Source organism: Hyperolius riggenbachi, chromosome 1, assembly GCF_040937935.1.
Source record: "Hyperolius riggenbachi isolate aHypRig1 chromosome 1, aHypRig1.pri, whole genome shotgun sequence".
NCBI classification, from domain to species: domain Eukaryota; kingdom Metazoa; phylum Chordata; class Amphibia; order Anura; family Hyperoliidae; genus Hyperolius; species Hyperolius riggenbachi.
In genome coordinates, this window is record NC_090646.1 from 80905441 (window position 1) to 80977529 (window position 72089).

General features: G+C 45.1%; 1 long non-coding RNA gene across 1 annotated transcript; it reads left to right on the forward strand.

Moving 5' to 3' along the window:
* The first annotated feature begins 9883 nt into the window (after positions 1-9883).
* Positions 9884-51049, forward strand: LOC137545600 (uncharacterized). The gene is made up of 3 exons (XR_011026064.1): positions 9884-9928; positions 50762-50808; positions 50900-51049. It is a non-coding gene; the product is annotated as an uncharacterized lncRNA (long non-coding RNA).
* Positions 51050-72089: the final 21040 nt, after the last annotated feature.

Below are 72089 nucleotides of genomic sequence, written 5' to 3' on the forward strand. Positions count from 1 at the left end.
TATCTTTCACCATTTTCCATTAAATTAGATAACAGGCCATAACAGGAGAGAACTTTCATCTGCTTTTCTGAGTAGAGAAGTCATAGGCCAACGAGTTTCAACCAGAACAAATACTTCTATGTAGTCTGCTGTGATTTCTCATAGTGTAATCAGCTACAGAGCAATGTTAAGCAACCAGGACCCCTGACTTCCACGCAGGCCTGCATATCATATACGGGGGTGGGGGGGGGGGGGGGCTTGGCAGCACTAAATGGAGCTGTGTTCAGCCAGTGAGGAGTCCCCCTGCTTACAAATGGGCTCCGTATCAGGAGTACAAAGGGAGAAAATAGAGAGCACAGAGAAATGCATCCTGTGTGTATTTAGAGAGTTTAGCCTGTTTCTGTGACTAATCACAAGTGTGATTAGATCTCTTGGCTGGCTGCCTTGGGCAGAGCAGATCATTTGTAAACACAGGATGTTAACGCTATGTCTGCTTCCAGGAAAGCAGGGAGTGGGCACACTGAAGATTTATTGCATGATTTGTATCAGCTGTAATTGAGACGTGTTTTTTATTATGCTGTTTCTTATCGTTCAAGCAGAGAGGAAGTTCTGAGTTCAGGTCCGCTTTAATATGGTTTAAACTAAACAGTTGAATTATACCGTAACATAACAGCCAAATATGTGATAACAGAATCAGGACTGTATATGATGTGCATGAGGACAGGTTTGTTTGTATGTATGAAAAGTTTGTCAGTAGGGGACTATCTGTACTTCAGTGCAAAATGCGGTTTGCGATTTTTCTGTCTTTTAAATTCAGGTGGTAGGTGTCTTTTTGTATGATGTGCAATTCGCATTTCAATGCAAGTCAATGACAATGCAGAAAAATCAAATAAAATCGTGTTGTTGTTTTTCAAAAAAACAAAAAAGAAATGTGCATGATTGTGAAGTTAATCAAATACTCTTTCATGTGATTTAACTCCATTGGTTCCCTAGGAAAAATAACAACACAATAATGTGCATATTTTGTTTCCACGCTATCTCTTCACCTTGCTCTCTACAACTGGTTGCTTCCTGCTCCGCCACTAGACTCCGCCCCCGGCTCATGCGCAGTATCCCACGACCCAGCTAGGTCGCTGACTTCATTTTGGCTGACATTTATTTTATTATTTATTTATTTATTGTATTTATAAAGCGCCAACATATTATACAGCGCTGGACATTAGTTAAGGTTACAGACAATATTTAGGGGTGACATACAGCAATACAACAATACAGGAATACATGCAAACCAGATCACGCAGCACAGTATGTATGAGTACAAGGTAATGCTTAGTCAGTCATCAGCGCAACTGAGGCAAACCGTTGGATTTTGAGGGATCTGAAAGACTACAGGGGGGCTGGAAGAAGGCGCAGGTAAGTAAAAGTCAACTTGTTCCCTATTTCAGGTTTACTTTAAAGTGAGTCTGAACTGAAGTGAATTAAAAAACAAACAAACAAACAAACAGATATTCACCTAATCAGAGAGAATGCTCTGGGTCCTATAGAGCAGTGTTTCTCAACATGTTATTGGTATGTACCCCTTTTAAAATCATGTACTCACCAAGTACCCCCTAGCATAGTAAACATTATCACAAGTACCCCTTGACAAATATATATTTAAGTGTAGTACATGATAATTGGTTCTAAACAATTTCCAAGCATTTACTATTGATTTTAATTAGCTAAAACACTAATTTGGTGTTTTTTAAATTAGATTTATCATTTTCTAAAACTCTAAATTTGCTATTCTTGGTCAAGTATATCAAGCCCGAGTACCCCCTGGAACCATCAGAAATACATCCTGGGGTACGCGTACCCAGGGCCGGTTCAAGTAACAATTGGGCCCTAGGGCAAAATTAGCCTGAAGGACCCCCAACAGACACCCCCCAAACCAAAAAGCGTCATTTTAAGCCCTTTGTTGCAGCCAAATTTCCCTCCTGGGCCCCTGAGTTGGCTGCTGACCCTCCCCCAATCACCTCCCAACTACAGAGTCCCTGGGGAGCAACTGTTAAGATGGTGGAGGGACAACTTGGGGGCCCCTACAGGCTCTGGGGCCCTGGGGCAATTGACCATTTTTTCCTATGGTAGCTCCGGCCCTGCGCATACCACACGTTGAGAACCTAGGCTATAGAGCCTTCCTGTTCCTGCTACAGTCCTTACGTTCTTGCGTTGTGTCCCTAGTTAGCAATCTCAGACCAATGGGTCGTTCAATACTACGCATGCACGAGCACGCATTTTCGCACAGTCACGCATGCGCAGTATGCCCTTCCCATCTTTGGGAGCACTCAGACTCCTGAAAACTTCTGAAGCTTCCTGTGGCGGGGGACTTGAATGAAGGAGCCAGCGCTGGAACAAGCAGACCATGAGAGGAACGGGAAGGCTCTATAGGACCCAGAGCCTTCCCTCTCCTGAGGTGAGTATCTGTTTTAAGAAGGCAAATTTATATTTTGCAGGAGCTAGAGTATCATTATCAGAGACCAGGATATGTGGTCTACTCTACACCCACTAGTGAGTTCCATGAGAAGCCACAGACGCTCTAAGTGAGCCACTCAGCAGTTTGCTGTTACATGTCTTTCATAGAAGGTTTACTATAGCAACAAGGATAAAGCAATAATAGAATATCCTGGAATATGTAGCTGTCTCATCAGAGCAGCTGTTCAGAGTGGGTAGCTTTTCTAGCTCTGTATCTGTGACAGACCTCTTGCACATTTTTAGTGGTTTGCTAAACATACCAATTTGCATATTGCCTGGGCTGCCGGAGGGAGGAAGTAGTTTAAATTTAAAATCTGGGGGAAACGAATAAGCTTCTCCTGACTGATGAGTCACAGGACAAACTCGTCAATATAAAGATAAATAATTTCAACTGTTGTGCTCTAGGAAATTCCTCTCTTGTTGGAGCAAGTGTATAAGCACTTCTGATCATTGAAGCCCAGTTGGCACTGAGTCCACTGTGATGCACAAGCAGCAAAACACTGCGGATTTCAAAATGTGTGTCTTCCAGCAACAGGCGTCGCAACAGGGGTGCTGCTAAGGTTTTCGTGGCCCCAAGCAGCACATAATTTGTGGCCCTCCCCACAGTCAGAGGCCCCTACTCACATAATATTAGGTAGCCAAAGGTTCCCCCCCCCCCCACCTTACCAGCAGCTGCTGAACAGATTCGTAGAGGTCACACTTCTAGTGTGTAGACTGGAGCCGACGGACGGCAGTGACGGGACCCGGTTCCCAAAGCTGCATACAGCGGAGGACGGCAGCGTGGGAGCGATCCGAGTGGATGGGGCTGGAGAAAGCCCCAGGTATGTATAAATCTTGTTTTATATTACAACTCTGAGTCCCTTTTAACAATACCAGTATATTTTATGCCAATGGTGTAATTTTCTGTTAGATTTTCTGTTAGATTTACCTGCCAGATAGATAATTTCCAACATATTGGAAATTATCTATCTAACCATATATCTGCCTAGCAATTATGCATTGTTCTACTCAGCAGGAAATAACCAGAAGACAATGCACCAGAGATTATGACCAGTCTCTAACAGTACTTTACATAAAATAATCTAACAGAAAATCTAGCAGAAAAATCTAACAAAATTGTATGGTGTGTACTAAGGATAAAGCTGTATCTTATACAATGTTACCATCCTCCCTGTAGTACTCATGTATAAAGATAGAGTTATAGAGAACTGCTTGGGGTCACCCGGTAGCAGGGACGGATCTGGGGGGGGGGGGGCAGACGGGTCTCTGGCCCCATGCGCAGTTTGTTGAATTCTTAAAAAGGCGTCAAAATTTGGATGGGGAATGGCAGTTTAGGCGCCAAAACCTGACCTTTAGGCGCTAAAACTGGATAGGGAATGGCAGTTTAGGTGCCAAAACCTGACCTTTAGGCGCCAAAACTGGATGGGGAATGGCAGTTTAGGCGCCAAAACCTGACCTTTAGGCGCCAAAACCTGACCTTGCCCCGGGCGCAACTTGGTCTAGATCCGTCCCTGCCTGGTAGTAAGATAGCATTTCTGAACACAGAAGCAGCTGTAGCCACACCCTATGGCCATCCACATGGCAGCTCTGCATTGGTTTCGAGGCTGATTCATGGTCACATGATAGGTGGAAAGGAGCAATATACACAATCTATAAAACCATACACCCATCAGGTAAATCGAAAGGGCTAATTTCAAGGCAGGTGGCTGTTTGGCATTGCAGCATATGGCCATACCCCTTTTCACCCACATGGCTATAAGCCAGCTTCTGCTCTTATGCAGAACTGTTGTTTGGTCATGTGGGCGGCGAGAGGTGTGATTTTACCCCTCATACATCAGCAAGTACAGGATAATGAAGAGTCTTGGTAGCTCTCTCTAGTGTTTCTTGTCCAAGCAACCATGGCATGGGGGAAGGTAAGGCATGTACATGACATGGAGGCGCCGGGAAATTTGGGTGCCTGGCTATAGCCGAATCCGATAGTAGGATTTCAGTATTTTACAGCTATTCTACTAGTTTATAGTGGCATTTTTGTTACTAAAATATTGGTAAATGTTACTGATGTTTGAGTACAGCAAAATGTAACCCTAACCTCGCCCCCTAAATGCCTAACCTTACATCCCCCATGCCTAACCTTGACCATCAATTCCAACCCCCCCCCCCCCCCCCCCGAAAGTCAGTGGAGTAACTACTATTCATGGGCTCCCCCCAGCAAATCTTTCACAGGGGTCCCCCATGCTCACACCCCTACCCGTACCTCCACTTGGTGCCCTTCCCAGAGATGGAGGAGGGGTTCGTCTCAAAAGGGTCATAAAAACAATTGTGGCCATCATGCTTTTAACACCTATAATAAGTGTAGCCACAAAAACACCTGATCTGAGATACAGTCCTCTGTATCAGAGGAAGGGAAGTAGTTGGGCACCCCACAGCTCTGGGTCCTCCTAGAATCACAGGGAAGGCCCCCCTTTAGTTACGCCCCTTTTGGGGGAATGCCATAGGCACCTGTATAAACAATGACTATAGATGGAAATTTGGGCATCCGATAAATAGCAGTTGGCCCACTATTTATAGGGTGCCCTGGCGAAACAGGTGGTTTTAGCACACGGTGCCGAAACCAGGCGCCCCATAGAAGCAATGTGATGCTGCGTTGGGCGTGTAAGGGCAATTTGAGGCTCCAGCAGTTGCCAGACCCTGAATTACATCTCTCTCTAAGTTGTGACAACTCGGAGGGGGAATAGTATTTAATGCCGCAGGGGAGTTTTATGGTAGCAGGGAGAGCCGTCAATTCATCTCTCCCGGCACCCAACTCACCCGCGATACGTACATATGTATGCTTCCACAGCCGCTCAAATGTAGCACTATAGCCTATGGCGCCATCCAAATTTTTTCCACTTACGTACATCCAAATTTCCTGCTTTCAGGTAAGGCAGTATATAAGAAGTTTTTACCTTTAAGTTGATCATCACTTTCACATTTCTAAAATCATTAAAATGGCCATCGTTGTGCAGTGTTTCCCAGGCTGGCCCCCATGTCGTCTTCCTGCAGGTCAGCTCTACACAGCTTGCTTGATAATGTTACTCAGCAAAGCTCTGAAATCAGAACTCTTTCAATGAAAACTTCATTCATCACAACAAATGAAATCATACATGACAGAGATCTAAATGACTAGGCCTCTCATGCTACACTGCCCGTAGGCAACACAGCGGCTAGCACACCATTGTCTGCAGCCATGGCTTAGCCGCCGCTTCGCTCTCCAGGCTCTACGCTGCAACTAGAAACTTTATTAAATGCTAAAAACTGTCAGCGGCCTCTGAATACGGCCTCAGTATTACACCGTGCATCTGTCATGCAATAATGCTGAGAACTATACACTGTGTCTAAAGCTCAGCCTGATGAAATTTGCGTGGGCTACTTAAAGAAAACCTGAACTGAAATTAAAAGTCAAAATACTTATACACAAGTCATACTTGCCTTCCATGTAGTCTACTTCTCAGTGTCTTTCTCCTGTCCCGCGTCCTGTTTGTTCACTGTGATCAAGGGAATTCTCCGTCCTCCATTTTGAAAATGGCCATTACCCCATAACAGCTTTCTGGTCAGCACACTGTTAAACTGTAACATCGCCCACTTGAGCCATAGGGAAACATGGACATTACCTGGTACATCAGTTTTCCTCTCAGCTATAACTGACAGCAACTGATATTTTACTGACAGCAACCGATATATTTCAGATCTGACAAAATATTGTCAGAACTGGAAGGGATTATTGTCAGAAGAAAATTGTGAGCTTCTGAGAGGAACTGATGGCAAGGTAACTATGTAATGTTCATTTGAAGTTACCTCATGTGTTTATTTTAAATATTTTTACTCAGTACAGGTTCTCTTTAATATTGCACTAAAGGAAATATTTTTGGAAATATATAGGGGTGTGTGGGGAGCATGTGCATTTTTTATGACTAATGAAAAGAATGCAGCACTTCAGCACACACCTGAACTGGATACAACACTGGGGATTTTTAGATCCATAAGGGCCCTCTCTGGGTCCAAGGGCGTAACTACAGGGAAGCCAGAGGCGTTGCTATCCCCAAAGATCAGTGGCATGTGCCCCTGATCTATTCTGGAGTGGCCCGGATATCCCCCAACCTAGTTATGTTTGAAGAGACTCAGAGATGAGTCATAAGGCAATCATAAGGGACGGTGTGTCCCTCACCGGCCTCCTGCAATCTCACACTCAGCCGCGATGAGCCCTGGTAACAGGCTCAGTGATGTCAGACTGGGTCTACTGCGCATGCGCAGTAGGTCCGCGCATGCGCAGAAGACCCAGACTGGCTTTGACTGAGCCCTTTACCAGGGTTCACCGCACATTTTGCTGGGCAGGCCTACTTAGACCGCTGTTAAGTTCATGTAAATTTGGTTCCACCCATGACCATACCCACATTCCGATGCATGGCCACACCCATTTTGTGGTTGGCGTGCTCAAAAGTGCCCTGGATGTCTTAGGATCCTAGCAACGCCCCTAAGGGTAGCAGCCGCTGCAACTGCAGAGGGGCCCAAAGCTGTAAGGGGGCCCCAACTTCTACTTCCCTCTCTCTGATAAAGGGGTCCATCCTTCAGATCAGCTGTTTTTATTTCAATAAAAGATAAATGTAAACAATAGAAAAATTCCTACTCTGAGGCCGGGTCCACACTATAAGCGCTTTTGTGAGCATTTGCGTTTAATTAGCGCTTGCTGTGTGCTTGTTAAAAAAATCTCTCATATTCACTTTCATGAACATTCCGTAAAAACCGTACGCGATTGCGGCAATTTTTACCGCGATTTTCATGAAAGTGAATGGGAGCGATTTTTTAACAAGCGCTAATTAAACACAAACGCCCACAAAAGCGCTTATAGTGTGGACCCGGCCTGAAAGATGTGTTCTTTTCTACAGCTATTGGCTTTCTCCATATTTTTCTTACAGGTATAAGTTGTTGCTGTGGACGAAATCCTCTATTGCAATGTGGTGGAAGTGTCTGCCTCATCCAACGATTGGTGCAAGTTGTTTAGGCAGGAAGTGGAGCCAGCCAATGGTATGGTACCAAAGCATATCCATTGTCATCTCCTCACAGTTCAAGGACAATTTTCTCACACACCATTCAAGCCTTTCACCAGGGGCGTTGCTAGCCCCAAAGATCGGTGGCACGTGCCCCGGATCTATTCTAAGGTGCCCCGGATGTCCCCCAGGCAGAGTCAGCTGTGGTGCCTCAATGGCAGGCATGCTGGGAGCTGTGGTGCCATGCTGGGCACTGTGATGCATTTATGGGGGCATGCAGGAGCTGTGGGTTCTTCTATAGGAGCTTGCTGGGAGTTGTGGTGCCTCGCCCATCCAGCAGAAAGCCAGACTAGCCAGCACAGAAGCCAGGTAACTCTGCCTAGTTATGTTTAACCACTTTACCCCCAGCTGTACGAATTTCTCCGCCCCTATTTTCCCTCCTAAAAAACCAGGGACGGAGAAATCCGTACCTTCCGCGCTACCGCCGCTGTCCGCGCTCCTGCCGCTCGTGCGCGCGCACCCGCCGCTCGTGCACGTCGCCGCCCGCTCGCCCGGAGATCAATGAACGGGAAAATCCATTCCCGTTCGTTGATCTAGCCCCCGCAATGATCTGCTGCTTCTTTCAGAAACAGCGAGATCATTGTGCGTCTCCCAGCCTCCTACTGCTTCCTGTAAGCGTCCTTCCGGACGCTTACAGGTCGCATGTAAACAAACACTCTGTGGCCATCTTGTGGCCAAATAGTAAACTACACCCTAAAAGCATTTTACATATACAAACATTACATTTACACAATAAATTAACTCATTACCTCCCACACTCCCCAATTTGTATTTTTTTTTTTTGTAATTAAAAAAAATAAAATACAATAAAAAAAAAACATAAATAGTTACCTTAGGGACTGAACTTTTTAAATATTTATGTCAAGAGGGTATAACACTGTTACTTTATAAACTGCGGTCTTGTAATTAGGGATGGATGCAAAACTGAAAAAAATGCACCTTTATTTCCAAATAAAATATTGTCGCCAAACATTGTGATAGGGACATAATTTAAATGGTTTTATAACCGAGACATATGGGTTAATACATTTCATGGGTTTTAATTACAGTAGCATGCTTTATTTAAAAACTATAATGGCCGAAAACTGAAAAATAATAATTTTTTCCCACATTTTTTCCTATTTCCCCATTAAAACACATTTAGAATAAAATAATTCTTGGCATAATGTCCCACCTAAAGAAAGCCTAATTAGTGGCAAAAAAAACAAGATATAGTTCATTTCATTGGGATAAGTAATAATAAAGTTATAGACGAATGAATGGAAGGAGCGCTGAAAGGTGAAAATTGCTCTAGTGGTCAGGGGGTAAAACCCCTCAGTGGTGAAGTGGTTAAGGGACACTGCCTATTTATGTGATATGCTGCACTTTTGTTTTGTTTATTGTATTACTGGAGAGGGGGCTTCATCCAACATTTTGCTGGGCAGGCCTACTTAGACCGCTGTTAAGTTCATGTAAATCTGGCCCCACCCATGATCACACCCACATTCTGGTGCAAAGCCACACCCATTTTCCCAAATGGCCAAAAGTGCCCCTAATCTTTTAGGATCCTAGCAACGCCCCTGCCTTTCACCCTCCCTCCATTGGTCACTGGCTCCAATTTTATCGGGGGTTATATTACAAGATTTTGGTGAATACGTTGGTCTGTTGGGTAATTTATTGTGTTTATGGTGATGCTGATAATTTTGGTAATTTCACTAGGGTCTTTATAAAAAGTTAAAGTTTTAAACAATTTCTTCATGTTTGTTGTGTGCTCATTTATTCAAACCCTAATAAAACTACTCTAAATTTCCAACAAATGTTGGTTATTTTAGATACGTTGTTTCAATAGGAATAAAAGTGTTGGTTAAGTGCGTGACAGGAGGTGTCTATAGTCATTACGTTGTCATAAATTCCAAAAGTTTTAGTTTACCCTCCATTGTTAGATGAATAGGCACATATGCCATTACCTCTGCAAGGGCCTTCTGCCTTTAACTGAAGTGAGAAAGAGCTTTGCGAAAGAAATTAATATCTGCTCCCCATATAGTGGCATTAGGTGTCAGGTGGCCCTTGTGTGTGTGTGCCCCCCCTCCACACACACATGTAGCGTTATTAAGGTAGCCTTTGTTTCCAGCATCCCCCACAACAACGGAGCATCGTGTTGCCTGTTCTGCACCACACTCCCTCCTCTATCTGCCTTCCTTGGTGCTCACCAGCCTCCTGGTAGCACCTCATTTCTATTCCCCAGCTGCACCTGCACGTATGCATTGATGTAACAGACCAGAGCATCATAGGAACAGAGACCGTGCTGCAGGTTGCCATGGAGATGGGAGGACACAGACACCTTGAGGAAGGCAGAAGGCGGGTTGGCTGGTCAGGTGAGATATGACGTCTATGTACTCTGCATTGGGTGCACCATGTCTCGCACACAATAGTGATGCCCTTTAAGTAGGGAAAATGTTAGGCCCCCAAAAGGCTCTAAAGCCCAAGGGAAATTGTTTGCCCCTATGTTAATGGAGGCCCTGCAGCTACCTCTGACTGAATAGAGGAGGCATACATGCAATGGCTGCTCTCTGGACTTTGTCATTGGGGAAGCAGTGTTGTTGTTTTTTTGCACAGATGGCATTACTTTTGGCCATAGGCAGGTAGGATAACTATACGGGCAATAAGGATTTGGGAGACTGGTTTGTATTGTAAGAAATGCGCAACAGTAATTACAGTTTAAGCACAGCAGCTTCAAAAGTAACAGTTGTTCAGTAGAAATATATACCAAAGCTACATTTGCTTTGAATTACGTTCTGGCAAAATTGGGCGGTCACAGCTCCACAGTAAAGCCCATATCTGTTGCATAAACAAAATTGTTATTTGCAACAACACCTATTGTTCATTATGTGGAGAAGTATAAAATAATCCTGAACATGAAATATGGGTTTGCCAGAACATCAAAAATTCTTATTCTATGGCACTACGGAGCATGGAGGAAAGTTAATTTAAAAAAAAGCATTTGACCTTTCCTCCATTAGACACAATGTTAAAAGCTGGTGAACACAATGAACACAACCAACGTACTGTGTGTTCAGGGGCTCTTGCATTTTACGGCGTGTTCCAGTTCCAGATTTAATTTATTCTATGGCCTTAAAAGGCAGGCCGGGCACAAAAAGACTCCTCTTTCATCGACTCTTTCTATGAACTTCTTGAAATATGCTCTGCATCTCCTTTCTGCCCGCTGAAGTACACAGCAGCTGTTCAGTAACACCTCAAAGCTCCAGATAGAATGTTTTGTCCTTCCCAACAATGAGCCTAATTCCCCTTGAGACTATAGGCTATCAGGCTTACACAAGCTCCGGGAGTCTAGTACCTATTTGAAGAGGCCTCTAATAAACATGTAGGCCGAAAACTGGAGCATTTCACAGGAAGGTTTTTTTCACCCGCCCCCGGGGGGAGCACCGTCCCTTTCATCCCACACTAGATTTCCTCTCTCTCACTTTTTCCACCCATCGCCTTTGTCTCTCCCTACAAAGATGTAATCTCATCCAATTTAAACGGTAAACAAAGGCCCCGTGAACAGAAGCAATTAGGATGTAATTCTTCAGAAGGGGGACGTTCATTATGAGGGGTTAACTACTGGTCTGTTGCATCTCCGCGCCCCAGACAATTCAGATCTGGAATCCTCGTAACAATGACACGATAATGGTACGTCCCCGGTACCTCGTGGAAAACAAAATGGCTGTGCATGGAAAAAAAAAACGAGCAAAAGTATCTGGTTCATAAATGGGGCTTCTTTGCATTTACCTCATCTCCATGAGAATTGGATAGTATAATTTGCATATGTTTAATTCCAATAGGTGTCGGATGGCAAAGCAACCCTGATGCAAACTATGGGATTAGAAACTAAAGATATGATGAAAAAAAAACACATAATGAGAGGTTGCCTACAGTAAAGGCTGCATGTGCAGTGGTGTTGCAGTAGGGCAGGGGTAGGGAACCTATGGCTCGGGAGCCAGATGTGGCTCGTTTGATGGCTACATCTGACTCACAGACAAATCGGTGGGGGTTGATTCACTAAGCTACACTGCTCAAGCAGCGCATGTTAGTGTGGCAGCGCAAGTAACATTTTTAAAGTAATGCACGCTACTGCTGTAGCGTGCACTACTCACTTACTCGTGCTACCCCAAAATGATTTATAATAAAGAGCTATTTTATACTAAAAGAGCTATAATTCCTCAGAGGTGCTGACCCATTCTGAGAACTGCATGTTACCACCTGAGGCAGGCCCAGATGTATACCACAGGAGCCTATAGGCACAGATGTCCTGGCACCCTAGACTTTGCCCACCATGAACCCACAAACCCCCGCCAAACCAAGCCAAACCTTCTCCCTTACTTTCCCTTGCCCATCATAAGTAGTTACAGGTGTTCCTTAGCATGAGGTACCCTCAATATTAAGTAGCTAATGTTGCTCCCGAATGAAGGAAGCTCTCATCAGTGGAATGCCGAGAGCTGGGTGAGTAACCTCTCCTTTACACTCTGCTCAGGACTCTGTATAGGGAAGGAGGGAGGCACTAGGGGAGGGGAGTGAACTGCCTTTCCATCACCAGGCGCCTGTAGGCATCTACCTACAGTGCCTTATGATAAATCCAGCCCTGACCTAAGGGGTACGGAAGGATGGCCAGGTCATAGTATCAGCATGGTTGCTGATCACACTAGGACAATAACCCAAGAATCATGAACTGCTAAGTTTTACTGCTTAATGACTGTAGTGCGCCAGGACACCATTTTTTCAATATTTCGTTACAAAGTTTGTTATTTTTTGGTTGTGGCGAACCAGTGTACATAATTTGACTTCTATTTATTCAGAAGTAACTGTGCATTATTGATAGTAGGTATAGAGGAGCGCACTGAAAATATTATATTTAGGCCTAGTTCACATTATAAACTACTAGCGCAATCGCAAGCGCTAAGCGTTATTGTGAGCGCTTTTGAAAGCGATTTTCCCTTTGCCTTCAGAGTAATTTACGTTTTGGTAATTGCTTTTCTAAGCGCTTTTGTCCGACGATTTTGTTTTTTTCTTCCTGACTACACTCAGGAATTGAACTCTATAACCTGGAATTGAATGAATACAATGTATTTATTCTTGAAAGCGCTGGACGAATCGCTTTTCAAAGTGATTTTTCAAGCACTTTGCGATTTCCCTATATTTTGTATTGAAGCACAAACTCTCAGGAAATGGTGCAGGAACCGCGTTTGCGATTGGAAAGAAAGCTCATCACTCGTGTAAGAACACTCCCATAGAGCAACATTGCAGAAGCGCTTTTAAAGCGCTTTTAAAAATCACCAGGGCTTAAAAAAAAAAAAAAGCAAAGCGCTCTTAGGGTCCATTCACACTAGAAATCGCTAAACGCTAACGCAAAATGCTGAGCGTTTTTCTGGCGTTTTTTCCTAGCGATTTTTCACTGTATAGAGAGCGTTTTTCCAGCGATTAGCGTTTTGCGATTTCTAGTTCAATTCAAATACTTTTATTAAAACGCTAATCGCTCCAGAATCGCTCAGAAAACGCTGCATGCAACGCGTTTGCGTTTCAGCAAATCGCTAAACGCTTAGATGAGAACACTTCCATACACTTTCATTGTGCACACGTTTTTCAAATCGCTAGCGATTTTCAGCAAAGCTGAAATCGCTCTGAAAACGCACAAGTGTGAATAGACCCTAAGGGTAAACAATCCGTCATACATCCAAACATATTCATACATCCTGTAGGCTTTGGGATTGATTCTTGGGGGCTGGGGGGAGATTCTCTTATAACTCACCATATTACAGTAACACACATGGGGGGGGGGTGTTTCATAAGCTTTTTGTCTCTCACAGCACTAAACATTCAAACTAAGAAAGACCAGCCCAAATATGGTATCCACTATAGATGTCATCTGGAGAGTCTCCAGCCAGAGGGAAGACACTAGAAGGGTGATGTCTCTCCTCTGGGATGCTTTAGCATTCTGGGACAGAGCATAAGCCCAGAACCAATAAAGGGATTTAATGAAAGTAAATGTCTATGTACTGTCTGTAAGAATCTGTGAGGTCCTTGCAGAGTAAAATCCTCATTCATTTACAACCAATATTCCAGCAAGAAGACTATAGACAGAGTTCACCTGTAAGAAACATTCCAGAGAAAGTCAGTCTAATGAAATAGTGCTTGGAGAAGAAGTGAGTTGAGCACTCACCAGTGGCGTAACTAGAAATCACTGGGCCCCCCTGCAAAACTTTGGATGGGGCCCCCTCCCGCCAGCAGACAGCGCTGTACACAAGACCCTACTGAACACTGAATAGGTACTGTCTACAAATCTTTGTCTGCAAAACGTTTTACAAATCTTTATCAGTGGCTGAGCAGATGCAGTCTTTAGAACAAATGTGCAGAGAGCAGAAAGTTTTTTTCTCTCGCTCTTAGTTATCAGTCTCTCAGGACGGGGCCCCCTGTGGCTTCTGGGCCCCACTGCAGCTGCATCCCTTGCAGGGTCTATTGTTACGCCCCTGGCTCTCACTCAAGGTTATCTGACTGCAACCAATTCCAGTATGGCTCCATCCAGACTGGGTATTTGGGACTTTTCAGTTAGATAAGAACCTACTTTTCCCCGAAAAGTAGTGCAATTGATCTGATGCCATGTTAGTAGTACATGTCAGAGTGACCAAAAGCCAGTTAACTGGAGGTGGGAACGTGTCAGGCATGCCTCAAGGGCAGGCCCGTATTTACATCACAGGAGCCTATAGGCACAGATGTCCTGGCATCCTAGACTCTGCAGTGCATGACCCTACAACCCCCCACCGTACTGCACCACAAGTGTGCTGCCTGGCCCAGCTTTCACTTCTCCCTTACTTCCCTTGCCCATCATAGCTACAGGTGTCCCTTAGCATTAGGTACTCTCAGTATCAAGTAGCTAGTGGTGACCCCTACTGAAGGGAAATCTTGTCAGTGGAATGCCGAGAGCTGGATGAGTAACCTTTCATTAACCTCTGCATAGGGAGGGAGGTGCTCAGGGAGGGCAGTGAGCAGCCTTTCCATCATCAGGCGCCTGTAGGCACGTGCCTACAATGCCTTATGGTAAATCCGGCCCTGCTCAAGGGTCTTGCTTCAATTGCATGATCCAATGATCAATGTGACGATTAGGCAACACCTATAATCCATAGGGGAGACACGGGGAGAGGAAAAAGAGGTCGGCACTACAGCTGGATCTACTTGCAATGAGGAGGGCTTGCAGGATTGCTGCAGATTTTGCCTGTGGCACAAACATCATCGTGCTCAGACTGGAAGTAGACAAGGATCTGGCAATGGAGACAAAGGATGCAAAAAAAATTGTACAAGCCTCCGTAGAAGCGCCCAGATAGCGTGAAACGACCGTAAGGCTTATTCTGTGCCCAGCACCCACCACCAGCTCACAGCTCGCAGCCTCCACCTAACGGTATGTGAATTTTTTATACTGCACGTTATGTGATCTATCACTGCCTATGGATTAAACACAGATTACAGCAGTGCCGACTTTGCATCCTTTTTCTCCAACACCTATAATCCACCCACAGCCCATCTACAATGGGACGGGACTAAACACTTGCTTAAATCGATCCCAAGTTGACACTGGGGTTCAAAGCAAAATATAAGCCTGAAGAGAGGGAAGCCTCTGAATCCTAATGAGGCTTTCCTCGGTGGTTCAGTTTCCTCCATTGCTGAGCGAGGCTCCCTCCACGTGAGGGCCATGCACCTCTTCTGTTACTAGCATGGCTGTGCAGTAGCCACGCAAGCACGGCCGTACATGTGCAGTAGCACAGAGCCTGCGACCTCGGCATACTGTGCATGCGTGGATGTGCTCGCTGAAGGAAGAGAAGGTGCGCAGCCGGAATATGATTAGCAAGAATGCCTTGTTGCCAATCTTAAGGTGGCCCACACTCTGCGACGGGGGACATCAGAGTACCGAGGGAAGCATCAATAGAATCCTGAGGCTTCTTTCTCTTTAGGTAAGTATCTTTTTTTGTACCCGAGCTTTGGCTTAGGTACACTTTAACCCAGGAGGTTTTACTGTATATAGTATGTACAGTATCTGTAATAAGAGGTGAAATCCGCTCAACCTTTGTCGTTAAGGCAGTGTGGAAACCGGATGACTCAGACCCAAACGAACTGGAGAAAGAAGGTTCTGCACAATGCCGTTTCAAAAATATAAATTCACCTTAATTAAAGGGACCCTGAGCAGAACTGTAAATCAAAACTTTCACTTACCTGTGGCTTCCTCCAGCCCACTGTAGGCCTCAAGGTCCCCCGGCGTCCTCCTGGCTCTTCTGTGGGTCCCGCTAGTGGCTCCATTACCGGCAACACCCGGGCTGGGTGTGGGGCCGGCACTTCCTGGATCTGAATGCATGGCACCTGCTCTGCCTCATCACGCTGGCCGCTACGCGTTATCACGACGGAGCGGCGTGACAGTACGGCGCATGCGCGGTTTTCTAACTCTAAACCACGTATGCGCCTTGATGACACATAGCGGCTGGCGTAATGACGCCGAGCGAGCGCCAAGCATTAAAATCCAGGACGTGCCGGCCCCACACCTGGCCCAGGTGTCGCCGGTAATGGAGCCACCAGTGGGACCCGCTGAAGAGGCGGAAGGACGCCGGGGGACCCCGCGGCCTACGGTGGGCTGGAGGAAGCGCCAGGTAAGTGAAAGTTTTGATTTACAGTACTGCACAGGGTCCCTTTAAATCAAGTTAAAAAACACACAACTAGGTTACTGGCATTTTTAGGACTCACAAAACAAGACACAGAACATTTATATTGCCCTTTTCTCCTGGCTGATTCAAAGCGCCAGAGCTGCAGCCACTAGGGCGCGCTCTATAGGCAGTAACAGTGTTAGGAAGTCTTGCTCAAGGTCTCCTCACTGAATTGGTGCTGGCTTACTGAACTGGAAGGGCCAAGATTCAAACCCTTGTCTCCTTCGTCAGAGGCAGAGCCCTTAGACAGACACGTCCCAACCTCCAATTAACTGTGTCCTTCATTATCATCATCATCATCATCATTATGATTAAGGACCATTTTGAGTCTGAAACTTGTCAGTAACCTGGCTGTGTGTTTTTTAACTTGGCCTAATAAAGGCAAATTTATATTTTTGGAACGGCATTGTGCGGAACCTTCTTTTTTCTCATGTATCTATATATATATTAGGCTAAGTGCCTCATCCTTCAAGCAAGAAGAAGAAGTAGCGCCCTACCTCCGGGGCTGGGCCAAGCAAGAAGAAGAAGTAGCGCCCTGCCTCCAGGGGCGGTCCTACACTTGTCGTCAAGCTGGAGGGGGTAGCGGGCAGGAAGGGGTTATTGGGCACAGCGGCGAGGAGGGGGGGTCGGACCCCCCCTCCCTCACCTGGGTCCCCCATCTGCGCTCCCCCTCTAGCTTAAGTTGAGCAGCAGCCGCCGCTATTAGTAAGAGGCAGCAGGTGGGGATGACTCACCACCTCCGCGTTCCAGCATGCATTCCACTTTCGTCACTTCCTGCAATGCTGTACACTTACAATACAGTGGGCGGCATTGCAGGAAGTGACGACAGTGGAATGCACGCTGGAACGCGGAAGAGGCGAGTCATCCCCGCCTGCTGCCTCTTACTAATAGCGGCATCTGCTGCTCAACTTAAGCTTGAGGCAGAGCGCAGATGGGAGACCCCGGTGAGGGAGGGGGGGTCTGACCCCCTCCCTGCCACGAAATTAAGCTGGAGGGGGAGCGCACATGGGGGCCCAGGTGAGAGCGTGGGGGTCCGACCCCCCTCCCTACCGCTGTGCCCAATACCCCCTTCCTGCCCGCTACCCCCTTATGCGGCGTATGCTACGCCACGAGTCGGCTAGTCTGTAATATTATGTTAGATTGCTTTTTACTGCTTTTTCTTGCTGATTCATTATGATGATTATGCATACCAAATCCTTGTACTGCTGATGCCAATAAAACTTCCTATATGCTCTGGGTGTCTGAAGGCCCATGTCTCTGCTAACAGCTGTGAGAAGTTTCCATTTAGGTGACCATTTAGATGAAATAATTTCTTACACTACATTGTCAATGTTCCTACTAAAAAGGGCTGGGTTGGGTATACAAGCCACATGTTGACAAACTTTTGCTTTGTGCCAGAAGACTTATATCCAGTTACCCGTAATCATAATATATATGAAACATGTTTTAAAAGTTAACTCCTCCATACAATGGGCCTGATTCACAAAGCGGTGATAACTCAGTTATCACGCCTAAAAGACTTTAGGCGTGATAACCTTTGCACCACCTAGTTATCACCGATTTGTGCTGCTCTTCGCGCGAAGCACGTGCGCGCGCAAAGTCCCATAGGGCTTAATGGACGCTGCGCGCGAAGCGGGGGCGCTGCGCGCGCAAAACTTTGCGTGCGGAAAATTCGCGCGAGTTTCTTCTTATCATGCCTAAACAGAGTTTAGGCGTGATAAAGGGCTTTTTACTAGCGTGCTAACTGTTAGCACCGCTTTGTGAATCAGGTCCAATATCTTGTTGCGTGTGGTCCGGTATTAGTCATGGAGAGAATCCGAAGACAGAACAACAAAAAGTTGTTTATGAAAAACATTTGTTTCTGCAGACCAGCTCTCCCAACGGGTCAATTTAACTCCGGCCCTACGCTTCAATTTTCATCAAATCAAACATTATGCTAAATCCTTAGGAAATTCAGACTTTACCTCCTCACCTACCCCGTTTGAAAGTCTATGCAATAATGGCCCGACGCAGACACACTTAATTTCCTCTATTTATAAAATTCTCTGTGCTTTCCCAGCAGACACTTTACCTTCCCACAGGTACATGGAATATTGGTCTCGGGCCCTCTCTATGGATATCACAGCTCCAATGTGGTCCAAGATCTGGCAGTCTATCGCTAAATCCACGCAATGCTCAATCCACAAAGAAAACCATTATAAAATTCTTTTGCTCTGGTACAGGACTCCAGAGAAATTACACCGTTGGTTCCCAAATACCTCACCAACTTGTTGGAGGTGTAAGGACAAGGTGGGTTCGCTGATGCATATCTTTTGGGACTGTCCTCTAATTAAACCTTTTTGGGAGACTGTTTCATTACTCATTTCAGAAGTTTTTGAAACCCATGTAGACCTGCATCCGCTTAACGCACTTCTAGGCCTTCCTGTTAAGAATCTCCCTCGTAGGCGGTGGAAGCTTATGTTACATATATTATCTGCAGCAAAGAGGTTAATTGCCCAATTTTGGAAATCCACAACGATTCCTAGTAAAACAATATTAATAGATAAGATTAATGATGTTAGGAGATTGGAAGATCTAACGGCCAGAAGCCATGATAATATCGAGGCACATGTCGAGCTGTGGGGTCCATGGGAGGACTGGGATATGACATTGTGGCTCCAGTCACGTAATCGTAAGCCCCCATAATTTTTTTTTGTTTATGGAATACCTTTTGATTAGCTTGGATGGTTTGGGATGTGTTCACTATGATATTTTGGTATCTGTTGGTTTGTGTTAGTAATTTAACTATTTGGTCGGTTATAAGTCTGTGTTGTTTGTTTTTGTCTGTTTTTTCCTAATATGGAAGTGCTGCCATATTTACATCTTATTTTATGTTCGTCATTATACATGGATTAGCGAGCCTATTGGATCTACAGGGTGAACTATGTCACTATGGCTTGAGAACCTTTCCCCTGTATAACTTGCGTTCATTGTGAAGATAACTGTATTCATCCTGCTTGCTATTCTAATAGTACCTATGTTTTATATAATTCGCTACTGTATTTGTCTTTTCTTATTTCAATAAAAAAAAAAATGATTGATAAAAAAAAAAAAAAAAGTTGTTTATGTGATAACTTTAATGACTAGCTGGACAAGATTTCTTTGCAAGCTTTTGAAACCTTAAGTTTCTTCTTCAGGTATGTTACAGAACTGGATCAGAACTATACAGAGTATGTGGCAGTACTTTGTATTGTTCTGATCCAGTTCTGAAACACGCCTGAAGAAGAAACTTAAAGTTTTGAAAGCTTGCAAAGAAATCTTGTACAGTTAGTCAATAAAGGTATCACCTAAACAACTTTTTTTGTTCTGTCTTCGGATACAATATTTTATACTTATGGTAAGAAAGTTAAAATACCACTGAACTTGTAACAATTTATAATAATTACCAAAAGGTTAAATCATAAAACCAGTGGCTAGGATGAATAGAATCTAAGATGAGCGAGATACAAAAGGGTACCGTTTTGTCACTTTGCTAATGTATGCTACTTCCATTTTGTTCAGAAATAATTTGTAGGCGGCCAGTGACCTTAAAACATGCAAAGTTAGACAGGGTCGGAGGTTTAATGAGCATGACGGTGCATTGCTTGACTCTTGTAACCTCCTATTGATGCCACCATGCCCAAAGAACACCACAAGACTTGAGAGAACATGACAGCTTGGCCTGGCCTTGATTCTGCAAATTCTTCTTCAGGAACGCACAAGGAGGAAGAAAAAAAAGAAAAACCATTGTCTCCTTGCCCTCTCACATATATAATTACATGTTTGGTAACGGTCTTTATTTCCTGTCTTCCCGATTTGGTGGTGATCTCTTGTCCTGAATACTCTGTGGTTGCCCTGTCATGTCACAATTGAATTTACTGCCGATGATTACCCTGAGAATGCTATGACCCCCCTCAGCTCCTGCTGAGTGTCTTTCTTCGAGATGGTGCAAGAAGCACAGTCTGAAGGCTTGGGTATTACACAATGCTAATGAGGCAGCTTGAAGTACCCATTCTAACAGCCTGCTACAGTATGCAAATATCCATGTCTAGGAGAAGGAGGGTGGGTGGGGTAGGGGTGAACTTAGCTGGAGATTGGGGCAGGAAGGAAATTGGGAATGAGTTGAACTGCTTTGTCTTCCAAGCTCTTAAATTACATCTGGTATTTTCTAAAAGTATTTCTAATCAATAACGATCCTAAGTGGTTATTTAAACAATATGCGGCCCAGATTCCCATGCCATAATTATTTCATTATTCTCATATAACTTGGCTTATATTGCTAAGAAAAACAGGGCATGGTTTTATGAAATTAGCAACGAGGAAAGCAGACAAAGAAACAAGTAAGGAAATAAGACCAGTCCTCTAGAAAGTGCAGAAGTAAAGAAGGTGTGATGAAAACTGTATCAGAGATTGGCTAAATGGGTGAATGGATGGGTGATGGGTTTGAATCGATAGAATGATAGATAGATAGATAGATAGATAGATAGATAGATAGATAGATAGATAGATAGATAGATAGATAGGTGAAGGGATGTATGGGTTGGTTGATGGTAGAGTGAGTGAACAGATGTATAGATGGTGGACAGATGATGGATAAATACAAATATGATGGATGGATGGATGGATGGATGGAGAGTTGGTGGATGGATGATGGATGGATAGAAAGATGGTGGATTATAGATGTTGGGTTTGGATGGATAAATAACTAGTGAATGGTTGGATGATGGTTGGATAATGGATAGAAGGTGGTAGATGGATGGATGAATTATTTCATGAATAAATAGAAACTTGTCTCCTTAAAGGGTTCCATTAGATGACCCGGACAGGTCATTATGGTTACATCTACCTGGATGGATAGGTGGTTGATGGATGGATGTTGGGTTGGGATGGATGGATAGCTGGTGGTTGGATAACGGATAGATGGTGGATGGATGGATGAATTATTTCATTTATAAATAGAGAGGTATAGTGGGGTAGTGGTTAGAACTCTTGCCTTGCAGAGCTGGATCCCTGGTTCAAATACCAGCCAGGGCACAATCTGCACGAAGTTTGTACAGTATGTACTCCCCATGTTTGTGGTGTTTCCTCCTACACCACAAAAACATACAGAAAAATGTATTGGCTTCCCCCTAAATTGCCCCTAGACTACGATACATACACTACACGATACATACATAGACATAGGACTATAATAGGGATTAGACTGTGAGCCCCTCTCCGGGAGAGTTAAGTGATGAAACTATATACTCTGTAAGGCGCTGCAGAAGGTGTTGGTGCTATATAAATAATAATAATTATAGAGACTTGTCTCCTTGAAGGTTCCATTAGGTGACCCAGACAGTGCACCAACCACTGTGTCAGACATCGAACATTTCTTCCAGGACAGGACATTATGATCAAATCTTCCTTAAATATATGGACTGACCTGTAGCTTGTTAATAATGCTCAACTGATTTTAAAGGCAAATTTGATTGATAAATGATTGCAAGTGACATTGGGCTGGTTTCAGAGCTGGGACAAGGTCCTCCAGCACCCAAGGCTGAGACACCAAGGTGCGCCCCTTCATCCCTGCCTCCCCAGCCATCACACCCTGATTGCTATTACACTAAGAGGCGCCACAGGGCCCACAACCTCCCCAATACCTTAATCTCTAGTTATCTGACTTGCAGTCACTGCTATGTATCCCCTTTTCCTATTTCTTTCTGCTTCAAACACAATTGGGAATGACAACTGAATGAATTGTGCGCCCCCTCCTACACTTCACCCTGAGGCTGGAGCCTCTCCAGCCTCTGCCTCGGCCCGGCCCTGGTTGGTTTTGTTCCGCATTACACTAGTTTAATGTATTTCATCCTGATTGCTTGTAGAATACATCTGAAACTGGAGGCCAAAATGTGCCACAACTATTAAGACAGGAGAATATTGAATACCTGTCAGATTGATATTAAAACTGATTGTTTGTGTGGTCACTAGAGTTGGGCCGAACGGTTCGCCTGCGAACGGTTCCATGCGAACTTCAGTGGTTCGCGTCCCGCAGGCGAACCTTTGCGGAAGTTCGGTTCGCCCCATAATGCACATGGAGGGTCAACTTTGACCCTCTACATCACAGTCAGCAGGCCCAGTGTAGCCAATTAGGCTACACTAGCCCCTGGAGCCCCACCCCCCCTTATATAAGGCAGGCAGCGGCGGCCATTACGGTCACTCGTGTGCTGCCTGCGTTAGTGAGAGTAGGGCGAGCTGCTGCAGACTGTCTCTCAGGGAAAGATTAGTTAGGCTTAACTTGTTCCTGTCTGGCTGCATACCTGTGCTGTGAACCCACCACTGCATACCTGTGCTGTGAACCCACCACTGCATACCTGTGCTGTGAACCCACCACTGCATACCTGTGCTGTGAACCCACCACTGCATACCTGTGCTGTGAACCCACCACTGCATACCTGTTCAGTGAACCTGCCACTGCATACCTGTTCTATTCAGTGGACCCGCCACTGTATACCTGTTCATTGAACCCACCACTGCATACCTGTGCTGTGAACCCACCACTGCATACCTGTTCTGTGAACCCACCACTGCATACCTGTTCAGTGAACCCGCCACTGCATACCTGTTCTGTTCAGTGGACCCGCCACTGTATACCTGTTCAGTGAACCCGCCACTGCATACCTGTTCTGTTCAGTGGACCCGCCACTGTATACCTGTTCAGGGAACCCACCACTGCATACCTGTGCTGTGAACCCACCACTGCATACCTGTTCTGTGAACCCACCACTGCATACCTGTTCAGTGAACCCGCCACTGCATACCTGTTCTGTTCAGTGGACCCGCCACTGTATACCTGTTCAGTGAACCCGCCACTGCATACCTGTTCTGTTCAGTGGACCCGCCACTGTATACCTGTTCAGTGAACCCGCCACTGCATACCTGTTGTGTTCAGTGAACCTGCCACTGCATACCTGTTCTGTGAACCCGCCACTGTATACCTGTTCTGTTTAGTGAACCCACCACTGTATACCTGTTCTGTTTAGTGAACCCGCCACTGTATACCTGTTCTGTTTAGTGAACCCGCCACTGCATACCTGTTCTGTTCAGTGGACCCGCCACTGTATACCTGTTCAGTGAACCCGCCACTGCATACCTGTTGTGTTCAGTGAACCTGCCACTGCATACCTGTTCTGTGAACCCGCCACTGTATATCTGTTCTGTTTAGTGAACCCGCCACTGTATACCTGTTCTGTTTAGTGAACCCGCCACTGCATACCTGTTCTGTTCAGTGGACCCGCCACTGTATACCTGTTCAGTGAACCCGCCACTGCATACCTGTTGTGTTCAGTGAACCTGCCACTGCATACCTGTTCTGTGAACCCGCCACTGTATACCTGTTCTGTTTAGTGAACCCGCCACTGTATACCTGTTCTGTTTAGTGAACCCGCCACTGCATACCTGTTCTGTTCAGTGGACCCGCCACTGTATACCTGTTCAGTGAACCCGCCACTGCATACCTGTTGTGTTCAGTGAACCTGCCACTGCATACCTGTTCTGTGAACCCGCCACTGTATACCTGTTCTGTTTAGTGAACCCGCAACTGTATACCTGTTCTGTTTAGTGAACCCGCCACTGCATACCTGTTCTGTTCAGTGGACCCGCCACTGTATACCTGTTCAGTGAACCCGCCACTGCATACCTGTTGTGTTCAGTGAACCTGCCACTGCATACCTGTTCTGTGAACCCGCCACTGTATACCTGTTCTGTTTAGTGAACCCGCCACTGTATACCTGTTCTGTTTAGTGAACCCGCCACTGCATACCTGTTCTGTTCAGTGGACCCGCCACTGTATACCTGTTCAGTGAACCCGCCACTGCATACCTGTTCTATTTAGTGAACCCGCCACTGTATACCTGTTCTGTTTAGTGAACCCGCCACTGCATACCTGTTCTGTTCAGTGGACCCGCCACTGTATACCTGTTCAGTGAACCCGCCACTGTATACCTGTTCTGTTTAGTGAACCCGCCACTGCATACCTGTTCTGTTCAGTGGACCCGCCACTGTATACCTGTTCAGTGAACCCGCCACTGCATACCTGTTGTGTTCAGTGAACCTGCCACTGCATACCTGTTCTGTGAACCCGCCACTGTATACCTGTTCTGTTTAGTGAACCCGCCACTGCATACCTGTTCTGTTCAGTGGACCCGCCACTGTATACCTGTTCTGTGAACCCGCCACTGTATACCTGTTCTGTTTAGTGAACCCACCGCATCAGTGCGCATACCTGTGCAGTTAAGTGAACCCACCTACCTACGTGAGTGCACGCAGTGTGATATACCACTCCGTGCATACCCGATATGGACAAAACCGGTAGAGGAAGAGGTAGTGCCAGAGCCAGAGGAAGGCCACCCGGCAGGTCTGCGCGAGGTCGTGTAAATGTAATTTCGTGTGGACCTGGCCCACAGTACAGTGCTCGGAAGAAGGCACGTCCCATCACCTCCCAAGATTGTCAGGACGTGGTTGAGTATTTAGCGACACAGAACACCTCATCTTGCTTAGCCACCAGCGCTACTACTAGCACCACTTCCGCTGCATTTGACACTTCGCAAGAATTATTTAGTGTTGAAATCACTGATGCACAGCCATTGTTGTTACAGCCAGATGAATTTTCACCAGCTAATATGTCTGAGTTACGCGGCAACACTATGGATGTAACGTGTCAGGAGGATGAAGGACCTACTGATGGTGCAAGTTTGGATTTGTCTGAGGCAAGCGAAGCTGGGCAGGATGACTACGATGATGACGGTAATAGGGATCCTCTGTATGTTCCCAATAGAGGAGATGAAGAGGGGGACAGTTCAGAGGGGGAGTCAGAGAGTAGTAGGAGGAGAGAAGTTGCTGAAAGAAGCTGGGGCAGCTCTTCGTCAGAAACAGCTGGTGGCAGAGTCCGGCACCATGTATCGCCACCTATGTACAGCCAGCCAACTTGCCCTTCAGCATCAGCTGCTGAGGTCCCCATAGTGCCCACATCCCAGGGTGGCTCAGCGGTGTGGAAATTTTTTAATGTGTGTGCCTCAGATCGGACCAAAGCCATCTGCTCGCTCTGCCAACAAAAATTGAGCCGTGGAAAGGCCAACACTCACGTAGGGACAAGTGCCTTACGAAGGCACCTGGAGAAAAGGCACAAACAGCAATGGGATGGCCACCTGAGCAAAAGCAGCAGCAGCACACAAAAGCAAAGCCACCCTCCTTCTCCTCTCCCTCCTCCATCAGGTGCATTATCTGCTTCTGCCGCTTTCTCCCTTCCACCTTCACAGGCACCCTCCTCCACTCCGCCTCTGCCCTTGAGCGGTTCCTGCTCCTCTGCCCACAGCAGCAGTCAGGTGTCCGTGAAGGAAATGTTTGAGCGGAAGAAGCCAATTTCGGCCAGTCACCCCCTTGCCCGGCGTCTGACAGCTGGCGTGGCGGAACTGTTAGCTCGGCAGCTGTTACCATACCGGCTGGTGGACTCTGAGGCCTTCCGTAAATTTGTGGCCATCGGAACACCGCAGTGGAAGATGCCAGGCCGCACTTATTTTTCGAGAAAGGCCATACCCCAACTGCACCGTGAAGTTGAGAGGCAAGTGGTGTCATCTCTTGCGAAGAGCGTTGGGTCAAGCGTACACCTGACCACGGATGCCTGGTCTGCCAAGCACGGGCAGGGCCGCTACATTACCTACACAGCCCATTGGGTGAACCTGGTGGTGAACGATGGCAAGCAGGGCGCAGCGGACCAAATTGTGACACCTCCACGGCTTGCAGGCAGGCCTCCTGCCACCTCCTCTCCTCCTGCTACATGCTCTTCGCTGTCCTCCTCCTCCTTGGCTGAGTGGCAGTTCTCCTCTCCAGCTACACAGCCCCAGCTCCGCAGGGCCTATGCTGCATGCCAGGTATGACGCTGTCATGCCATCTTAGACATGTTTTGTCTCAAAGCGGAGAGTCACACTGGAGCAGCTCTCCTGGCTGCTCTTAAGAAACAGGTGGATGAGTGGCTGACCCCGCACCACCTGGAGATAGGCAACGTGGTGTGCGACAACGGCAGCAATCTGCTTGCCGCTTTGCATATGGGGAAGCTGACACACATACCCTGCATGGCACATGTCATGAATCTAGTGGTTCAAAGATTTGTGGCAAAGTACCCTGGCTTAGCGAATGTCCTGAAGCAGGCCAGGAAGTTCTGTGGGCATTTGAGGCGGTCTTACACAGCCATGGCACGCTTTGCGGAAATTCAGCGCAAAAACAACATGCCGGTGAGACGCCTCATTTGCGATAGCCCGACTCGCTGGAACTCGACCCTGCTCATGTTCTCCCGCCTGCTAGAACAGAAGAAAGCCGTGACCCACTACCTCTACAACTACAGTAGAATGAAACAGTCTGGGAAGATGGGGATGTTCTGGCCCGACAACTGGACACTGATGGAAAATGCATGCAGGCTCATGCGGCCGTTTGAGGAGGTGACCAACCTGGTGAGCCGCAGTGAGGGCACCATCAGCGACTTAATTCCCTACGCTTACTTCTTGGAGCGTGCTGTGCGTAGAGTGGCGGATGAAGCTGTGAATGAGCGTGACCAGGAACCGTTACGGCAGGAACAGGCATGGGACCAATTTTCATCAGACCCAGCTGTTTCCTCAACACCTGCGGCAGCACAGAGGGGGGAGGAGGAGGAAGAAGAGAAGTCGTGTGCAGAAGACGAGTCAGACTCAGAGGACGATGAGCAAGGTGTTTCTTTGGGGGAGGAGGAGGGGACAGCGGCAGGAGAACAACCTCAGCAGGCATCGCAAGGGGCTTGTGCTGCTCAACCTTCCCGTGGTATTGTTCGCGGCTGGGGGGAGGAGGTTGACTTACCTGACGTCACTGAGGAAGAGCAAGAGGAGATGGAGGGTACTGGATCCGACTTTGTGCAGATGTCGTCTTTTATGCTGTCCTGCCTGTTGAGGGACCCCCGTATAAAAAACCTCAAGGGGAATGAGCTGTACTGGGTGGCCACACTACTAGACCCTCGGTACAGGCACAAAGTGGCGGACCTGTTACCAACTCACCGGAAGGTGGAAAGGATGCAGCACATGCAGAACCAGCTGTCAACTATGCTTTACAATGCCTTTAAGGGTGATGTGACGGCACAACGCCAGCAAGGTACCACTGCCACTAATCCTCCTCCCGTGTCCACGCAGTCAAAGACAGGACGCTCCAGCGATCTCATGGTGATGTCGGACATGCGGACGTTCTTTAGTCCAACGCCTCGCCGTAGCCCTTCCGGATCCACCCTCCACCAACGCCTGGAACGGCAGGTAGCCGACTACCTGGCCTTAAGTGTGGATGTAGACACTGCTGTGAACAGCGATGAGGAACCCTTGAACTACTGGGTGCGCAGGCTTGACCTGTGGCCAGAACTGTCCCAATTTGCCATCCAACTTCTCTCCTGCCCTGCCGCAAGCGTCCTGTCAGAAAGGACCTTCAGCGCAGCTGGAGGCATTGTCACAGAGAAGAGAAGTCGCCTAAGTCACAAAAGTGTTAAGTACCTCACCTTTATCAAAATGAATGAGGCATGGATCCCGGAGGGCTGCTGCCCGCCCCAAGACTAAGTCAGTCCCCGCACACACAGCATCTCTGCCTGCACGCCGTGTGACTGGCTGCCTGGCCTGCCCCAAGAAGACTAAGTCGCTCCCAGTCCCTCCACACAGCATGTCTGCCTGCAGGCCGCTTGACTACCTTCTCCGCCACCACCAACAGGGTCAGGGACTCCAGGCGGATTGCTGAATTTTTTAGGCCGCTGCTAGCAGCGGCCGCTGTAATAATTTTTCTGGTGCGTGTACATGACTGCCTAATTTTTCTGGCTGCACTGCGGGCAGCTGCAACAACAAAAGAAAAGGCATGTACATGCGCCCATTCCCCTTCGTGATCATTACCTTGCCGTGGTGAAGGGGCTTGCGTATCACAATGAAGCAATGACCGGCGCCTAGATGAGTGTCTCGGGGGGCACACCCACGATAATAAGGTCGTTGCCTCATTGTGGTCAGACCAAATTTGATCAGCTGGACAGTCACTGTTCTGTCATTCAGCTACATCAGCCAGGCGACCATATGGGCTGTAAAGCCACCAAAACCTGCACTCTCGCCATGGTGCGCACCAGTCCAGCACGGCCGTCACTACACAAACAGCTGTTTGCGGTGCGTTACACGGTGAGTTTGGTGTGTCAGTGTGAAGCAGTACCTTAATTACACTACCTGATTGATGTATACACATGCAAGATGTTTTAAAGCACTTTAGGCCTGTCATTTAGCATTCAATGTGATTTCTGCCCTTAAAACGCTGCTTTGCGTCAAATCCAGATTTTTCCCGGGGACTTTTGGCATGTATCCCACTCCGCCATGCCCCCCTCCAGGTGTTAGACCCCTTGAAACATCTTTTCCATCACTTTTGTGGCCAGCATAATTATTTTTTTTTTCAAAGTTCGCATCCCCATTGAAGTCTATTGCGGTTCGCGAACTTTAACGCGAACCGAACCTTCCGCGGAAGTTCGCGAACCAGGTTCGCGAACCTAAAATCGGAGGTTCGGCCCAACTCTAGTGGTCACCTGAAGAAAACCTGCTGCATCTTGTATCTTCCAAATGCAACTTCCTTATTTGATATATAGAAATAAGAGCTGTGTTACATTCTTGGTTACAAATACCATTTACAGCCAAGTCCCCGGTTATAGAGAACTCATACAAGCGGAAGTTTCAACTAACCGGCATGCCTAAGGGGATAACAGGGATTGTGCTTTGTGGCTTTTTTAGTGGGTTTAAGGGTCTTAAAATACTTACTGAACCCCCAGTGCGGTCACCTGACCTCCCTGTAGCTGCTAGCGGCTTTCTGGCCTCCATTCACGGCCCCTGGCGGGTCAGGCGACATGCCGGTAACCTTACACTGAAGAGGCTGGAAAGTCTCTAGGAGCTACAGGAAGGTTGGAAGCAAGGGAATAACTAGACTTAATAGGTTAGAAGCAACTGACTAGACTTAATAGGGCCCCCTGCAAACATTTTAGCATGGGGCACCCTTTATCCCCGAACCCCATGGGATCGGGAGCCGGCCAATGGCAGTAGAGAGTGTTCTGCTGTGAAGCAGCCTCTGAAAGCAGGAAAAAAAATACACATGATCCTGCACACGGTTTTCGTTTGAAGGGGGAGGTTTCTTTGCTAATTGGCTGGAAAGGGAGATGGAGGGGCCCCTGCTATGCCCATGGTTAGAAGAGCGCGCTGGAGGCTCGGTAAGTATTTTACGCTGCTCGGGGGTGGGGGGGGGGTGTGTGTTACAGAGGAAAAAAGCATTGACTGCCCCTCAGAGGAGCTCCCAAACTATTGTTCCTAGTATGTCGTGGTATAAAAAACATTTTTCTATTGAATTTTTAAAATTGATAGCATTTATGGGGGCTTTGCTTTTAAACACTAAAGGCAGTGTGACATTACGAATAATTGCAAAGTTACGGTTCCTGATTATGGTAAAAAACAAAATTGATCAAGTTTTTTATAAAATTTTGCATTACGATTTCACATTGTGAATTACGATGTAAAATTAGGATTATACAAAATTCATGCTCATCACTGGTGCTATCCACTTTGCCTTTGTGCCACCCAGTATATGGAAGAAAGTCTATGATTTCTCTTGTAACAGCATATTATTATTATTTAGTATTTACATAGCGCCGCAGCACTGTGCAGAGTACCCCAGAAGGGCTCACAATCTACTCCCTACCATAGTCATTAGTCTATGCATGTATCATAGTCTATGGGCAATTTAGGAGGAAACTGATTAACCACTTCTGGAGCGCGGGGTTAAAACCCCCTGAGTGACCAGGCCATTTTTTAGCAATTGGGCCACTGCAGCTTTAAGGCCTAGCTGCAGGGCCACACAACTCAGCACACAAGTGATTCCCCCCCCCTCCTTTTCTACCCATCAACAGATCTCTCTGTTGGTGGGGTCAGATAGCTCCCCAGTTGTTTGTTTGTTTTTGTATAAATATTTATTTTATAAATTTTTGAATACATTTTACCTTTTTTTATTTTATATCCCTCCCTCCCCCCGCCAGCCAATCAGCGTGATCGGCTGTCATAGGCTTCACGCTAATTGGAGTGGAGCGGTCGGCAAGTAGTTAACTTATCTGTATGTTTTTGGAATGTTGAAGGAAACCAGAGTGCCCAGAGGAAACCCATGCAGACACGGGTAGCACATACAATCTCTGTGCAGATAGTGCCCTGGCTGGGATAAGAACCAGGGATCCAGCGCTGCAAGCAAGGGTGTAGCAATAGCCCTGGAGAAGAGGGGGCCTAGGTGGTACTTAGAGTGAACCCGAGGTGAAAATAAACTAATGAGATGAATTGTATGTATCCTCCTACTCCTAAAAATTACCTTTTTTTTTTTTTTAGATATCCCATGGTTTTGTTTTATATTTAAACATTTATAAAGTACTGAATGTTTTGTTGTCTCTGCTCAGTGGCAGCCTATTATTTTGCTAGGAAAACTTGTATTGCTGTACTTCGAGGTTTACTATATTCCCGACAAGACAGAAGCTGTCACTTCCATACCCCAAAATTAACTCTCTCAGGCAGCAAAATAAAACAGGTAAAACAGCCTGGTTATTAATATGTTTTGCACTGTACATACACCTGTTATCTCATCTTGTCACGTGTTGCCTCGGGTACACTTTAACCACTTCACCCCAAGGGGGTTTTTACCCTAACGGACAAAAGCGATTTTCACCTTTCAGTGCTCATCCCTTTCATTTGCCAATAGCTTATTCACTACTAATCACAATGAAATGATCTATATCTTGTCATTTTCACCACCAATTGGGCTTTTTGGGGTTGATATTTGTTTTCAGTAATTACTTTATTTTCTATGCATTTTAAAGGGAAATACAAGGAAAAAATGAAAAAATACAATATTTCTCCAATTTCATCCCCTAGGGTTTTAATATAAACACTGCTACTGTACATAAAACCCACACATTTTATCTGCCTATTTGTCCTGGTTATCACAAGATTTTAATTATGTCCCTAGTACAAAGTATGGTGACAATATAGTATTTGGAAATAAGGGTGTATTTTTTCTTTGGTGGGTTTTTTTCCCACTATTTTCACATGCACGTGCACGTGAATGCATGTGCAGGTGCGGGAGCAGTACTGTCTGACTTATAAAAACGTCTTGGTGCCATTAAGAGTCTCTAGCAGGACATTTTTATAAGTCAGCATGTCATTAAAGAGACACTGAAGCGAAAAAAAAATGATGATATTATGATTTGTATGTGTAGTACAGCTAAGAAATAAAACATTAAGATCAGATACATCAGTGTAATTGTTTCCAGTACAGGAAGAGCTGAGAAACTCCAGTTGTTATCTCTATGCAAACAAGCCATTAAGCTCTCCGACTAAGTTATGCTGGGAATACACGGTTCGTTTTTGCCTTCGTTTAAACCTTCGTTTCGATTGTGCCTTTTCGATCCCGAAATAATCGGTCATACGGTTAATATCACCACCCACGGTTTCGTTTTTTTTTCCGATTCTGATGGTTTCGTTTTTCCAATGATCGAAGGCTGCAAAGAAACGAAACGAAAATCCCTTTTTACAGGGACGGACTAGCATAAACGAATATATAATCGATCTGAACAGCCATCAAGCCTACCAATGGCTCGATTAGATGGATAAAGAGAGATAATATCAAACATGTTCGATCACTAGTCGTTCGTTTTTGGGGTCTATTAATCGAAACTATAATGAGATTATGACTATTTTCACATACGTTTTCAACACTCGATTCGTTTACCGAACGAATCGAAGGTTTAAACGAAGGCAAAAACGAACCGTGTATTCCCAGCATTAGTGGTGGAGAGGGCTGTTATCTGACTTTTATTATCTTAACTGTTCCTGGACTATTTACTTTTCCTCTGCCAGAGGAGAGGTCATTACTTCACAGACTGCTCTGAAAGACTCATTTTGAATGCTGAGTGTTGTGTAATCTGCACATATTATAGAATACTGCAATGTTAGAAAAAACACTATATACCTGAAAATAAAAGTATGAGAATCTTTTCTTTGCTGCTAATCTTCTAGTAATTATTCATAGTACACAACTAATTCACTATATCATATTTTTTTTTCCGCTTCAGTGTCTCTTTAAGTGGCTAATGTATTACCATTAACTTTCTTGTGCTCCTCTACTCTCAAACTTTGTCTCAGTGCCCATGAACTATGTTCAGTGTTGCTTACATGAGAATGTAAATTGCCCAATGAACTCATATCTATACAGTAGGGGCAGGTGGCATTGCTCAAGAGTGCCTACATCTGAGGGCCCCATGAAAGTTTTGCTATGGGGCCCCATGATATCTAGTCATGCCACAGACTGCAAGGCAAGAGCGATAATTAACCACTACGCCACCGTGCTGCCCTTCCTACAATGGTTACAGATTATGTGCAGTTCCTGTGTTCCCTCGGGAGACTAGAAGACTTCCCTGGCAGACACAATGTTCAGGTATTGTGGACTCCTAGTCTGGGCTACTGAGAAACAAAGTTTATTCTTTACTTATTAATATAATTTCTATTCAGAATGTGATAACAGCCGAGGACACCGGGGTGTGGGAGAGGCAAGGAAATGGCTGTTCATTAAGACATAATTGGTTATATACAGTACAGACATGTCAGCTTCAGACATTCCCATTCCCTAATGCTGATCTTTAAGCTGTCAGGATGTATATTTCCAGTGATGGCATGGCAGAAGTGCGTGACAATGAGCCATTGTCATTATAATGTGCCTTACCAATCCCTAACTGCATTAAAGAAATAGCAGAGTGATGTAATGAGCGTTCGGGACAGTATATTAGGAATGAATGACAATATTCCATTATGTGCTCACTTCATTGTAGGATCTGTATGGATTGCTGCTTGTGCTCATCTCCAGGAAACTCAGAAGTGACAGCTCCACAATCACATTATGTCTCTGTTCACAAGGAGGATACAATAGGCTCTGCTAGCTGTAATGTGGCGCACTGTACTGTAATGTCTTGCTTCAAGACAACACCAGTCATACCATGTCAAAGGTCTGTTCTTGGAACGCAACAAGGCTTGCCAAACACGACCCCATTAAGGCAATACATGCGTCCCAATTTTAACTCTTTTAGAGGGACAATCCCTACTTTTGATCCAAATCCCCTTACTCTATTTGCTCTTTTAAGACTTATATGTAAAACTAGATGATGACCCGGCATTGCCCCGATATGTATTTGGTTGTTGTTAGCCTTACCCACTTTCTGTAACCTTAACACACAGTCACTTAATGACCACGTTTATGAGCTTTGAGGTACTTGGCATCAATAATTTTAATTTTCCCATTGAAGAAAAAAAGCAACTGTGATTGGCTGTTTGTGGCTCCACCCCCTTTGCTGAATTTGATCTCCAGTCACCCAGCGACTGACTGTATCAGGTGTGAAGCCTCTGCCCTTAACAGTGTAAGAATGGCAGCTATTTAAATATTCCCCTTGCAAATGTATAGGTGAATTCTGAGTTGCAGTTGTAGGTCCACCCTATTTCCTGAATATTAGTCCCAGTGACCAACTGTGTGAAGTTGGCACACATACATACATACATACACATATACGTAGAGTACATACACACAAACATCCGATTTTATATATGTTTCGTCCAGAACCCGAAGTCTGGCCACTTTGAGTTCTGGCCGGCCAAAACTAGAACTGGCCGTCTCACTGCGGCCAGTGTGAGAAATGAATTACATCCGGCGGCATGAATTACATTACCAAATTCCTGGATAATAAATGAATTAGATTTCCCGGCAGGTGAGAAATGAAGCCGGCTCCTTGGCTCTGGCTCCTCCCCCTACCCAACTCCTATTCCGCTCTGGCAGCCGGGGACACACGCATTCCCCCAGAGTCGTTCGTAGTGGCAAATCTAATTTATTTCAGGAATCCGGTAATGTAATTCATGCTGCCGGATGTAATTAATTTCTCACATTGGCCGCAATGAGACAGCCAATTCTAGATTTGACCGGCCAGAACCCGAATTGGCCAGACTTCGGGTTCTGGCCGTAACATATATAAAGATTACACCTTTGTGTTATCCATCATTTCTGTAATTCCGCGAAATGAAACACAAAATGAAATTACGAAATTATACATTTTCTGATCATTACAAACTACGATTTGTGTCATATTTGCAAATATCGTGTCATAATTACGAACACACAAAATGTCAGCTTATTACTAGTCAAATCTGCCTATACTGGGCCTTCTGGCTACCTATATGGGAAAGGGCTACTTCTGTGTACCTATACTGGGGGCCTCACTAGTTACCTTGCCTTTTTGTGGTGGTGAGGGGGCTACTTTTAGCTACCTCTTAGTACCCCTCCAACTACTGGGGGGGGGGGCTAACTCTGACTATTTGTACAGATGAATAATACCTAAAACTGGAGACCCCTATGGCTACCTATGTTAAGGGGCAGCCTATACTGGGTGGGTTAATTCTGGCTACCTATACTGGGGGCCCCTCTGCTCACCTATACTAATACTGGTGTGGGGGGGGGGAGTACACCTGGCTACCAATCCTAGAGGGCTACGTTATACTGGGAGGCACCTTTGGCTAACTAAAAATGGTGTGTGTGTGGGAGATAAGGGGCACAAAAGTGCCATTTCATTTTCTGGGGGGAGGAAAGGGGTCCCAAAATTTTGTTTTTGGCCCCATGAATTCTCCCCCACCCATAGGTAGCCAAAAGGTTTCCTCGGTATAGGTAGTCGTCCCCTCAGAGGTAGCCAAAAGGTGCCCCTCAGTATAGGTAGGTCCTCCCCATAGGTAGTCAAAGGTGTCCCCAGTATAGACATTAGGTAGCCAAATGTGTTCCCCTTTCGCCAGTATTTCCAATCCCCCAGTCTTAGACCTCCAAATTGCAGCAACACAGATCAGCTCGGCCCCTTTCGTCACCTCACCACACTGTCCTTTTCATGTACCCAGTCACACAGCTGGGAGCAGAGCTGGTGGAAGGAGGTGGGGAGGAACATTTGGCCCTGACCTCCCCCCCTCACCCACACACTCCGAAGTAACACAGGCCAGTCTCAAACGGGTCCACACTGCAGAGGCTGGAGCCTCTATTGCTTCTCCCCCGGTGTCACCCCTTCCATGTTCACACCTGGGTGCTAATTGTTATGATACAGAATTATGCTAATAATTATAAAAATCTATTGTAAAATGGTCTTTCTTATCACTTGGATAATCTCTTGTCCGCTTTAAGAACCCTCCTTCACGCTGGCCGAAGTGTCTTGATTGAAGTGACGCAGTGATTCCCATCCATCCTCTTCACCTGTCATTGGACAAGACACAACTAACGCGGTTCCACACTTAATTCAATTTTCCACCTTGATGGACGTTATCCTGCCACATCATCCTGCTGCAGCATTTGCCTGAGGGTGCCCTGCCCTAGTACAGACATACATGGAAAAAAAGGGGGGGGGGATAAGTTTAAGTAGAATATTGGTAAAATTACAAATATTTTACTGATTAATTTTGATTGTAAAATATCATTTATTTTTACTGATATCTTACTATGACCTAACCTAACCTTATCCTAACAGTAGCCCTCCCTAACACTAACCGACACCCCAACCCCCCCCCCCCCCCCCCCCCAAGTGGTGACTAACATGTATAGTGATGATCGTAATTTGCTAATTACGATTACGCAAATTTACGCGTACATTTTTGCAATTGCACATATACATAATTACATATTCATAATTTAATTGACTTTGCATAATCATTCGTAATTGCACATGAATTTACGCATTGAATAGCAAACCCCCTATACAGGCTATTGCTAACAAAATTGCTACATATGTTAACCCATTCGCGTTCCGTCGTTTTCACGTGAGAAATGTTCACCTCCCATTCATTAGCCTATAACTTTATCACTACTTATCACAATGCACTGATCTATATCTTGTTTTTTCCGCCACCAATTAGGCTTTCTTTGGGGGGTACATTTTGCTAAGAGCCACTTTACTGTAAATGCATTTTAACAGAAAGAATAAGAAAAAAATGGAAAAATTCATTATTTCTCAGTTTTCAGACATTATAGTTTTAAAATAATACATGGCTCCATAATTAAAACTCACGTATTGTATTTGCCCATATGTCCCGGTTATTACACCGTTAAAATTATGTCCCTATCACAATGTATGGCGACAATATTTTATTTGGAAATAAAGTTGCATTTTTTCCATTTTGCATCTATCACTATTTACAAGTTTAAAATAAAAAAAATATAGAAATATTTCATCTTTACATTGATATTTAAAAAGTTTAGACCCTTAGGTAAATATTTACATGTTTTTTTTTTATTGTAATAGTTTTTTTTTTATTGTAAACATTTTATTTGGGTAGTTTTGGGAGGGTGGGAGGTAAACAATAGATTTATAATGTAAATGTGTGTTAATTTTTTTTTTTTCTTACAGGTGTAGTATTACTTCTTGGCCACAAGATGGCGGCCATGAGTTTGTTTACATGACGTCACTCTAAGCGTAGCACACGCTTAGAGTGACGCATCGGGGAGGGAACAGCCAGAAAAAGCGCAGCTTCCGAGAGAAGCTGTCGCTTTTTCAGCGGGGGAGAGGAATCAGTGATCGGGCACCATAGCCCGATAGATTGATTCCGTGGCTACCGAATCCGCGGCCGGGAGTGCGCGTGCACGCGCGCGATCGGCCGTGGGAGCGCGCGGTAGCGCGCATGGTTCCTGGACGTAGAAACTACGTCCAGGAACCAAAATAGGTTAAGGAGAATATTGGGTACAAGTCTTTCTCAAAAAGACCTTGTAGGTTTTGAGAAAATTGATTTTAAAAATGCAAAGAAAAATGGTTTTTAAACCCAGAAAAATTACATTTTAAATTTTTTTGTTGTATTTTCTCAAAAACTACAAGGTCTTTTTGAACAATTATTTTTGTAACTTGTACCCACTAGTCTTCTTAACATATGTAGCAATTTTTGTAGCTTAGAGAGCTTTGCTATTCACCGGCCGCCAACGTCGGCACGAAATTATACATAAATTCATGCGTAATTACGATTAGGAACAATTAACTACAAAATTAATTACCGTATGCTTTTTCCCTGAAATTTCGCATTACAATTACGATGCTCAGGAGGTTAAAGGACTACTATCGCAAACAAATATAAAATACATGAAAACACAAATAAAAAGTGCATTTCTCCCAATGTACCATAAACTACTTTTCTCCTACGTTGCTGTCACCTACAGTAGGCAGTAGAAATCTGACAGAACTAACAGGTTTTAGACTAACCCATCTCCTCATGGGCGATTCTCAGGGATTTCTTAATTTTTAAAAGCACTTAGTGAATGGCAGTTGCACCATCCAACTGCCAGAATAGTGTGGAAACTCCTTTGCATGGATTGCTTTTGTAAAGAATAAGTGAAACACTGAGAATCCTCCATGAAGAGATGGACTAGTTAAAAACCTGTTAGTTCTGACAGTTCTTTACTACCTACTGAAAGTGACAGCAACATAGGAAAAAAGTAAAAAAAAAACTGAAAAAACATACTTCTAATTTTTTTATGTATTTTACATTTCACATTTGTTTGCAATAGAAAAAAATAAAAATAAACATTATCTGAATATTGTTGTTCATGGCACCATATCAGCTGAACAATAAAGTGTCCCTGGAAAGAATGCTAAATAGTGGACGACTATTGGACATGGTTTTCGAGAGGCCTCGACATGAAAAAACAAAAAAATTCCATGTCTTTCTCAGCTATGCTTCTGTCTACAGACCCTGTGCAATAATTGAGGCTGAATGCTATGTTTTGCATGCTTTCTGCAAACAACAGAGGAATGCAAGATGTGAGTTCAGCTCCCCACCGAGATATAATAATTAAAAGCAACAGTTTAATTATTCATTCAATATATCGCCGAAAAACAGATGTTCGGCCCTTCGTGTGGAGCACAAAGGAGTGACAGCGGAGCGCTCTGCCCGGTGACAAAGTGCTGTCCCCCGCCGGAGGAGATTCTTCTTTCTGTCTCAGCTCAAATTCCCTGATCAACGCGGTCACACCAGATTATGTCACTGGGGGTTAAAATATAGTGTGGGGACAATGGCCTGTGCCAGTGTGAGGCTGTCTCGAGGGACGACTTGCTGCCAGGTGATAGAAGGAAACTGATTGGGGCCTGCTCTCTCTCTCTCTTTTTCCATACAAATCAGAGCTGCCCCTAATGGAGGCCACATGGGATGCCTATATTTATACTTACCTTCCATGCAGGCCGGGATCCGGAATGCTAATGTGTTTACTGTTTGCAGCCCAGCCTCCATAGAGAGTATTTATAAGTTGTGACAGGACTGTATGCAGTCTGTTGTCGAGGAGATCCAAATACATGTGCTCTCACTTACTTCACTTCCTGAAGCCCCGGCCCTAATGGCAATACCAGCAAATTATACCTGCAGGCCGACATGAGGTATTTCTACATGTAAACAAGCGACCGGGAGCAAAGTCAATCTGGGCCATATTATGCAGCAAATCAATGATTCCAACGCCCCTTCTTTCCTTACTTCCCCTCCCCCTTTATTGAAAGAAGGCCTGGCATTATGATAGCATAAATAAATTGGGTCTGATTGACCAGAGTTTTGTTTATCAGAGTATAATCATAGTTCCCTTCTGTCTCTCTTTTGGAGGGACAGTCCCTCTTTGGTAACCCAGTTCCACTGATGCTCTTTCTTCCTCATGTGTTCCTCTTTCAGGACTGATGTACAGATCTGTGGAGATACATGTATTTTTCTCCACACAAAAAAAAAATATGTTTTACTAACTCCCATCATTTAAATTGATATTTTTCTTATTTTCAAATGTTAAAATGGAGGAAAACTAATGATGATAGAAAGGACCAGCGTGGTTTGAATGATAAAGCTACATCTTTTGTTACTGAATTCTTTGCGAAATGTAGGGATGATCACAGATATGCACATTTTTCCGAGTTGATGCAAATGTATGCAAATACTTGTGCAAATATATGCAGCTTGAAAATGAACCAATCAATTTAAACCTGGGTTTAAATTGGTCCATTTTCAAACTGCATACATTTGCATAAAAATTTGCATAATTTCAGAAACATTTGCATCTCATTGATCATCCCTAGTGATATGCATGGTGAGGGGTGGGGCTTGGGCGGGGCTAAAGGTGTGGCAAGGGCATTTCTTAAAGAGAATCTGTATTGTTAAAATCGCACAAAAGTAAACATACCAGTGCGTTAGGGGACATCTCCTATTACCCTCTGACACAATTTCGCCACTCCTCGCCGCATTAAAAGTGGTTAAAAACAGTTTTAAAAAGTTTGTTTATAAACAAACAAAATGGCCACCAAAACAGGAAGTAGGTTGATGTACAGTATGTCCACACATAGAAAATACATCCATACACAAGCAGGCTGTATACAGCCTTCCTTTTGAATCTCAAGAGATCATTTGTGTGTTTCTTTCCCCCTGTTCTCATGCACTGAAGTTTCAGGCTGCTTGTTTCTTCCTGCAAACAGCTTTGCCCTTGTCTGTAATTCTTCAGTATGTGAAAGCCCAGCCAGCTCAGAGAACGATTTATCCAGCTTGTAAAAGATAAGAGAGAAGAGAGAAGCTGCTCTAATCCTAAATAACACACAGGCAGTGTGCACAGAGGGGCCTGGAAGGAGGAGTTCATAGCAGAACCACAACACTGAAGAACTTGGCAGCCTTCATGACACAGGCTGACAAGTCTGACAAGAGAGAGATAAGTTGATTTATTACAGAGATGGTGATAGTAGAACGTGCTGCAGTAAGCCAGAACACATTAGAATAGCTTTTTGAACTTGTAGGATGATAAAAAACAGGATGCAATTTTTGTTACGGAGTCTCTTTAAAGAGAGTCTGAAGCGAGAATAGATCTCGCTTCAGACCTCATATATAGCAGGGGCACTTGTGCCCCTGCTAAAACGCCGATATCCCGCGGCTTAACGGGGGTCCCTGTCCCCCCAAATCCCCTCCGTACAGCGGGGGAGCGCTTCCTGGTTGGGGCAGGGCTAACCGCCGCAGCCCTGCCCCACGCGCGTCTGTCAGCGCGTATCTCCGCCTCTCCCCCGCCCCTCTCAGTCTTCCTTCACTGAGAGGGGCGGGGGAGAGGCGGCGATGCGCGTCTGATAGACGCAACTGGAGGCAGGGCTGCAGCCATTAGCCCTGCCTCCAGGAAGAAAGAAATGTACGACCAACTTTCCGACCATCTTTTGCGGGGGGTGGGTTGGGGGTGAAGGGACCCTTGTGCAGCCGCGGGATAGCGACGTTTTAGCAGGGGCACACGTGCCCCTGCTATATATGAGAGCTGAAGCGAGATTTAGTCTCGCTTCAGTGTCTCTTTAAAGTGACCCTCTTTCTTATCTCAAAATGTAGGGAGATATGGTATAATAAATATATAGCATGAAAGCAATGCCGGATTTCATTTTACCTTTTAAAGTTAACCTAGATGATAGAAAAACAAAATTAGTTTAACTTACCTGGCGCTTCTTCCAGCCCCCTGCAGCCGCCCTTAGCCCGCGCTGTCACAGAACAATCCTCCCCCACAGTGCCAGCAAGAGAGCGATCGAGGAAGCGCATGGACAGGGCTGCGCATGTGCAGTGACCGCTAACTCTCTGAGTAGCCCAGCCGGAAGAGGGGCAGTGCAGGGGACCGGAGGATAGTTCAGTGATGGTGCGGGCTCAAGGCGGCTGCAGGGGGCTGGTAGAAGCCCCAAGTAAGTTAAACTTGTTTTTTTTTTCCTTCAGTTAAGGTTCCCTTTAAGGGCCAGATTACATGGATGTCTCGTGGCGCTAAACGACAAATCACGGTGCTTGTCATTTAATCGCTGTCCATTTATTTATTTATTGTATTTATAAAGCGCCAACACATTACGCAGCACTGGACAATAAATAGGGATACATACAATATTTAGGGGTGACATACAGCAAAATGACAATACCTGAATACAAGAAAGACCAGATCACGCAGCACAGTATGAGTACAAGGTAATGCTTAGTCACTGGAGGGGAACATGGAGATTAGGCAAGTTAGGTTCACTCAGATGCATAGGATGGGTTCACAGTAATGTAGGTGCATGATCAGGTAGGACACAAAAGGAGGAGGACCCTGCCCAAAGGCTTACAATCTAGAGGGAGAGGTAGGGACACGAAAGGTAGGGGACCAGAGTTTAGCTGCGGGTTTAGAGCAATTGTGAGGGGTGGTAGGTCAGAGTGAAAAGGTGAGTTTTGAGGGCTTTCTTGAAGATGTTGCAGGAGGGGGCTGCCCTAATGGGTGGAGGTAGGAAGTTCCATAGTGTTGGTGCAGCTCTTGAGAAGTCCTGGAGGCGTGCATGGGACTGGGTGATGCGGGGGGCGGTTAGGCGAAGTTCATTAGAAGAGAGGATTGAGCGGCTAGGTGTGTACCTCTGAGTAAGATCGGAAATGTCGGTTGGACAGGTTTTGTGGACAGATTTGTAGGTCAGACACAGTATCTTGAATCTGATTCTGGACTGGATAGGAAGTCAGTGGAGGGATTCTAGGAGGGAACCTGCCGTGGTGGAGCGATGGGAGCAGTGGATAATTCTGGCTGCTGCATTCATGATGGACTGCAGTGGGGCTGTTCGGGTCATAGGGAGACCAGACAGCAGGGCATTGCAGTAGTCAAGACGGGAAATTATGAGGGCATGGATGAGGAGTCCATTCAAATAAACACGCTTTCCAACGGGATGTAATAAGGGTACATGCTCACTGTAATAACAGTGGAAAGTCGTTTAGCCAATAGCCACTAGCCTATGATTAAAACAATAGTGATCAGCCAGGAAAATCCAGTTTGCCTCTTGCAGCTTTGCTTGCATGGAGCTGGATGCCTGTATATACATCAGATGGTTTATGGCTGAACTTGGCGATGAAGATAAAGAGGATTACATTCTTTTCTGCATGGCTGGATGTAGGTTGTGTTTGTAGTAGTGCCAGCAGCTCTGTAGGAAAGTAGTGACTCATTTTGGTAGTTTGCAGTGTTTGTGTGTGATTTGTGTATGCCAGAGCCTGACAGCTTCACTATAAATCTACACAGAAGACAGAGACACCCAGCTGTCAGTTTACCTGCAGGCTAAGTTACTGCTTCTGCTTATCCAGTCAGCTGAGCGTCCTGCTGGAAAACACTGAGGGCTGTTTCCCACTACATGCGCTTTGTGGTCCAATTGCTTGCGGATGGCCGAATGCTAAGTCCTTTGTATGCTGCTTGCCCACTCGCGAGGTGCCAGGACTTCTCCAGAAGAGTCCCTATTCTTTGGAACTCCCTCACCCCATCAGGCTCGCCTCCACTTTCAACTCCTCCAGGCTGGGTGCACACATAGCAGAAACGCTAGCGTTGCATAAAATACTGCATTTCATGCACCAATGTTACTCAATGGGCCGCATAAAAAAACGCATGGGTATGCGTTTGTACTTTGGCGTTTTTAAAATCGCTAGTTTTGTTGCATATTATGCATGAACGCATCAAAAACGCACATAATGAAAGTCAATGGAAACCCAATGTATTGCGTTTTGTATGCATTTTTATGCGTTTTTTATATATTGCATTGAAAAACGCATCTGCGTTAAAAAAACCCACAAACGCAGCAAAAACGCACACATTAACATAAAACATGACATAAAACGCAGCCTTTCACGTTATGTTATGTGTGCACCCAGCCCTGAAGCAGGCCTTAAAGAGGACCTGTAGTGAAAATAACACAATTAATAAAATTAGGTTTTTTTTATGCATTTGCAGCGATTTTGTCTGGAACCAAACGATGGCCCTGTCTGTCCGTACAGCCTCAGGCCTGCAATGTTGAACGAGGGATTGGATCCTGATCCTAGCTAAGTGATATGCCACATGTCTGTATAAAATTCATCTGCCAGCAACCCAATCGGCCAAACACAAGCATTCCAAAAATCAAATGGAAATGCATGTAGTGGAAAGAGAACCGCAGACACAACTGTCTCACATCTCACAAGAATGTCTCATACCGGCCCTAATCTCTGCTGTCCAATGAGTAACCGCAAGGATGATGGATAGAGGAGTCTCCTCTTTATAATACAGATGTCATGCCACAAGCCATGCTGAAAAGGTAGAAAGTATGATAGTTTTTCCCATAGTCCTGCTGTAACCTAGCTAGAAACAGGTGAAGCAGGTGAGACGCGCCAAGTGCAGCAAACCCCCTGAAGACATCTTCTCCCTCCCAGTCCCCTGGGCCTGCCTGGGTAATTACCACTGGGGGTGGATACAATTAGATCTTTCAGCATTTGGGAGTAATTAGATCATTAGAGTCAAGTGAACCGCATTGATCTGAGGGAAAACCCGGGGTACCGACAGCAATTTAGACAAATCAGTTTGTCTGCTGCGCTTACAAGCAATTTACAATCCTAGAAGCGTCATAGATCACTGTCACGGGACATGGTGACTGAGCCTTGCAGAATGAGACCGTCAAGCCCCACGAAGGGTTTCACAGGGCCTCATTCATTAAGGTGTGTGAAAGTAAAACATCTCTGTGTTGCTATTGGCAAGGGAACCTGAGGTGAGAGGGATATAGAGGCTGACATTTATTTTCTTTTAAACAATACCAGTTGCCTGGCAGCCCTGCTGATCCTGTGTCTCTAATGCCTTTAGCCCCAGACCCTGAACAAGCATGCAGCAGATCAGGTACTCTGACTGACTCAACCAACTCAAGTTTTACTGGATTAACCATATGCTAAGAGGTGAGTAACTGCTCCCCCGCCTGCTGCCTGCCTGACCACACGCTGCACAATTAGCTGGAGAGGGAGAGCAGGTGGGGATCCGACCCCTCTCCCCATTGCTGTGCTCGCTGCTCCCCCTTCCTGGCTGCTATCCCCTCCAGGCTACCTACCTTAAAAATGGGCGCTGGGCTCTGGCCGTGACCCCCCCCCCCCCCCTCCGCGCGCTGCCTCTCTCGCTCGCGAATTGCACACACGCCCATCCCCCTTTGCCCCATCCTCCTCCTGTTGTAACTGCTGCAAGTGTGCCCACGCATGCGCAATAGCGCAAAAGCACAGACACACACACACACAGGAGAGGATGCAGAGACACAGGAATTTCATTGGATTGGGGGGAAGGGTGGCATTCTCACAACTTTGCCTCAGACGGCAAAAAGTCTAGATTCATTCGGTCCATTGTTAAGTAAGTATTTCGCTTTGGGATGTGTTTTAGATTTTGGCCCCTCATGTGATTGAGTTTGACACCCCTTGGTGTACAATGGGAGATGGAAACTATATTTAAATATATCTGAGGCCTGGAAACCACTACAAATTGCAAATCGCTAGCGCAGTCACTAGCATTTTCAATTAGTGTTTGCAGAGCAGGGACAAGGTCCTCCAGCACCCAAGGCTGAGACACCAAAGTGCGCCCCTCCATCCCTCCCACCCCAGCCGTCACACACTGATTGCTATCAGACTAAGAGGGCCACAGGGCCCACAACCTCCCCAACACCTTACTCTCTAGTTATCTGGCTTGCAGTCACTGTCATGTATCCCCTTTTCTCATTTCTTTCTGCTTCATACACAATAAAGGAATGACAGCTGAACAAATTGTGCGCCCCCTCCTACACTGCGCCCTGAGGCTGGAGCCTCTCCAGCCTATGCCTCGGCCCGGCCCTGGTGTTTTGTAAGCGATTTCATGAGCATTTTCCGGCAATTTTGGTAACTATTTTAAAAAGTGTAAGCTTTTTGCCAGCGATTGTGATAGCGTTTGCGATTAGCGATTTTAATTCTGATTGGTCCTTTCAATTTACATAGTTACATAGTTATTTTGGTTGAAAAAAGACATACGTCCATCTAGTTCAACCAGTATAATTTATTATAATTTTTTTTACAGTTTGCAGTAACTTAAAATCACACACAAATCGCTATGTGTAGCAATTCATGAGCAATTTGCCAGCTCTTCAATACTTTACATTGAAGCGCAAACGCTTCCAAAATTCTGCAGGTCCTGCGATTGCGATTTTGCTAATCGCAATCGATACTGTGGAATTTTGTTACATTTATCTACATTGGCAGAGCGTTTAGTGAAGTCGCTAGCAGTGTTCTCCCCAGAAGTTTTCTTAAGCCGAATGGCATAAAAAAGTAGCTGGGTGGCATAAAAAATAGCCGGGTGGCATCTGGGCCGGCCCGCTCATGAGGCGGGGTGAAACTTTTGCCTCAGGCGGCAAAGTTCTAGGGGCGGCATCCACCCGTCCGTGGGTGCGGGGGTGCCGGCCGCCGAGCTGGAGGGGTAGCTGGCAGGACGGGGGTATTGGGCCTAGCGGTGGGGAGGGAAGTCGGACCCCCCCTCCCTCGCCTGGGTCCCCCGATCTGCGCTCCCCTCCAGCTTTAAATGTAGCGTAAGATTGCGACAGACAGTAAGAGGCACGGGCGGGGGATCACTCACCTTCCTTGTTCCAACGTGCGCTCCACTGACGTCACTTCCTGTAACGCTGCCCACTGTATTGTACGTGGGGGGGGGGGGCGGGGGCTAAGGCAGCGGCAATTTTTTCAAAACTTGCCTCAGGCGGCAAAAAGTCTAGGGCCGGCCCTGGGTGGCATGAAAAATAGCCGGGTGGGGCAAGATGAGAGAATGCAGGGCTGGCGCCTCTCTGCTTACAGCAGAGAAGGAGGTGAGCAAATAACAGCCGGGTGCTCACCAAAACTAGCCGGGTGGAGCATCCGGCTAAAAGAGCCTGGGGAGAACACTGGCTAGCGATTTAAAATGCTCCCTAAATGCTCAAAAAAGCTCTCTAGTGGGTTCCAGGCCTCAGACAGCATCAAGAGTGAAAATTGTTTCCACTTGAGTAAACCAGAGGAATTAAAACACAGAACTGGTAAAAATAAGGGAAGTGATGGAATACAAAGCAGATGACAGACTAGAGAGCGGGGGAGAACTAACAGCCATACAGATGAGTTAATGCGAGGCACAACAGATGCTACATAAAGATGTGGTCAAGCGCTCCTCTCGCTCTTCCACCCATGTAATGAGCATATTTTAGAGACGAGGGGAGTTTTCGCTGACGGCACGCAGTTGCAAAGGCCGGAAAAATGCTAGGCCAAAATACAAGGGTGAATGTGGAAAAATCACGCAGAACTAGTTTGATCATTGTGAACTCTCTGTTTAATGGCCAAACATAATAATGGTGGAAGTGTTACGCTGAATTACGCTCACCTGTCATACAACTGATGGCTGAAACTGCAGGAGAGGGAAAGTCGGAGGTGTGAGCCAGAGGCATGACAGTAGAGCTTATGGTGGCCTGAATAAGGGTTGATGACATGTTTACCTGATTCCCCAGGGGTCCGACTGCTGTGATCTGCCAGTCCTAACCAAAGTCATCGCTCCAGAACAGCAATGACTCTCAGAGAAATTATTATTCAGTATTATTATTATGTAGCATTTATATAGCGCCAACATATTCCGCAGCACTTTACAGAGTACATAGTTATTATGTCATAGTCAAGTCATGACTGTCACTCAAAGGCCAGGGGTGCAGCTAAGGTTTTGGTGGTTCCAAACAGCCCATAATTCGGGGGACCCAACCCAAAGGGAGCGGCGTGTGAAGCCCCCAGTTAATAAATGAGATAGGGACTGTAGGTCAGTTCCTAACCTGAATCTGTTCTATTTTGTCCCCCTCTGTTCTCCCTGTGCCTCTTCTGTCCCACTCCGTGTCACCACTGTTCTCTCTGTGCCTCTTTTGTCCCACTCTGTGCCCCCCTGTGTCACCTCTTATCCCCCTCTGTGTCAGTTCTTGTCCTCCTGCCCTATCCTAGCCAGGTATAGGTGCCCCCAGTATAGGTATCCAAGCATAGGTCCCCCAGTATAGGTAGCCAGGCATAGGTGGTGCCCCATTATAGGTTAGCCAAGTACAGGTGCCCCCAGTATAGGTATCCAGCTATAGGTGGTGCCTCAGTATAGGTAGCCTGGTATAGTTGCCCCGAGTGTAGGTAGCCAGGTACAGATGGTGCCCCAGTATAGGTTAGCCAGGTACAGGTGCCCCAAGTATAGTCAACAAGCTATAGATGCCTCCAGTATAGGTATCCAGGTACAGGTGATTCCCCAGTATAGGAAGAAGCTATAGGTGCCCCAGTATAGGTAGCCAGGTACAGGTGTTGCCCCCAGAATATGTAGCAAGCTCCAGAATATGTAGCAAGCTATAGGAGGCCCAGTATAGGGAGCCAGGTACAGATGGTGCCCCCAGTATGGGTAGAGAGCTATAGGTGCCCATTATAGGTAGTATGGTACAGATGGTGCCCCTATATAGGTAGCAAGCTATAGGTGCCCCCAGTATAGGTAGTCAGGTACAGGTGGTGCCCCAGTATAGGTAGAGAGCTATAGGTGCCCCCAGTATAGGTAGCCAGGTGCAAGTGGTGCCCCAGTATAGGTTAGCCAAGTACAGGTGCCCCCAGTATAGGTATCCAGCTATAGGTGGTGCCCCAGTATAGGTAGCCTGGTATAGTTGCCCCCAGTGTAGGTAGCCAGGTACAGATGGTGCCCCAGTATAGGTTAGCCAGGTACAGGTGCCCCAAGTATAGTCAACAAGCTATAGATGCCTCCAGTATAGGTATCCAGGTACAGGTGATTCCCCAGAATAGGAAGAAGCTATAGGTGCCCCAGTATAGGTAGCCAGGTACAGGTGTTGCCCCCAGAATATGTAGCAAGCTCCAGAATATGCAGCAAGCTATAGGAGCCCCAGTATAGGGAGCCAGGTACAGATGGTGCCCCCAGTATGGGTAGAGAGCTATAGGTGCCCATTATCGGTAGTATGGTACAGATGGTGCCCCTATATAGGTAGCAAGCTATAGGTGCCCCCAGTATAGGTAGTCAGGTACAGGTGGTGCCCCAGTATAGGTAGAGAGCTATAGGTGCCCCCAGTATAGGTAGCCAGGTGCAAGTGGTGCCCCAGTATAGGTTAGCAAAGTACAGGTGCCCCCAGTATAGGTATCCAGCTATAGGTGGTGTCCCAGTATAGGTAGCCTGGTATAGTTGCCCCCAGTGTAGGTAGCCAGGTACAGATGGTGCCCCAGTATAGGTTAGCCAAGTACAGGTGCCCCCATTATAGTCAACAAGCTATAGATGCCCCCAGTATAGTCAACAAGCTATAGATGCCCCCAGTATAGGTAGCCAGGTACAGGTGCCCCCAGTATAGGAAGCAAGCTATAGGAGCGCCAGTATAGGTAGCCAGGTACAGGTGGTTTTCTTAATATATGTAGCGAGCTATAGGTGCCCCAGTATAGGTAGCCAGGTATAGGTGGTGCCCCAGTATAGGTAGCCAGGTACAGGTGGTGCCCCCAGTATATGTAGTGAACTATAGGTGCCCAGTATAGGTAGTCTGGTACAGATGGTGCCCCAGTATAGGTAGCAGCTATAGGTGCATAGTATAAGTAGTCTGGTACAGGTGGTGCCCCAGTATAGGTTGCGAGCTATGCAAATAAGTAGCTGTATGCATCTCTTGACTAGAGCAGCAGGATTTGGCCGCATTACAATAATTGGGCATCAGATTGGGAAATTGGATTCCAGTGCCCAGTTGATGCACGATAGCCACTGTTTGGCTAAAACACCTGGAAATGAAGATGATGCAAGGTGAGTACCGGTGAGGGTCAGAGGTTAAGTTTAGGCACTAGGCCATTTATGCCAGCAATAGGGTAGACATCAGAGATTAATTGACATAGGGAGGCTAGAGTTAAGGCATCCAAAAACGATACAGTAAAATCTTACAGCAATTTTTTAAAAACCATTGGTTGTACAGAACAAATCTTTTTTTTTTACTAGTTTAATGGTGCCCATACATGATACAATTTTTTCATTTTTTTTTTTCGATCAGAAAAATTTGATCAATTATTATGTTTTGTCAAATTGAATATGAAGAACAAGTTGGTTTATCTAATAGTATTTTCTTATACTACCTACCATACACTGTACAATTTCTCAAACAATCACTCAGATTTTTACAACATGTCCGATCAGATTTTTATAGAAAACACGGAATAATCGTTTGATTTTTCTTGATCGAAGAAAAAGATTCTTTTTGATTTTCACTCTATTTGATCATTTTAGCAGAATAAATGGGAACATCAAACGTTTTAAAGGGACTCCGAGCAGTGCAGAAACTATGGAAAGATGCATATCATTTTAAAGCTCTCTTTCTCCTCTTTCCAATGATATGTAAACCACCGCCCTACGCCTTTTAGTTTTCTTTATTTTCGCGATTGAAATCGCGGCCGCGGCAATTTCAATCGCGAAAATAGCGAAAACTAAAAGGCGTATGGCAGCGGTTTATATATCATTGGAAAGAGGAGAAAGAGAGCTTTAAAATGATATGCATCTTTCCATAGTTTCTGCACTGCTCGGAGTCCCTTTAATTGCACTGTGTATGGGCAGCATAAGAAATCTGATCGGATTGCCCTTTTAAAAAAAAAATACAAACCAATAGGCAAACCAATGGGCAGTGGGGTATTTTTCTGATCCGTTTTTTTTTTAATGAAAATTGAATGGATAGATGGAAGCAATTTTTCCAGTTTGCAATCATTTTGAGAGAAAAATCGAGCATGCATGTGTGGTACATTGGTCAGATTTTTCAAATGTTACAATCAGAAAATTGAAAAGAAATCGCCTCCCCCACTTCCCAAAAACATACAGATCAGTTAATTGTCCTCCCTCTAAAATTGGCCCTAGACTATGATACATACACTAAGGCTTCTTTCACACTAAGACGTTGCGTTAGGTGCTACGTTAAGGTCGCATAACGTGCACCTAACGCAACGCATGCTGGTGGTGGCAGAGGACGTTAGCAAAGAGCCGCGTTAAGCGGCTCTTTGATGTGTCCGTGATGCGTACTATAGTACGCATGCGCTGGTGGAGACCCCGTGAGCGGAACACTCCGCATCACGTGGTCCCGCCAGTGACGTCAGCACAGTGCAGGGAATATTAATTAGCCATGTGGCTAATCACTGCACCTGTGCAAGCAGGCTAACGCAGCAAAGCCGCTCTAACGCCGTAGCATGCTGCACTTTAGATTGATGTGCAGCGTTACAATGTAACGCAACGTGGGCACTGTGAACAGCCCATTGCAGTTACATTGCTGTGCGTTGGGGAGCGTTACAGGCTGCACTAACGTGCGCCTGTAACGTCTCACTGTGAAAGCAGCCTAAATGATGCTTTCAAATACATATGACTATGGTAGGGACAGTTGAGAAACAAGACAATATACTATGTACAGCGCCGCTGTGGAAGATGGCAGCGCTATAAAAATACTAAATAATACGTTTCAAAAATGGTATGGTATGTGGCCACCTTTAGGCATATGGAGGAACTGTGAGTTGTGGTAGAATTTCACTTGTAGAATTTCCTTTCTTTCTCTTATATCTTCAGCCTTGAGAAAAAGAGAAATGTGTGTCTTCCGGCCACTAGGATGCGCAGTAAGTACAGAAAACACGGTGATCGGGTAAGAAACCTGGAGGTTGGTTTGCTATATAACCTCATTTTTATCACTTTTTAATTTATTTTCAGAATGGAAAATTCTAAGCACTTGAATCCAGATCAAAGAAATCCCTGGTATCATTCAGGCGAGATGAATATGCCTATTGTTTTTATGCAGCCATACAGGCCAGTCAAACAAGGATAAGTGCCCTGTAAGTAAACATGCTTCAAGCAACCTCATTTCAGATATTGTCACCAGATGTTACTGTTCACAGGTGACTGTAACTAAATGTATTAGACTCACATTTTCCATGCCAGGCTCACCTTGTGGGTAAAAGCCATTGTCTATGTTAGATCATGTTTTTCAAGACAACTTCTATCATACCTGGCTACCTATACTGGTGGCACCTATACTTGGCTATGGGGGGGGGGGGGGGCTATACCTGGCTACCTACCTATACTGAATGCAAAAAAGCTTTATTGGCAGGACCAAATACATTGAACATTGCCAATGCAAAACAGAGCATTAACATGGGGGGTAGGGGTTACGGTATACAGTCCATAAGTGTGTGGAGGATATAAGGAATAGTATGGGGGCTGGAATATATAGTCTATAGGGGAGTGGGGTATAGGGGGCAGCATAAGGGGTATACTAAGGGGGGGTTTGGTCACCAGTGGTGATTGGATAATTTCTGTGATCACGGAACAGCCGTGATTCATGAGCACTTTTTCACTATTCAACTTCGAAATCCGAATCCGTGATCGATTCTGGATCACTGAAAGCGGCCAAGAAAATTCCAAGATTGCAAATATTTGGGATGCGGTTACGGCCGTGATTGCAGTCGAAATCCATGTTTAGGTCATGATTGGGCGGAAATGGGCAGAATTGACATCCCTGGGCCAATCAGAGGCCCCCAGCCAGGCCCTAGCAACCAATTATAGGAGGGGAGGCTCTGCCCTCCCCTCCTGTATATAAAGTGGGGGCCATTTCCAGAGCTCCGTCCTTGCTAGACTCTGTGGCACTGAGAGGATCATCTACAGGCCATATTGTACATCAGCAAGAGTGTTTTCAGTCCTTACATTGCCTGTACTGTATCCTGATACTTGTATTCAACTAGCTAGCCAGTGAGTGATTACATGAGTTAGTTGTAGTCAGTGTAGTTGTCAGTGAGAGAGTGTACTGATTGCTATGCTTAGTGCAGGTAGGCAGGCAGGTTCAACTGCACACTGATTCTACTGCTCTATTACTGTATACTTGTTAGCTAGCTAAGCCAGCCAGCCAGTGATCAACTGAAAATCAAATCGCTAGGGATATCAAATCTAACCCAAAAAAGTTTTACAAGTACATCAACTCTAAAAAAAAGAAAGGTTGACTGTATAGGAATCCTAAAGGATGAGGGTGGGAACTCAATGGTGGATGACCAAGGTAAGGCAGAGTTATTAAATGCTTTCTTTGCTTCTGTCTTCACAAAGGAAACAGCACTGTTGCAAATTACAGAGGCAGAAGAGTCTCAATCTTCTAACTGTAATATTAAATACTTAACGCAGGAAGAAGTAAAGGCAAGACTAAATAAATTAAAAATAGACAAGGCACCTGGCCCGGATGGCATGCATCCTCGGGTCCTAAGAGAATTAAGTTCAGTTATAGCTAAGCCCCTTTATCTTATCTTTTGTGACTCTCTTGCAACTAGCAGAGTCCCAGTGGATTGCCGTACAGCCCACGTTTTCCCATTATTTAAGAAGGGCAAAAAATCTGATCCAGGAAATTATAGACCTGTAAGCTTAACATCAGTTGTATGCAAACTATTTGAGGGGTTACTAAGAGATACTATACATGACTTCATAGTAGAAAATAATCTTATTTCTCAGCATCAACATGGGTTTACTAAAGACAGGTCCTGTTTGACTAACATGCTCAGCTTTTATAAGGTAGTGAATGCTAATATGGATATTGGGAATGCTGTAGATGTGATATACTTGGACTTTGCAAAGGCCTTCGACACTGTTCCCCACAGAAGTCTGGTGCAAAAGTTGAGGATGCAAGGACTGGGGAAGAGTTTGTGTGCATGGATAGGGAACTGGCTAATGGACAGAAAACAAAGAGTTGTGGTCAATGGATCGTACTCAAAATGGGAGACTGTTAGCAGTGGGGTCCCATAGGGGTCTGTACTGGGTCCAGTGCTCTTCAATTTATTTATTAATTACCTAGTAGATGCAGTAGTGAGCAATGTTGCTATTTTTGCAGATGATACAAAATTGTGCAGAATCATCAACTCTCAGGAAGATAGTGTCATATTGCAACAGGATCTGGATAGGATGGCTATATGGGCACATACATGGCAGATGAAATTCAATGTTGACAAATGTAAAGTCATGCATTTTGGTCGTACCAATGGTCTAGCACCATACAAAATAAATGGGATACAGTTGGGAACATCAAACTTGGAGAAGGACTTAGGAGTACTCATCGACAACAAGTTAAATAATCATACTCAATGCCAAGCCGCTGCAGCTAAAGCGAACAAAATTTTGGGATGCATTAAAAGGGAAGTAAAAACTCGAGATGCTAGCATAATATTGCCCCTGTTTAACTCTCTAGTAAGGCCACATCTGGAATATGGAATTCAGTTCTGGGCACCACATTACAAAAAAGATATTGCAGTTTTAGAGCAGGTGCAGAGACGAGCTACAAAATTGATACGTGGGATGGAAGGTCTCGCTTACCAAGAAAGGTTAGATAAACTGGGTTTATTTAGTCTAGAGAAAAGACGCCTTAGAGGAGATCTAATTAACATGTATAAATACATCAGAGGGCAATATAATAGCTTGGCGGATGAGCTTTTTGTCCCTAGGCCTTCTCAAAGGACTAGAGGACATGAGATGCGCATGGAGGAAAAACGTTTTAGCCATTTATTTAGGAAAGGGTTTTTTACAGTAAGAGTGATTAAGATGTGGAATGCATTGCCACAGGAAGTCGTTATGGCAAACTCTATACCTGCATTTAAAGGGGGCTTAGATGCTTTCCTTGCGTTGAAAGACATCCATGGCTACAATTACTAGGTTATGCCTAATGATGTTGATCCAGGGATTTTATCTGATTGCCATCTGGAGTCAGGAAGGAATTTTTCCCTTTTGGGGCTAATTGGACCATGCCTTGTGGGGGGTTTTTCGCCTTCCTCTGGATCAACAGGGGTATGTGGGGGACGGGCTGGAGATGTACTTTGTACTGGTTGAACTCGATGGAGGTATGTCTTTTTTTCAACCAAAATAACTATGTGAATAACTATGTAAACTTCAGTTAGTTGCAGTCACTGCTACAGTTGTTCGGTCACTAAGTTTAGTCAGTGACCTTGTACTTTGCTACTAGCGTGCAGCTGGTGAGTTTGCTGTGCACATAGTGCAGGCAGACCACGGCGCTGTCCACTGATTTTCGTGTTCTATTTTACTGTATTCAGTATTTTTTTTTTCTTTTCTGAAAAATCAATAAAAGCCCCCTGTTATATTCCGTTTGTCCCCAGGCCCACACACACGTATTGACTGTAAAAAAAGCAGCACACTTTCTCCACTTTTGTGCATAGTATACAACATGTCTGGCAGGGGTCGTGGGTGTGGCAGGAGAGGGAGTGCCATTGCCTCCGCCACTTCTGGGAGTGATCCACGGCCAGGGAGAGGCCACTCAGCCGTAGGGGGTGCAGCAGAGAGGCGTCCATCAGCAGCACAGCCTGTTCCGAGTCAGCCGACACCGGTGTCGCCCATTTTTACAAAAACCTCACTGGGTGTTTTTGTGGCATCGGTAACTCATCCTCCTCCAGTGGTACTATCACCGCCAGGTGCCATTGGGACTCACCTTCACCTCTGTGATTGCGTAAAGTGTATTTTCCTGTTTAAAACCACTTATTAACAATTAATTAATTACTTTAAAGTGTTGATTTAACTTTAAAATCCATTTTCTCAAAAAACTAAAAAGTTATTTTTGGATTTTTTTTAAGTTGTAGCCCCGCCCCCTTATCACCTTTATATCCCATGCTATTTGGGGGATTGTAGCATGTATGGGGGCCTTGCTATTAGCTAAATCGCTTTTCTGTAATCATTTCCGTGATCACGTCCATGAATTTCCGTGATTGCCTCATTCACGGGAAAAATCTGGGTCGAATTTGTTAGTCCATTTCAAATCTGGAAATTAATCACAGAATTTCAGGATTTTTTTTTCAATCACGGCCGATTAGTCGAATCGATTTGGGGGTATCCGAGCATCACTGTTGGTCACACCATGGCTATAACGCGCGGTGCATGTTGTCGGGTGCTGTGCGATAGTTCCAATTTCTGTGTAGCTGTGTTTTTGGAGTTTTGAATTTGGAATGAATTCATACATCTCCCTAGAGCATGAGTGGTCTATGTTGTCTTCACTCCACTACCCTCTAGAGCAGTGATGGCTAACCTTGGCACTCCAGCTGTGACAAAACTACAAATCCCATCACGGCTCTGCCTCCCCCGAGTTATGCTTAGAGCTGCCAGAGTATTGCAATGCCTCATGGGATTTGTAGTTCCACCACAGCTGGAGTGCGAAGTTTAGCCATCACTGCTCTAGATTGTAAGCTTGCAAGGGCAGATGCCTACTCTAGTGAGTTTCCTGTTTCTGTGTATTTTATCAAATGAACCTGTACCAGTATCTGTGATGTTTTCAAAGTACATATCACTTACATGTATTTGCACTTGCTCCGCTGGATGTCCTGACTGTAAAGTGTGCTTATTTAACTGCTCAAGTATCTATTCTCCTCATTATTGTATGTTTCTGTACTATGAATCACACTACAGAAGATGTTGGCGCTATATATGGATAAAAAATAATAATATCAAGAAGTTGCTCATTAAAAGGACACCTGAAGTGAAAGGGATCTGGTGTTTGTATCTTCACATAAAACTTCAGGTGTACTTTAAGGGACAACTGAAGTGAGAGGTATATGGAGGCTGCCATATTCATTTCCTTTTAGGAAATACCAGTTGTCTGGCTGACCTGCTGGTCTGTTTGGCTGCAGTAGTGTCCGAATAACACCAGAAACAAGCATGCAGCTAATTTTGTCAGATCTGACAATGTCAGAAACACCTGGGGCTTGATTCACAAAGCGGTGCTAACCCAGTTAGAGACTTTAGGCATGATAACCATTGCACCACGCTGGTGAAAAGCCAGTTTAGGCGTGATAAGTTTAGGTGTGATAAGTTTAGGCATGATAAGTTTAGGTGTGATACGTTTAGATAAGTTTAGATCGCGCGCAAAGTCCCGCACGCAAAGCAGCACTATTAAACTCTATGCGAAGTGCACCCGACTTTGCCAGCGCAAAACTTTTGATCAGCTGTGCACTGCAGTGCTAACCCAGTTGGTGCTATAGATATCACGCCTAAACTTATCACACCTAAACTTATCACACCTAAACTTATCACGCCTAGGCGTGATAAAGGGATTTTCACCAGCGTGCTAACTGTTAGTACCGCTTTGTAAATCAAGCCCCTGATCTGCTGCATGCTTGTTCAGGGTCTATGGCTAAAGGTATTAGAGGCAGAGGATCAGCAGGACAGCCAGGCAACTGGTATTGTTTAAAGGGAACCTAAACTGAGAAGGATATGGATTTGTCCTTTTAAAATAATACCGGTTGCCTGACTCGCCTGCTGAATGCTGATCTTTTCTCTCTAATTCTTTCAGTCATAACCCCTGAACAAGCATGCAGATCAGGTGCTCTGACTGTAGTCAGACTGGATTAGCTGCATGCTCGTTTCAAGTCTGTGATTCAGCCACTACTGCAGCCAAAGATCAGCAGGACTGCCAAGCATCTGGTATAAAAGGAAACATCCATATCCTTCTCAGTTTAGGTTCCCTTCAAAAGGAAATAAATATGTCAACCTTCATATACCTCTCCTTTAAGGCTGGTTTCACATACGACATAGCGTGAAAAAGTAGAGTCTTAGGATGGTGCATTTGCGATTTTCTATTGTGTTTTTACCATGTTTTTGGTGCGTTTTGCATTTGCGTTTTTTTACGCAAATGCATATTTCATGCGTTTTGCGTGCATTTTAATGCATTTGCAGTTCACTAATGTAAAATGCATATGCATTTTATATGCGTTTTTTAATTTAAATTTATGCAAATCACTAGGAATCACTAGGAAGATAACAGGAAGCGGAAAAACATCAGAAAACTTCAATTTTTTATTAAAAACGTATGAAAAAACGCATGCAAAAATCAATACATATGCATTACCATAGACTTTCATTATGTGCGTTTTACCAGCCATAATATGCAACACTACCAGCATTTGCGAAACGCATACTGTAAAAATGCATTGAAATGCAGCTTCTTCTGGGTTCCATAGACTAACATTGGTGCAGAAAACGCAGCATTTCCCGCTACGCTAGCGTTTCTGCCATGTGTGCCCCCAGCCTTCAAATAATTCAACTAGTTTTTAGTTTCTTGTACAACCAATAGATGGCGTGTGTTCTACTCTGCTAGTGGTCCAGCTATATGAAGGAGATGGAGCAGGCGTCTGTGCAACACAATAGTCTTCATATATGTTACTATAAGGGAGAATGCTGCACATAGCACAGTTGCGTCAGCAGCAATGTCAAATGTCACACATTGCTAAGCTGCTGCTCTCCCATTTATCTGCGATTGGTTGACTGTACTTTCTGTGTTCTCTGCATTCAGTGTGACGTTACTGGCTGTAGGAAAGAAATATTTACTGACTTATTATGTTTTCATTTCCATTGTGTGAGTGTGCATTTTGGAATGCAATGCCTGAGTGGAGATGTGGACTGGTCTTCTTCACTGGCAGCAAGAACATTCTAAAGGCTTCTTGACGCTTTGTTGAGAAACAGCACGGAGATTGATTTACAGCTCTTAAGTAGCAGAGAACACTGTGAACTTGGCTCACATCTATTTCATGTTTTCAGGCTGACATCAAGTTATGCTTATGGTGGGATGAAGAGACCCACACAGGAAAAACGTGCAAACGGAAGCCTGCATTGGACAATCAGCTAACCCTAACTCATCCCCTTAGCAAAAAGACCCTTCTTAAACCCCTGGCGGTATGATTCCTTTTAATTTTATGGTCTAATAGCGGTACATTTTTTCCATGTGCTTTTAGACCCTAAAATCATGAAAAAAATCATACCAGCAGAGAGTCTGCAGAATCCCCAGCAATCACTCGCCTCCCTGGGCTTCAGCATAGCAGTTTGCACTCCATCCTCCGGGTGGCACTGCAATCCTAAAGTGAGATTGCCGGCTGTCGTCATGACGACTGCCGGCAATCTCACCCGGAGTAAGCAGAGCCCCGGAGGAGAGGAAGAAGAAGAATGGCGTCCGACATCGGGATCCCCGGGAGGTATATAGAAATGCTCCCGCTGTGCGCATTGCTCTGCATAGTGCCTCTGGTGGCTACCCCGTGTGCAGGTTGGGGTTACCGCTCTGAGCTGTGGTTTTCTACCCCGACCGTAGCACGGGGTTACCGCTAAGGGGGTAAAGAGGAACTTCAACCTAAACAAACATGCTGTCATTAAGTTACATTAGTTATGTTAATTAAAATAGATAAGTAATATAATCTCTTACCCACCCTGTTTTAAAAGAACAGGCAAATGTTTGATTTCATGAGGGCAGCCATCTTTTTGGCTGAAAGGAGGTGACGGGGAGCATGAGACACAGTTCCAACTGTCCTGTGTCCTGATCACCCCTCCCAGTTGCTAGACAACGAGAACACAACATCAGAAATCCCATCATGCTTTGCACAACATCAGGGGGAAAATGCCCGGGCAGTTTTCTTTGATGGGGCGGAGCTTAGCTTCTCTGCAGCTAAAAATAAGGCTTATATAAGAGAAACAAAGTTCTGATGCTGTGAAACTGTTAAAGAAACACCAAGCCTTTTCAGTGCTGCTGAATAGATTTTTAGTCTGGAGGTTCACTTCAACCTTTTCCAATCCAATTTCATCATCACCCAAGTTCCCCTCCTCTCAGCACTTAAAGGGTACCTGAAATGCCCTAATATGGTGTATTTATACTTACCTGGGGCATCAACCAGCCCCATGAGGTGCAGGGTGCTCCCTTGCCGTATTCTCCATGTTAAAATTAGCTGCAAACAACGGCAAAATTAAAATATTACTGATTTGGGGCATTTTGAATGGATCACTAATTGTTTTTGTTCCTAATCACCCCTGTGTACAGAGCTTTTTAGATTTCTAACAATGTGTTCCCCCAGTGCAGATGCACAGAAAGAAGAAAGTGTGTGGCGCTGCTGTGTCACTACCGCTTACGTTCGCTTTCTGCAATCTTATGTCTGCCATTGTTCAACAATCCCATTGTCAACCATCAGCGGCAGTCTTCTGTCATTGGTGTACAAAGGTAATAACGCAAAGTGGAAGTGGAAAAAATGGGTTGGGCTTCCTTATTGGTCAGTGAAGTCATCATTAATAGGCAGGCTTAAAAGATAAACTTCCTCTTGACACTGAAAGACTTCTTCCTAACAGACTTAGCAACAGTACTAATTTGTACCCATTACTTCTGGACGGTACTGGTAGGGTTGTTGTGCCCTGCTTAACCTGACAATGTTTCAAACAGAAACTCTATCACCGGTGTGCTCCTTTGGATGGGATGACTGTGTGTGCTTATTCTTTCACTGCTTACAATGATGCAGATTTGAAACTCTCGAGGGTGAGGAGGGCTCGATTTGGCCTGCAGGCCTTGAGTTCGACACCTGTGCTCTGGATTATGCTTCAGGTAAAGGAAACCAAAATTGAAAAAAATGCCCATTTACATACCTGAGGCTCCTTCCAGCCCCTGAAGTCTTCATGGTCCTCGGCCATCAACCAGCACTCCGCCATTTCCTCTGTTGTCCCCCTCCAACACTGGATGCGTGGCCCCCCCTGTGCTCCTGTGGCCAGGGCACTCTGCGCTTCCGCAGTAAGCAAACAGAGAGCGGGGGGACTGAGGAGAATGGGGGTAACAGTGGGCATGACACATGAGGACAACTTCATATACATGTCTGCTTCCCCCTTTTTACTGTACGTTTCCGCTTTGGTATCCTTTAAAAGCTATCCTTGCTGCAAAGTACTATACAGAAGACAAGACAGCTATATTCTCAGCCATATTGGAATTTTGCACTCCCTGCTTTATAACAGAAAAGTGTCTGTAATGTAGATGTTGTTTAACAGCTTCTCTTGGCTGAGTGTCTCCGGTTGCCTCCTACACGCGGATCACCTGTTCTTTGTTAGCATGTTACAGCAAAACCTAGTCTACATCTTTCCCAGAATCTTCTGCTGCTCCTCACCGCTCTGCACTGACACTGCCTGCAGTGAGGGCTCCTTATTTCATTTTCCTAGACACATTTAGTATGCACAGGCTGAGCTGTATTCATTTCTCTGTAACAAAAAGCTGAAACAGGAGATGAAACTATGTAAATGTTTGTCACTGGTTTCACTCTGCTGAAGATCTCTGCACAATGATTTCTGGCTTTAAAAAAAGAAGTCATAGCCTTTCTTGTTATTTTTATTCTAGTTGAGTGTCTATAACATCAACATCTAGTATAATGTAAAACCTTCTTCCAGGAATTAGATTAATTTCACTACCCCATGCACATACCTCCCAACTTTTTGAGACGAGAAAGAGGGACACTTAAGTCACGCCCCTGCCACACCCCTGATCACGCCCCCGACTTACCCCTAGTCATGAATAAAGATAAATAAAGATTTCATAAGAAAAATGTGTTGTTTTATAACTCAAAAGACACTGGTCCTCTCTACCCTGGTTAATTTTCCTTCATATTAACATTTTTAAATTAGAAATATATCAATTTAAAGGATGCGAATAAAGGTCAGAGTCAATCAAACATATTTTTCAGTAGATAAATACAAATATTCACATAGAAAGAGGGTCAAAGTCCTGAAAGAGGGACAAATGAGGAGGAAAGCGGGACAGGGGGACAGGGTTCCCAAAGAGGGACTGTTCCTTTCGAAAGAGGGACAGTTGGGAACTATGCATGCATAGGTGGGTTAGTTAGGGTTAAAGGACCACTATTGCGGAAAAAAAAAGTAGGCAGAATCTGACAGAACCAACAGGTTTTGGGCCGGTCCATCTCCTCATGGGGCATTCTCAGGGTTTTCGTTGTTTTCAACAGCATTTCCTGAACAGCAGTTGCAAAGTCTAACTGACAAAATAGTGTGCAAGTGAGTAGGGAGGCTGGCTGAAATCTTACTATTTTGGCAGTTAAACTGCTGTCCAGGAAATGTTGTTGAAAACAAAGAAAACTGAGAATCCCCCATGAGGAGATGGACTGGCCCAAAACCTGCCGGTTCTGTCAGATTACAACTGCTTACTTTTTTCGCGATAGTTGTCCTGTAAGCATAAGAACAGGCTTAATTGTTGGGGGGGGGTGTAGCATTAAGCGTCACAAAGGGTTCAATTGGCAGCAGGAAAAAAAAGGCACCAGCTGAGGGTGGATGAAAAGGGCACCGCCATAGACTTTAATGCAATTATCGTTAATAATGTGAAAAAAGGGCGCCGGCCCGCGATAAATATCGGTAACAACATTAGAACATTAAAGTTTTTGAAGTATGTTATCATTTTAGAAGCTTGCAACGTTATAGTTTTTGTCATATTATTCTGTTTGTATGTACAGATTTTCTCTTATCAAAGATATTATCGTTACTATGAGTAAAAGGGTGTTTCTGCAGAGGGAGTGGTTAGGGTTAGGCACCACCAGGGGGAGTGGTTAGTTAGGCACCACCCGGGCAGCAGTTAGTTTTAGGTAACACCAGGAAGGGGTGGTTAGCGTTAGGCACCATCAGGGGGGTGGTTAGGCAGCACCGGTGGGGTGGTTAGGGCTAGGCACCACCAGTGGGGTGGTTAGGGTTAGGCACCTCGCGCGGGGTGGTTAGGGTTAGGCACCACCAGTGGGGTGGTTAGGGTTAGGCACCTCGCGGGGGTGGTTAGGGTTAGGCACCACCGGGGGGGGATAGGGTTAGGCACCACCGGGGGGTTAGGCACCACCAGGGGGGGATAGGGTTAGGCACCTCGCTGGGGTGGTTAGGCACCTCGCAGGGGTGGTTAGGGTTAGGCACCACCGGGGGTTAGGGTTAGGCGCCACCAGGAGAGTGGTTAGTTTTAGGCACCACCAGGGGAGGGTTCTGTGTGAGAGTAGGGTTGGGTTAAGCTGTATTGTTGAATTACGTAACGATTTTTAACGTTCATATCTTTTCGTTATGATTTCCCGTTTGTCTTTACAATGGTATTTATCGTTAACCAAGTTTGACAATGATATCAGGCTTCGTTATCCACCGGCACCATTTCCTTATACAGCCGGGCCCTTTTTTCAGGACGCCCTTTTTTCATGCACGTAGTCAACCTCAGAAAGAGATAAGCTTAGGGGTTAACGTTGAAGGGAGAATTAATGTGCCCATACATCTATCGACTTGGCCGATCGCCCATCAAGTAACACGTTTTGTAGGCTTTCACTCACTGTCACACGCAGTAAAAGGAGAAACTTAACTGAGCTCAAAGCCAGAAATAGCGCGCTATTTCTGGCTTTGAGCTCAGCTAAGTTGCTCTTTTTATTGCCTGAAGAAGAGGGTGAAAGCTGCGAAACGTGTTGTCTGTTTGGATCTTTTTTTGTGATTTGAATCCATATAGTGGGAAGTAATTCCACCACTACCTCCTATTTTTAAATAGTTTTTAGTCTATTTTATTCTATTACCTCGCTATTTCTGGATATTTTTAGTCTATTTTAACCTATTTCGGCACCTCTGTATCCAGCAGGGTGGTTTCCTAGTGACATGCCTCTGCAGACCACTGTGCTGCCTGCAATAGCAACCAATCAAATTTCTTGGTTGATTTTCTTAGTAAAAGATGAAGCCTGATTGGAAGATATGGGTAAATGTTCCATTGCTCAGATACCTTCTGTTTTTTCTACAAAAGAACCATAAAAATGTCAAATAGACCCAGGCCTAGAGTGGGAAATCTTCAGGCTCACCATGTTTCCTATGTATGCCAGTAATGAAAGGATCTAATGAGGAATTCATATTTTATTTGAGAGGTTGATCTTGTTTATTTTAGCTGAGATGTGTGGGGCTGTTATATGATAAAAATGGACGAGACAGCTGTGCTCTGCAATAAATTGACTGAACTTTGTTTTGGCAGAACAATTAGTCACCGCAAAGCTTTGTAAAACAACAAAATGCTAAATTATTCTTTTTTTTTCAGGGATAGCAGTTTACAGAGCAGTTTTGCCTTACTCAACTGTTTGAGTCCCTAAATTCAATAACTTAAGGCCTGGCCTGCCACAGCCATAGATATATTTATACCTTTTTGGTTCCCAGGCAAACTTTCTTTACGCTTCCATGTGTTGTCCAGCAGCCCCCCTCCCAGTTCATGTGCGGCCTACTTTTCCATTGTGTTATTCAATTATTATGAAACTTTATTTATAAAGCGCTAACATATAAAAAAAGAATTATACATACCTGAGGCATCCTCCAGCCCCCTTCAGGCTGACTGGTCCCTCACCGTCTTCCCAGACTGTCTGGATCCTCCGATAGGCAGGCCAGAAATCCCATCAGTCATCGCCAACTGGCGCAGGCTCGTTGCGCTCCCAAAGTCAGGAGAGTTATGCACCTGTGCAGTAGTACTGCACAGGCACAGAACTCTCCTGGCGATGGGAGCGCAATGTGGCGTGCATGCGGCCAGGCCTCAGATGCACAGTACAGGCCATCTAGCGGCATAACTGGGCCGAACTGTGGAGGATCCAAGCAGCGCAGGAGGACCTAGCAGCCAGAAGGGGGCTTAAAGAGAACCAGAGATGAAGCACCCTCATGTATTTTACCTTATAAATCAGTGGGAACATGACAGTAAACACCTAATCTGCTTTTTATTTCATTGTTCTCTTGTTTAATCTGACTGTTATCACCTCTGATAAGAAACCCCGACTGAGCATTCAGTCTGGCTTTGCTACGGAATGATTATAGCTGAGTCTGTCTTCTCTGGTGTCTTTTCAAGCTCAAGCCTGCCCCCTTGTGGCTCTGCTATAATGACTCAGCTAAAATTATTCCCTGCAAAGCCAGACTGAATGCTCAGTCCGGGATTCTTATCACAGCTGATAACAGACACTTTTAGCAGTGAGGATGAAACGGAGAGCAGGGTAAGTGTTTTCTCTAATGTTCCCACTGATATATATGGTAAAATACATGAGGGTGCTTAGTCTCTGGTTCACTTTAAGGAAGCCCAAGATGTGTATCATTTTTGCAGTAATCCAGACAGGAGATGACTAGAGCCTTGACCAGGAGTTTGGTGGTGTCAGAGGCTCGGTAGATGTTAATTTTAGGAGTAGAATGGAAGTGGCAAGACACCCATGTACAGCAGGCCCCCTCTCTTCCTTGGGTTGCTCTTCATTAGGAGCGATCTCTTTCATATACCGCAATCCTTCTTACATCTCCAACCACACCCTTGGGCAGCAGCAATCCGATGCTGGCCCACCACAATAATTCCACTCACATTCAAGTGAGGTTTGAGGGAAGAGAAAATCTCTCCTCTTGCTTTATGTCTGTTACTATGGAGGGGTGCGAGGGGCGACACATGGCACACGACAGAGCGACTTCTAGAAGGCAGGATGAGTGGAAGAACAATGCGCTCATGGGCTGTTCATGCATCAGACGTCACAAAAAAATCTGCCATGCCCGATGCCGCAAGGCACATGCTAGATTCTCTGTAGAGTCTCTCCTGAGGTGGTCTTTATCTCCTTTGCTGAGTTTAATCTGGCATGTGTGTGTAGCTTTAGACCCAGGGCTGGGCTGAGGCAGAGGCGAGAGAGGCTCCAGCCTCATGGGGCAGTGTAGGAGGCGGATGCACAACTCACTCAGCTATCACTCCCCTATTGTATTTGAAGCAGAGAGAAAAGAAAAGGGGATACATAGCAGTGATTGCAAGCCATATAACTAAAGATTAAGGTGTATGGAGGGTTGGGGGCCCTGGGGCGCCTCTTAGTATAAAAGCATTCAATGTGTGATGGTTGGGGTGGGAGGGATTGAGGGGCGCACTTTGGTGCCTCAGCCTTGCGTGCTGGAGGACCTTGTCCCGGAACTGTTTAGACCTCAGCTATGCTGCATTGTGTTTTCATTTTCAAAGTGAAATAATGAATCTATCCAGGTAAATGGTTCATCCATCCCAGCACCTGTACAATAAAAAATATATAAAATGAACCTCCCCATAATTGATGGAGTGGTGCTGATAGTGGAGGGGAGGGGGGGTGGCGTGATAAGCATTACTTGCCGACAGGGGACTTCTTTTCTAGCCCCGTCCATAGGGGGTTTGCCTTCTCCAGAGAACCCCCCGATGGCACACTCTGTCTCTCTCACCATCCCCTTCCCATCTCTTCAAGCTAGGTTGTTGGATTCCCCCCAAAATACATTATGTCTAGAGCCCTAGTCATTACTCTTTCATTTTAACCTCCCTGGCGTTCTATTAAGGGCGGCTGCGGGAGGGTTTTTTTTAAATTTTAAAAAAAAACTGTTTCATGCAGCCAACTGAAAGCCCACTAGAGGGTGCTCCGGAAGCGTCATTCTGATGGCCTCCGGCGACCAGAATAAACAAGGAAGGCCGCAATGAGCAGCCTTCCTTGTTTTGCTTACATCGTCGCCATAGCGACGAGCGGAGTGACGTCATGGACGTCAGCCGACGTCCTGACGTCAGCCGCCTCCGATCCAGCCCTTAGCGCTGGCCGGAACTTTTGTTCCGGCTGCGCAGGGCTCGGGCGGCTGGGGGGACTCTCTTTCGCCATGGCTCGCGGCAGATTGCCGCAGAGCGGCGGCGATCAGGCAGCACACGCGGCTGGCAAAGTGCCGGCTGCGTGTGCTGCTTTTTATTTCATTAAAATCGGCCTAGCAGGGCCTGAGCGGCGACCTCCGGCGGTGATGGACGTATATATTCGTCCATACCGCTGAGGAGGTTAAGGAGGCCATGAAGGATGGGTACAGTGAAAAATGGCGCCTGTGAAAAATGGCGCCGGGTGATGCCAATAATGGCATCTTGCTACTAAAGTTATTTAACGTTTCAGAAATGTCCTGAAACGTTAAATAACTTTAGCAATAAGATGTCATTAGCGGCATCTGTGATACATTACCTGGTCCCGGCGATCCCATCTTCTCTCTACTTCCTCATATGAAAGAGTCCTGCATCCAGCCAATTACCATGTGGGGACTGAAACCACATGGGGATTGGCTGGCTGCCGGACTCATTCATACTAAGTAGGAAGTGGAGAGAAGATGCAATCAGGGACCAGGTACTGTATACTGTGGTAATGTATATATACCCTCAGCCTGTGTCTGCCTCTCACACTAAACCCTCCCGCTGCCTGACACTCTCCCCCTCCGAGTCATTTTTATAACACTTATAATGCTATTTAGCGTTATAAGTGTAAGTCACTCTGCATGCGCCATTTTTTAACACTTATAACGCTAAATAGCGTTATATAATGTAAGTCAATGCGCTGCCAATTGTATACCCTAGGCGCTGTGCGCTGTTTTTATCTGTCACGATGAAGGATATGGTTGTCCCTCATAGGCAGGTTGTGGTCATGTGACAGCTGGCTGGATAAAACAGCCGTGGAGTGTTAACAGTATCAACAGGATTGCTTAAAGAGATTTAGAGCTGAATAATTATACAAGATTTATACATACCTGAGGCTTCCTCCAGCCCCATCTGCACGGATCGCGACCACGCCGCCGTCCTCAGCCTTCTCTGTCTTCTGTACCGGGTCCCGTAACTTCGGGCAGGCGCGGCCAGTTATACGCATGCGCAGTGACTCCCTCTGTCTCTCCGGCGCCTGCCTTACGCACGCGCCTGCGCAATACGGAAGCAGCGCACTGACTGGTGGAAGTCACGGGACCTGGTGTAGAAGACAGAGAAGGCTGAGGTTGGCGGCGTGGGAGCGATCCGTGCAGATGGGGCTGGAGGAAGCCCCAGGAATGTATAAATCTTGTATAATTATTCAGCTGAGTTTCTTTAAACTGCAGTATAGTAAAGCAACCACAAGATGTCACTGTGTATGTAAAGTGCTGCAATGATCTCTATGGTATTGTGATTTCCTGTTTTCACTCTGTGTTTCTCTCTGTTCTGAGTTAGCTGTATTTCCTGATGGGCATGTATGATTTATCTCTGCATGTTTCTCTTCAGTAAAGAGTTCTACCTTGTTATACTGGGTGTCTATCTACATATACAGACCCCTCTGCTCCATCATGGAGGATATTTTCAGCTTGAAAGGATTTGTTGGAAAACAACAATGCAAAATTGCTCAATTCCGCTGACAGTAAAATGTTTTCTCTTTACAGAGTTAAACTAAGTTGAATAGTAAAATGTGTATAGAGACTGGTGGTGTTTGCCACATCAGAATGCCATCTCCTGGTAATATATATTTTACAAGTACTAAGATGAGTCACAGTTCTACATGTGAAAGGATATTACATAAGCATCATGTTCCACTTTTTCCATGCAGTCTGCACTGAGGTTTCTGCGGCTAACAAGCAAGCAGTATTTTATATCTTCAGACCATTGAAATCTACAGGGAGCAGAAACATGCAAGTACTACTGAGTTATCATCAATGAAAATCACACATGTTCACAGAGGCGTAATTATAGGGGAGCTGTCCCCTGCAACCGCAGAGGAGCCCAGAGGTGTGAGGGGCCCCCAACTACTTTTTTCTACATTTTTAATGCATTTAAAGAGAACCAGAGATGAAGCACCCTTGTGTATTTTACCTTATAAATCAGTGGGAACATGACAGTAAACACCTAATCTGCTCTTTGTTTCATTGTTCTCTGTTTAATCTGACTGTTATCACCTCTGATAAGAATCCCAGACTGAGCACTAAGTCTAGCTTTGCTATGGAAAGATTATAGCTGAGTCTGTCTTCTCTGGTTTCTTTTCAAGCCCAAGCCTGCCCCCTTGTGGCTCTGCTATAATGACTCAGCTATAATTATTCCCTGCAAAGCCAGAGTGAATGCTCAGTCCGGGATTCTTATCACAGCTGAAACAGACACTTTTAGCAGTGAGGATGAAACGGAGAGCATGGTAAGGGTTTTCTCTAATGTTCTTACTGATATATATGGTAAAATACACAAGGGTGCTTCGTCCCTTTAAAAGCATAATCTTAAATTAATATTTCATAAAAAAAATAGTTATAAAAAAACTTACTGCTGCACCTACTTAGCAACTTCAAGTCCCACCACCATGGCCGGATTTACCATAAGGCACTGTAGGCACGAGGCTACAGGTGCCTGAGGATGGAAAGGCGGCTCCCTCTGCTCCTCGAGTTCCTCCCACCCTCCTTCCCTATGCAAAATCCTGATGAGAGTGTAAATGAGAGGTTACTCACCCAGCTCTTGGCATTTTACTGACGAAATCTCTGTTCAGTCGGGGGTAGCTTAATTCTGAGTGTACCTCTGGCTACCTAATGCTAAGGGGCACCTGTAGCTACCGGAAGCGGGAAAAAAGGGCGCAGGCAGCTAGTGGACAAAAAGGGCGCCGCCATTCACTCTCATAATAAATAACGTTTAATGGGCGCCGAGCAGGAAAAAAGGGCGCCGGAGATAAATAACGTTTACAAACGGCGCCCGGAGATTTTTAATGATCTATAACTGTGCTTGTGGGGATTTACGTTTATAAAATGCACCCGTGCCGAATAACGTTTATAAAAATACTAAACATATTTATTTTATTTAACTAATTAAAACATTATTTAAAGTTTTATCCCTTACTGTTTGTAAAACATTAATATTCACAAAATATAGCGATCAGTACGTAACGTAAATTGCAATATATTTTTTGCAGCCACAATTAGTAAAACATTATTATCCACATAATAAAGCAATCAGTAAGGGGGGTCTTAGGTTTAGGCACCACCAGGGGGGTCTTTGGGTTAGGCACCACCAGGGGGGGTCTTAGGTTTAGGCACCACCAGGGGGGGGATTTAGGTTTAGGCACCACCAGGGGGGGTCTTAGGTTTAGGCACCACCAGGGGGGTCTTAGGTTTAGGCACCACCAGGGGGGTCTTAGGTTTAGGCACCACCAGGGGGGGGTCTTAGGTTTAGGCACCACCAGGGGGGTCTTAGGTTTAGGCACCACCAGGGGGGTCTTAGGTTTAGGCACCACCAGGGGGTCTTAGGTTTAGGCACCACCAGGGGGGTCTAGGGGTTAGGTATAGGTACAGGGAGGGTTCTGTGTGAGAGTAGGCTTAGGTATAGTTTTAGTAAAATTTTAGTAATACTTACTAATGTTTTACAACACTTATTACGAACGTAGTTATATTTATATCATCGTTATAAAGAATATTTTCAGATTTTATTATAAGAACAAACAATAAATGAAGGTTATTCAAAATAATATACAATTATAACAATTAAACATATATTATCGTTATTTTAATAAATAAATTTAATAAATGTAATTATAAGTTTCACTTTTGAAACAGGGAAGATTAACGTTTTCACAATTGCCGATTTCATAAACTTTATTTAATGATTTATAATTTTGTAAAACATTATTTGTAAACGTAATATAGCACACTATTTTTATAAACGCTATTAATGATTAATTATTAATTAGCGTTTACACCCCGCGCCCTTTTTGTCCGGGCGCCCTTTTTGTACGTACGTGCGTAGCTACCTATGACGGGCAAGGGAAGTAAGGGAGAAGTGACTGCTTGGCCAGCCAGCACACTTGGGGTGTGATTCGGCAGGTGTCTGTAGGTTCATGGAGGGTGAAGTCTAGCGTGCCAGGCCTCTGTGCCTATAGAATCCTGTGATGTAAATCTGGGCCTGCCCACCGCATAAGTTTGAAGCCACGCCTGCCAGTTGGTTCAGCTGCTCCTGACCCCTCCTCTCAGTCCTGAGATTGTTAAACAGATTGGTGCCCAGCAGAAGCATGGGGATCCTCAGTGGATTGCTACTGTAAAAAACAATAGGAATCCTCAGCAACAGGCAGGATTTTCATTGGTTAATGGTGGAGCAATGAAAAATCTTCCTGTTGTTAGGGAGAATTGGTCTATAGTAATCCGATGGGGAGCCCCATGCTCCTGCCAGCCTCCGGTCTGTGAGCTTCAGGACTAAGCAAAGGAGTCAGCAGCAGTGGAACCAGGGAACATATGAGTATATCAGCCATCAAACACATCAGTCGAAGAGGACAGATGGAACACATGCAAATGGATGGCGCAGATGTGCATGGGGGTGCAGCACGTCCGCTGATAGTTTATGCTTACTACATACTTAGCCAAGTTTTTGAGATAAGAAAGAGGGGCATTTTAAAACAGGACCCTGCCACACCTCTAACCACACCCCCACCACACTCTTCAACAAGCATACCACAAAGAATTTAGAAGCCAGCCCAGGGATGTAGATTTATCATTCAAACCACACTGGCCCTTTCTATCAGCCATAGTTTTCCTTCCTTTTATCATTTAGAAATAAGAAATACAGTGGGATGCAAAAGTTTGGGCAACGCTGTTAATCGTCATGATTTTTTTGCATAAGTCGGTTGTTACAATAAAAAATGACAGTTAAACATATCATATAGGAGACACACACAGTGATATTTGAGAAATGAAATTAAATTTATTGGATTTACAGAAAGTGTGCAATAATTGTTTAAATAAAATTAGGCAGGTGACTAAATTTGGGAACTGTTGTCATTTTATTGAATCCAAAACCTTTAGAACTAATTATTGGAACTCAAATTGGCTTGGTAAGCTCGGTGACCCCTGACCTACATACACAGGTGAATAAAATTATGAGAAAGAGCACTTAAGGGGGTCAGTTGTAAGTTTCCCTCCTCTGTTAATTTCTCTGAAGAGTAGCAATATGGGGGACTCAAAACAACTCTCAAATGACATGAAGACAAAGATTTTTCACCATAATGGTTTAGGGGAAGGATACAGAAAGCTGTCTCAGAGATTTCAGCTGTCTGTTTCCACAGTTAGGAACATATTGAGGAAATGGAAGACTACAGGCTCAGTTCAAGTTAAGGCTCGAAGTGGCAGACCAAGAAAAATCTCATAAACAGAAGCGATGAATGGTGGGAACAGTCAGAGTCAACCCACAGATCAGCACCAAAGACCTACAACATTATCTTGCTGCAAATGGTGTCACTGTGCATCATTCAACCATTCGGCGCACTTTACACAAGGAGATGCTGTATGCGAGAGTGATGCAGAGGAAGCCTTTTCTCTGCCCACAGCACAAACAGAGCCACTTGAGGTATGCTAAAGCACATTTGGACAAGCCAGATTCATTTTTGAATAAGGCACTGTGGACTGATGAAACTGAAATTGAGTTATTTGGGCATAACAAGGGGCGTTATGCATGGAGGAAAAAGAACACAGCATTCCAAGAAAAACACCTGCTACCTACAGTAAAATGTGGTGGTGTGGGGCTGTGTGGCCAGTGCAGGGACTGGAAATCTTGTCATAGTTAAGGGACGCATGGATTCCACTCAGTATCAGCAGATTCTGGAGCCCAATGTCCAGGAATCAGTGACAAAGCTGAATCTGTGCCGGGCTGGATCTTTCAACAAGACAACAACCCTAAACACTGCAGAAAATCCACTAAGACATTGATGCAGAGGATCAAGTCCAATGTTCTGGAATGGCCATCTCAGTCCCCAGACCTGAATATAATTGAAAATCTGTGGTGTGAGTTAAAGAGAACTGTCCATGCTCGAAAGCCATCAAACCTGAATGAACTAGAGATGTTTTGTAAAGAGGAATGGTCCAAAATACCTTCAACCAGAATCCAGACTCTCATTGTAACCTACAGGAAGCGTTTAGAGGCTGTAATTTCTGCAAAAGGAGGATCTATTATATATTGATTTCATTTCTTTTTTGCGGTGCCCAAATTTATGCACCTGCTTAATTTTGTTTAAGCAATTATTGCACACTTTCTGTAAATCCAATAAACTTCATTTTACTTCTCAAATATCACTGTATGTGTCTCCTATATGATATATTTAACTGACATTTTTTTATCGTAACAACCAACGATTTATACAGGAAATTCATGATGATTAACAAGGTTGCCCAAACTTTCGCATCCTACTGTATATCAATGTAAAGGATGGAAACAAAGTTTAGAGTCAATTAAATATATTTTTCAGTAGAAAAATACATTTCCATAGATCTGTACATCAGTCCTGAAAGAGGACAAATGAGGAAGAAAGAGGGACAGAGGGATAGGGTTTTCAAAGAGGGACTGTGCCTCTGAAAAAGGGAC